This window comes from Melanotaenia boesemani, chromosome 15, assembly GCF_017639745.1.
Source record: "Melanotaenia boesemani isolate fMelBoe1 chromosome 15, fMelBoe1.pri, whole genome shotgun sequence".
NCBI lineage: Eukaryota > Metazoa > Chordata > Actinopteri > Atheriniformes > Melanotaeniidae > Melanotaenia > Melanotaenia boesemani.
In genome coordinates, this window is record NC_055696.1 from 20,135,270 (window position 1) to 20,187,042 (window position 51,773).

The 51,773-nt window shown below is 39.9% G+C and overlaps 3 protein-coding genes across 4 annotated transcripts in view; 1 reads left to right on the forward strand and 2 right to left on the reverse strand.

Annotated features, from left to right (window-relative positions):
- grk6 (G protein-coupled receptor kinase 6) overlaps positions 1-6,344 on the reverse strand; it is an 87,432-nt gene extending 81,088 nt beyond the window's left edge. Inside the window, exon 1 of the mRNA XM_042008673.1 lies at positions 6,107-6,344. Within this exon, the coding sequence (XP_041864607.1) occupies positions 6,107-6,158 (52 nt within the window). The 5' untranslated portion in view covers positions 6,159-6,344. The remainder of the gene's footprint in view (positions 1-6,106) is intronic.
- A 12,636-nt stretch (positions 6,345-18,980) lies between these two features.
- Positions 18,981-26,740, forward strand: nop16 (NOP16 nucleolar protein homolog (yeast)). The gene is made up of 5 exons (XM_042008192.1): positions 18,981-19,162; positions 20,569-20,677; positions 21,121-21,187; positions 21,515-21,621; positions 26,200-26,740. The coding sequence occupies exons 1-5, from the start codon at positions 19,056-19,058 to the stop codon at positions 26,341-26,343; spliced, it is 534 nt and encodes a 177-aa protein (XP_041864126.1). The 5' UTR covers positions 18,981-19,055; the 3' UTR covers positions 26,344-26,740.
- A 5,525-nt stretch (positions 26,741-32,265) lies between these two features.
- On the reverse strand, positions 32,266-49,654 carry arl10 (ADP-ribosylation factor-like 10). 2 transcript variants are annotated; one of them, XM_042008191.1, is made up of 4 exons: positions 49,387-49,654; positions 42,524-42,710; positions 34,512-34,687; positions 32,266-32,792 (listed from the first exon to the last, which is right to left on the reverse strand). In XM_042008191.1, the coding sequence occupies exons 1-4, from the start codon at positions 49,522-49,524 to the stop codon at positions 32,619-32,621; spliced, it is 675 nt and encodes a 224-aa protein (XP_041864125.1). In that variant the 5' UTR covers positions 49,525-49,654; the 3' UTR covers positions 32,266-32,618. The 2 variants fall into 2 exon arrangements, with proteins under 2 accessions (XP_041864125.1, XP_041864124.1); XM_042008190.1 differs by having other exon boundaries at positions 42,524-42,712; positions 49,383-49,654.
- Between the last annotated feature and the right edge of the window lie 2,119 nt (positions 49,655-51,773).

Sequence of the window (51,773 nt, forward strand, 5' to 3'; positions counted from 1 at the left end):
ATCTAGCTTGGCCGAAGCCTCATCAGAAATGGTCTCCATGGAAACGGAAGGCCAAAAGGCTGAGGTATGACACATGACACAAGAACTGGACTGAAAATCAGATGCAACAGGTCTAGTGGAGGGATGGATCCTCCACAGAACCCAAACCTCAACAGGTCTGATGGAGGAATGGATCCTTCCCAGAACCTGAACCTCAACAGGTCTGATGGAGGAACGGATCCTCCACAGAACCCGGACCTCAACAGGTCTGGTGGAGGGATGGATCCTCCACAGAACCTGGATCTCAACATTACTGAAGTAGTGTGGGTTCATCTGGACAAAGAACAGAACAAAGAAGAGCTTTGGAAAGTCCTTTAAGGATTCTGGAGAACTATTCCTGCAGACTCTATTGAGGATTGGTGGGAACTATTAAGGTATTAGAGATTATTCAAGTGTCCAAGGACAGTTTTTATTATTCAAAACAATTATTTATGAAAAACATTAATAGCAAAGCACTACTGGGAGAAACTCGAAACTCAGGATTAAATGTTGGTATCAGTCTCAAGGCGAGTCTGTACATGTCAATCAGGTATCAAACATGCAGAGATGACGAAGGAGGATATAAATCAGAGCGCTGACATTTACATGAGGGTTCAGACTGTTGAGAATAATGCTTCTTAGAATCAAATATTCACTTTCACTTTATTTTCTATTTATGTCTTCCTGTTTTCCTACATTACATAAAACATAAAGGCCTGTTTATCCTTCTCCAGACTACTGTACATGGAATAATCTGACCATTAAAATGGACTGAACTTCATCCACAAACCTGGCAGTTACCACTAGTGCCTCGAAGCAAGTGTTGCAGAGTCTCATCAATCAAGTTTGTTCTGATTATTTTCTGCTTGTCCAACTAATATATCCTCAGGAGAAATGTCCCCCAAGAAGGCTCAGTTCCTGCTCAGTTGATGCAGAGTTTCCCAAATGGTCAAATAGTTGAAATCAGGTGATTATATAATAATGAAAAAAGGGAAACAGAATCAGGGTCAAAGATCATACTGGTTAGGAGTGATTCTCAGGTTATAAGCAGTGTAAAATGACGTTATTCCAGTTAAAGGTGTCAGGATCTGTGAGTTTATGGTTTAGTTTTAGTCTTTTGGATCTCATTGTCTCAGTCCTGTCTAGTTTCCTGTTTTATTTTGTAGGTTCATCCCCTTCTGTTTACTTCCTGTTCATCAGCGCACCTGGTTTCTGGTCGGCTTTATGCTGCTATATCTATTCATACATTTATTTTACATCATTTTAGACTCATAATCTGATGACTGAGGCTGTCCTGGAAACATCATGTCTGCATGCTAACTGGGATTAAAAGACATTAAAGATTAAAGAAACGAAACAGGAAAAAAATGTAAAAATAAAAAGTTAACTTAAATGGGGAAAACATGTTTGTTCATTGGATTTCCACAAAGAAGGTTTAAAACTGCCTTTAAGTGTGTTTTGTTGCTTTAAAAATGTAGATGAGCAGAAATGTGTTGGTCTCGTAGCTGCACATGAGCAGCAGAGTGAAACTTTTTTTCTTTGATTTTTCATTTTACTTCCTGTGTGGACGGGTTTCATTTTGGTCTCTTTTACTCCCACATGATGGCTGAATATTTGCATAAATACCAGCTCAGTTGCTTCATTACCAGATCAATGTAATGAATGTAGCCGACTGCACGATCGAGAGAAGCGACTTACGACCTTTATAGGTCCTATATTATACATATTGTCAACAATTTCATATGGGTGTCAGAGGTCCAACAACATTGTTTTTAAAAGTGTGTTACCCCAAATTCAGACTTGGTCCTTAATTTCAGCCATTCCAAAAGTAGCTCTAGTGAGCTCTACTGAGAACGGGCTGTTTCTGTGTCTGAACCTTTAAATGTTCATGAGTGGTGCCTGTCCATGTCCACTCCATGCCCCTATGGGATAGATCCGGCTTTCGCTGGTGCCCACTTGGTGATTTTAGAGGACAAGTACAGCTAGCTAGGGGGCGGGTCAATGACAGTATTCACTACCAGGGAAATGGTTATTTCCCTTTGTGAGGTCACGAAAGGAAAAATCATTGTTTGAGCACACATTCACTAAAAAGTGGAGCAAGCAAGTGAGAGAGGAGAAAGAATTTTCTCATTTTTGGGCCTCATACACAGACTATGAGGACACATGACTTTTTTTTTTTTTTTTTTTTTTTTTTTTTGCCCTGAGGAGATTTGGTTGCCTTCACATCGTCCAGAAAAGATGTTTTATGCTGAACCGTGATCTCAGTCACTTTCTCTTCAAACAGCTTTGGTTCAAGCTTTCCAGGAAATAAATCTACTATGTGTACAAACGGCACAGAAAACCCCTTTATGTGCCTTATTTATAGAGTATGAACCATGGGTTTTCTCTATGAAAGAAATAAAACTATATATGAGCTATTTACATCATCTACTTCAAGAAGTCCACCTCCTAGTACCGGGTTGGACCCCTTTATCCTCCAGAACTGCTTTAATTCCTGGTGTGATAGATGGAACCAGGTGGTGGAAACCTTCCTTAGAGGTTTTGCTCCATATTGACATGACAGCATCACACAGTTGCTGCAGGTTTGTCGGCTGCATCCATAATGAGAATCTCCCGTTCCACCACATCCCAAAGCTGCTCTACTGGACTGAGATCTGGGGACTGTGGAGGCCGTTGGAGTCCAGTGAAGTCATTGTCATGTTCTAGAAAGCAGGTGGAGATGATCTGAGCTTTGTGACATGGTGTACTATCCTGCTGGAAGTAGATGCTACACTGTGGTCATAAAGGGATGGACATGGTGAGCAGCAGAGACAAACTGAAGATAAAAGGAGTCTTTTCTGTGTAAACATCATGAGATACGATGGCTCAACCACCACACATCCTGTCTGTTACGAGCTGCATCGAGGTCGTGAATGAAGTTCATGTTTGCATTTAATTTGCATTTTAGTGTCTTTGAAGAAACAGTGTTTTATTTGTCTTTCCAGGCCCTTCTGTGTAATTCAGGCCCACAATATTTGATCTGGATATTAGACGTCTCATAAAAGTACACAAACAGCTTTTCCATCAATCTCAATGTAAACTACAGCCACCCCCGTATGACCTGAACGACATTTACCACACCAGCAGCTTTTGTTGCACTTAATAAGATAAGAGCTCATAGCAGAAATCATTATTCAGCTCAAACATACTGAGTTACAGTTGCTACTGGGGACGATGGAGCTAATGGGGAGACAACTGGGAATTTATTCATCATTTCTAGATGAATAAAAAAAAGAAAATCCTCCCTGAATTCTGAAGTTAATCAGGCAAAGTAATCAATTTAACCAATGTAGGCCTCAACCTCAGAACAGTGTCATTATTTGTTCTTTACTGAATAAAAACTCATCATTAGAGATTTTCTGGGAAACAATTCTGCACTTATAGATAAATTGCTGATTCTATGTTAATAAAGACATCATTCATTCAGGAAAGCTGCTAGCTGCTAATGGAAAATTCTTTTAAAATAATTCATTTTCCTTTTATTTAAATTAATTCATTGATAATAGACACTAGTTGTTTTTATACGCTGCTACTTCTGTCTTTAACTCTGGGTCTATTCAAATACTGGAATATAGTTAACATTTTTATTTTTTATATTATTTTGAATTACACCTGTAGGAATAGGAATAGGCAACATACGCTAATTCTGATTCATTCAAAGAGCCTACATTTAATTTCTGAGTCCATTTAAATTAAGAAAATGGTGGTGGAAAAAGATAATAGTAATATTTTTCACAATAATAATAATAATAATAATAATAAATTTAAAAATAACAAAAAATCTTAAAATTAATACATTAAGTTTATATTTTAGGAAGACCAGTTCATTTCAATTGACCTGCACTTCTACTGGGACTTTTTATCGTGACTCTCCTTAATGAAGAGCGAAGGCTGGTCCTTCATGGTAGATGACTGCGAGATCCTTTTCATGGCAAACAAAAATCCCATAACCACATCCAGCTAAGTGAAGAATCATGACTCAAGTCCACCATCAAACCTGTGAAGGTTTGTTAGACTTTTGTTAAAAAGCCCGAGCTGTGATAGAGGAGCAAGATCAGCCTGAACCACAGAACCAGGAGGATAAAAGTTTGGAGAAGGCGTGAAATTAAGCAACATGTCTGATTACGTGACAGAAAAAAGAAGCAGCCAAATGAATCCTGCTAGATTCAGACGAATGCTAAAGCAAAACATGTTGATGGTCCATCCAGTGATCTATAATAACAGCATTATTTATAACATCTCATCATAAGAAGATCACTACCACTACTGTGTTGCTAAGAGACCTCTATTAAGACCTGGAAATGATGATGAAGCCACTTCCTGTCAAACTTTCCACCAATCAAAGCTTAAATTGATGGTAATGTCCAATCAGGAGCAGCCAAAGATCAACCAGTGAGCAGAAAGTTCTATGTGTGTCTGAAAAGGCGAAAAATAATGCTCCTCTATGGCTGGAATAAAGCCAAGAAGACGTTTCTGATGCACGGTGGCGCAAAAAAGCAGCTGATGTCTGGATGTTGACTGGGATGAAAAGGGTTCAGCTTCCACATGAATTTTTATAGAAAATAGCAAAAACAAAGCTTTAAGTTTTAAGGGTTGAGCTAATGATGGATCTTATAATGCTGTTTTTCTACTTAGACCTGACAGCAGATTACACATTACAACTTGACTTCCTGGACATGCAATTGATCCCTAAATCCTCAACAATATGTTTACTACCCAAGATACTAAGTCAATTCAAACCTTAATAAAGTAAGTGAAAATATATTAAGACATATTTAATTTCAAATATAGAAAAATCCAAGACTTTTGATAGATATAAAGTACATGAAAGCTTAAAAAGGGGTAATCAATTCTCCTGATAAGTCCACTTTCATTCATGTGTCAAATCAGTGGATTGTTCCTTTAATAAGTTTAAGCTTGACATAATAGCAGAACAAAGCTGTAAATTAAATAAAAGTAAGCTTCTAAAGAGCAAGTTTAAGTCTTCCATGCTGGATGCTTTCCAACTTTCTGCAAACTGAATTATCAGTGTAGGCCCAAAATTCTTCACAGATGTCAGAGGTCACAGTCTGCCCTGATGGGTGCAAACAGCCCAGTCCTGGTCCTCTACAAGCATGGCAGATAAGCTGAATTGAGCAGATAAATTCACAGCGAGGGATCATAACACTCATCTTCCCCGGTCCCCCTGCAGATGGCATTAGGATTATGTTGGCAAAGAGTCAACACAACCTTTGTTTCCTCCTCACAATAACAACAAAGGCCTCTGATGGCTCCCGCCTTCACATAGGAGGTGCTTTTTGGTTTGATTTTTACAGTTAATACAAGTTTTAAAGAGTCTTCCCTGCATGGGAGCTGCTGGATATGAACTGTATCGGCGTTTGTCTTGACTTCCACATTCTGTATTGCATGTCTGATAAGAAAGGGCATGCACGTTAAAATCAAATTAAAACAAACTCCAGTGACAGCACAGTTGCTGTGCCTCACATCCTGTTTCGCAAACTGAAGGACGATGCTGCAACAGCAGCAAGGGAAACCCGAAGTGTCGCTGCAGACACAGTCCACAGCTGCAACCCCTTCCGGACTCCTCTTAATGTGCGTTAATCCTAACAAAACTTTCTTTAAATAAATGTTTATCACACTTCTTTGGGAGGCTTCGTCTTTATATCAACATACACGAAAAAGCTATGCATATTTCAATGTTTCAATTTAAGCGATAATAACTGGCTGGCTCCACTTTGGAGGTGGTTTTTGTGTCATAGATGAATTATTGAGTTTCCTGTGCCCCGAACGAGTAAGAAGGCAAGTTCCCACGCTTTCAAGAGGTTTAATAAAAAACATATCCCATGTCGACTTGAACGACATATATTCACGGTACAGTCTGCTCGCATCATCTAAAAAGATTTGAAAACCAGCCAAGAGGAAGTGCAGTAACAGCTCTTATCACCCATGTCCGGGCATCCCTCCTCCATCCTTCCTGCGCTCCGGACCGGTGCCGTGTCGGCAGGACACGCGGAGAGACGAGCTGTCACACCGCCATCTCCATCCTTACCTTCCCGAGCTTTGAGCAGCACAGTGTTGGCCACGATGTTCTCCAGTTCCATGTTGATGCTGTGTGGGGTTACGGCAGCAGCAGCACGCGGAGCTCCAGGTGGTTCCCCCCCTCCAGCTTCACAGTCACGGCTATCCTTCCTAAACACCGTCCACCACCTCCGCCCACTGCCCAGTCAAGGAGGAAAATTCTATCTGTCTCTGCTTTCCCCACAGTCCTGTCCGGTGACGGTCTGCACCCCTCCTCTGTTCTTCTCCTCCTCTTTCTCCTCCTCCTCCGAGCCACTCCCTCCCTGAAGCGGCTTCCAAAGAGGAGTAAAAACTTAAGAGTGCTCACTCCGTTCTTAAAAAGAAAAAGTCCTTTTGTGTGTGTGTGTGTGTGTGTGTGTGTGTGTGTGTGTGTGTGTGTGTGTGTGTGTGTGTGTGTGTGTGTGTGTGTGTGTGTGTGTGAAACAAATATTTTGGAAAGATCTCTCACTCTGCCCATATTTCCCGTAGCGGTTTAATTTTTTTTAGAATGTTAGAGTAGAACACTTCTATTTATTCACCGTTTATTTGTTTCTTTAACTTTAAATACTTTAACCGTTTTCTTTAACTTTTGGCTCGCCATTACAATATCTTTCAGAAACTAATTGTAATACCAGATAACTGATTTATCACCAAACCTTTCCACTACTTGGAAACCAGTAACACCAAAACTAAAAGAAATGTACTATTTAAACTATCACTTAAAAGTTGCAGTGTGTTTTTTCTTAGAATGAGCCATTTTAATGTATTTGCCATGTGTCCACATACATGATATCTGCCATGTTTGTGCCACTATATATCCTACGGTGTCTCTGAATGGACAAACTCTGTGTGTAAGTTTTAAGCTACTTTAAGCTTTAAAGTACCAGCTTTGTTTGATAGGTCCTAGAGCACAGTTTGGGGTAAGTAACACCTTTAAAAGACCATAGAAGAAGAAAGTAGACACGTACACAATTTTTAGTAGTTACCTGTAGTGTAATCATCACTGCATCTGAGGTCACTGGATCCACTAGTAGGTAAAAACACGCTTGGAAGGATTTTGGCCACTGGTGGCCACTGTCCATTCACTGCTGTGCTATGTCCTTCTTTACCACTAGATGTCAGTAACTGTACCTTTAAAACCCCGTTTCCACCAGCGGGGCCAGACACATTTGTTTTTCCACACACGAAAAATAGGAAGGGTACCCCAATACCCAACCCAACCCATCCTACTTTGTTGGGACCCTTCCATTGGGGTAACAACCTAACCAACCCAACTTAAAAGGGTGGCATTTGACACACTGCAATCTCCGTTTAAAATAGTGTTACGAAGCACCACCAAGAAGAAAGAACACAAACTATTGGATGACCACCAACCTACTCCTTTGTTTCCAAGTCGTGTTTTGGTTATACTTTACTATCTTTAGATAGTTAGAAAATCAAAGAAGCATTAAACCTACTCATATTTTATTACCTTAAACAAGATTATTTTCAGCTAGCTTATATTTAGCTACTCATTAAACTTGCTAATATTTTCAACTAACAGTTAAAACACTTAATATGGACACTGTTTAATAATTTAGGTTTTGAGTCTAACTTTTTTTTAACAAGCTATTTTTCATTTTTACTTTAAACAATTTGTTTTAAGTTAATCAATAAAATCACTAGCAAAAGTTTTGCTCTACTTTATTACATTTAGCTATTACTGTGAATTTATCATACTTCTAGCCTATCTTTCAAACCATTAATGCTAGCTAACAAACCAATAGTTTCAACTGCTCATAACTTTACTTTAAATTGTGTTTTTGTTTTAGATAAACTGTTAGAACCACATTAGCTCAATTTTGTTCAGTTAGCTTAATCGTTAGCCTTATAGCATAATTACCTAAGTCATGTTTTGCTAATGCTGCTGATTCACAGTGCATCACTCTCTATAAAACCTTAAAATATGACTTGGCCAATTCTACTATTAGGCTAACGATATGTTGTCAATCATTAAATTATTCATTTGGCTCCACTTAAGAATTGTAATGTAATTTTTATATCTATGAAGCTAAACTTTAGTTTTCTAGTTGTCACTATATTTTTCCACCATATTAACCAGTGAATGAGATACTAATTTAGAGTAACGAACACTATCAGAGTCTTTATGTTGGAACTTGACAGTAGAAAACTTCCAACCATTTATTTTTCTTTGACCAATTATTAGTCACAAATAACAGTCAAAATCTAGTCTATGCATTGTGAACAGATTATAGGCTTTTATCCACAACAAAAAGGTTATTTTCCCTGACTGTGTCAGTGAGAACTGATGCATTGTTAAAATCCAGACATCAACAGAATCCTGTCTGTAGAGCTGTTAGGCTCGTCTCACCCTGCAGCTGCAGGAAATGGATTTTCCTGCCCAGATCAATAAAATCAGCACCACAGTGCATTAAAGGTGCATTAAGAAAGGCATTCTGTGTTTTGTCTTGCATAATGCTGATAGCAGGTTACACACCAGCAGAGAGTTGATAGTTATTGATTTGCATCGGTAATTGTGTTTCCTTGCCCGAAATCACATTTGGAGGAGTCCTCACAGGATTTCTTTAGCGACCCAATGACGAGGAAGATGCTAATCAGTTCAGAGATATTTCTGAAAAGGGTTTCCTGTTAGAGAAGAAGTAGTAATGACATTTTTTCCATAATGTACAATGCTACAACATTTTTTGTCACTTTCTGTCTTAAATGATGCATTTTATTTCTTGTCTCCACTCAAACATTCTGCTTTGACTGGTCAAAAATGGTTTTATCTAAGCAGCTACTTGATTTTTGTTGTGAGCAAAGCTAAACATTCTGCCATTCAGCCAACATTCTGCTTGTGTTTCATGCAGTTAAGTAAAGGAAAAAAATGGAGGTCTGTAATAATGTAGGCTTTGTATGTTTGCATACTTCTAAAAAGCTATATAATACACTGAGACAAAGAGAAAAATCTACCCACCCTCTGCTTACCCGAGGTCAGGTTGTGGTGGTAATAGGCTGACCTCGGTATTTAAGTCGTCCTTCTCCCCAGTGAAGCTTTCCAATTCCTCCTAATCCTGATGCGTTCCCAGACTGAATGGGGTATATTATCTTTCCAGCTAATTATGGATCCACCTTGGGGCTTCCCCCCAGATAGATGCCTTAAAAACCTAAAAAGGAAAGCATAAAGGAAAGGATGCACCCAGAGAGAAATCTAAATCGACAAGGAGAGAAAGAGCATATAACTAATTAAGGTCTAAAAAAACATCTATTATTATTTTCTATCATTATTAATTTTGGTTTTCATTTAAACTATTTTTGAAAAACCTATTTTAACTTGTAATTATTTAACTTTTTTTTGGGGGGGGGTTGTTTGTTTGTTTGTTTACTCTTAGTTAACTCCAGTGTTTTCCTCGTGGAGATCCTAATGCCAGGGGCTTTGACTGCTCGGTCTGTGGGGTCGATTTGTTGGGCGTCGTTCTTGTCTGGGTGGATAGGGGTTCTGCTCTGCAGCCTTATGGCTGTGGTGTGGACCCCGGCCTGCCCTGATCTGGGCAGTTCCGGTCTGTGGTGGCCTCTGTGGTCATGGGTGGGCTGGCTCCCGGTGTGGACAGGTCCCTAAGACATTGTTTTCTAACACAGCAGTTGATCAGCAGTGATATGATGCTAGCTAACATTACTCTGCCATGCCTTGTCAAGAGCTAAGTGGAGCATTGCTGCTCCTCTGTATTCAATTCAAATTAACTCTATTTGTATAGCACCAATTCACAACAACGTCTCATCAGGGCACTTTACAGACAAATCAGTTCGAGCCAATTCATTATAATCCAGTCTGTTTTCATTCAAGCCGGTTCATAAAACAAATTGACAAATGAAACCAATGGATTGCATCAAGTCTTGATTTTGATTCAATCCTCCATCCTGTGCATGCATGGGGCAACAGGGGACAGTGATACAGGCTTACATAGTTCAAGCCTCTGGTCTGAATACCTTAAAAAAATCTCTATCATACCCTTCCTGCTCAAGATCAAATAGCAGGTCTGCAAAGTCAGCTGGTGACTGTTGTGGTGCATATTTTCCTCAAATGTTGGAAATCGAAAACAGCTCAAAGTCTGTGATATTGCACCAGCGACACATTACATAAGTGCAAAGTTTCTGCTAACCACAAGTGGATCAGAACATAGAAATATTACCGGTTTAAGCAGTTAAATTACAACATCTTTCTGAGCCTCATCAGCACTTACACAGATCAGATGAAGATAATCAAATACATCAAAATCAAGACAAAAGATCAGAGTTTGACACGTCTCAGAAAATTATTTTTAGAAGCAGGATATTTTTCCATCTGCTACTGAACCAAAACAGCCCGTTTGTCTCTTTGTTTTTAAATTCCTAAAACTAGTATTTAAATGTTATTCTATTAATCCATGTCTGTCTGTATGAACCAAGTGATAATAGCACCAATCCAAAATATCTGTAATATATGAATATTGTAGAAAATATGAGTAGAAGACTAAAGATAAAAAGAGGGGAAAAAAAGTCTCTGCAAGTAAATAAATTGAGTAACGAGCAGGGAAATGCATGAAACTTAAATTACCACAAGTTCTAAATATGTAGAGAATTTTCTCAGTTTTCATTGGTTTGAATACCTGCCTACATGGGGCGGCAGTGGCTCAGGCGGTAGAGCAGGTCGTCCAATGATCGGAAGGTCGGCGGTTCGATTCCCGCTTCCGCAGTCATCTGTCGTTGTGTCCTTGGGCAAGACACTTAACCCTCCTTGCCTCCAGTGTTGGCATCGCTGGTGTATGAATGTGTGGATGAACGTTCGGTGATGGTCGGAGAGGCCGTAGGCGCAGACTGGCAGCCACGTCTCCGTCAGCTTGCCCCAGGGCAGCTGTGGCTACACACGTAGCTTACCATCACCAGGTATGAGTGAGGAGTGGATGAATAATGGATTCACACAATGTAAAGCGCTTTGGGTGCCTTGAAAAGAGCTATATAAATCTAATCCATTATTATTATTATTATTACATGTGAATTGCTCTTTAACCCGGGGAAATCTTGAGGATGATAGCAGCAGCAACTAAATGAGATTTACTGATTGTTACGCATGGACTCCTCAGAGACAAAGGCAAGTTAACATTTCTTTATTAAACACCAAGAACACACGGGAATGACCTTACTGAGACAGACACGTAGGAGTCGGCTGGAGGTACGGGAACCAGGGAGCAGGAATGGAGAGGGAGTGAGTCCATAAGATGGGTAGGATAAGGTCCGACAGGGAATGAAAGCGAAACTGAGGAATATAAGGCTGGTGAGTTGATGGGAGACGTGTGACTAATCAGGCTTGACTGGAGTGAGAGGATCGGGGACAGGTGTGGAAGATCAGGGGAGCGATGACGGAGGAACGGCAGGACAGGGTGTGACACTGATGAAGAAGGAATAAAATAATATAATACAACTCTTCCCTCACCCACCTTCCCATCTTCCCTGGGTGGGCTGGGTGGCTGTTCATCTCAAGCTCAGGTCCTCTACCAGAGTCCTGGGCAGTCTCTTAGCTATTTCTAGGACTTCACTCTTCTGGATGGAGAAGTCTGATAGTTCTCCTGGTATCTGATGAAGCCACTTCTCTAGTGTGGGAGACACTCCTCTCCCTATCTTCCTCATCTTCCATGCTGGTAGATGGTCTGCTGTGGGACAGTAAAGAGAATAGAGTGATGCATCTTTGAGTAAGACTGCTGGGTGACAAGAGTCAATGCGTTACACCACTAAGCCAGTCTGCAACTGCCACAGCCTGACTTCAGTGCCTCACCACTAGCTGTGTACTGCAGACAAATTCTAACTGGGTCTTTATGGTCAACATTTCATTATTAGCCTACAATGGTAAATACAAGATAACTGTGAATGATGTAGGCCTAACTGGGAAACAGCTTATATTGTGGGGCTACAAAATAATGTACCGGGCTAATATAGCTTGTACCAGATTTGGCATTGCCAAACCATATTGTGGACACTTTTACATGCTCCAATAAAATTTGAGGAAGAGTTTTTTTTAAAAAACCAGAGGTCCCCCAATCATTGTAAAGCACTTTGAGTGTCTAGAAAAGTGCTATAGAAATGTAAGGAATTATTATTTATTATTAATTATTAAAAGGCCTTTAACAGTTAACATGACTCTGGTCTTGGCTCTGACCTTTCTCCTTCATCATCTTCTTCCTCATCCTCCTTGCTTCTTGATGGCTTCGTCCAGCAGAGAGCTGTTTCCCTGAGCTGCCTGGTGTAGCTCCTTTAACTTCTGTTTTCTTAATCTCTCTTTTCTAGGCATGCTGCAATTGATAAAAGCCGAGGCCAACAGTGTTATAGACTGCTTAGAATAATGCTGCTTGGAATAAAGAAAAAAAACTATTTTTCAAATTATTATTATAATCTGTGACAAAAGAGATGGGCAACTGGAGAACGCTGTGCAATGTGGTTTATGAATACGTTGTGAAAACTTCATGGAAGAAAAAGCCAGTCATACCTGTGTTTGTAGTGACCACTGCTCGTTAAGCAGCCAGTCGGCTAATTTAGAGTCAGCCATTCAGGCTGTAATGAGACAGACAGGCTACTTTACAACAGGGATGAATAGTTTGGTATCAGACTTAGTTTGGGAGCAAAAGGTGCCCTCGAAATAGCTCAGCATTACCTGAGTAGTGGCAGGTAGAGCAGTGGGAGGTAACTTTGCGGACGGTCCAGTTGCTGCAATGCACAATGCACATGGTTACAGTGTGCCTCGTTGGTGCCCTCTTTGCAAAGAAACAACAGGAATGAAACGGACGTATGTGTGTGCACGTGTGTAAGGGGTGTGTGATCGCGTCAACATAGTGGGGCACATACAGTATATATTAAGAAAAATAACAATTTTGAACAAGGACAGTTTTTACCCGACAGTAAGAACCCTGAACACATGGTTGAATAGTAGATAATTCCACCTCATGTGCCTTATTAAGCTACCTTGTGTCTTTATTTTGCTTTTAACACGTGTGCCTTAATTAAAATAGGAAGACATTGCAATAATTATATTATATTTTATACTTTATACTCTGTATAGTTTTACTTTACTTTTTTTTAATCTTATTTTTACTTTATTTCATCTTATTTACTATACTTTGTATTTTGTCTCATTTGTTGTGATTGTTGCAGTTATTCTATTTATTATATTTTATTCTGTTTTACACTTACTGTAGGGCTTTGTAAACTTGTTGCACTTGTTACAATGGCAATAAAGTTCTATTCTAATAGAGCTATTACTGTTTTTGTAAAGTGTGACAATAGCTGAACAGAAGTAATCCCCAAACCCAATTTTTTAAAAGATTGTAAAATGAGTTGATGCTCCACCGTATCAAAGGCCTTATTAAAGTCCATAAATAACATAACCAATCATCATTTACCATTTCCGGATAATCAGTAATGTCCAGCACAAGCCTTGAAATTGTTTATTATGTGTCTTCTGGACAAAAAGCCTGACTCAGTCTCAACAATTATTGAGTCAAATACCATTTGAAGTCTTTTGGCCAAGAGCAAAAACCTAATGATCATTGTTGAGTAAAGAAACTGGAAGGCACTTATCTAAAACTGATGCTTCTTTGCCAGATTTTAGAATTAGGGTGGTAAGGCCTTGAGTCAGAGTAGCTGGGAGCTGTTTCCCATCTACACTTTCTAGAAATACTTCAACTAAAAATGGAGAAAGTTCATTAACAAATTATATATAGAATTCAGACATCAGTCCATCTGTCCCTGCTGATTTATTAGTTTTTAGTTGTGGATCTGTCACTTCTGTAAATGTGACTGATTTGTCACACATCTCCACACTTGTTTTCACTTGTTTACCTTTCCAGGACGTCATTCTGAAAAAGGACCCTTGGACTTCAATCAACATTTCTTCTGTAAGTTTGCGTATTCAATAGTGCTGGGCAATGTTTAAAATTTTTAATCGCAATTAATCGCATGACATGTTGCGATAAATTGCTATCAATCGCATTGCAATGCACAAAATGTCTCTTTCCTTTAAAAGGTTATATAAAGAAAATTAAGTAAATTTTTTTTACAAACACTAAATCAGGGGTCTCCAACCTGCGAATCTGGAGCCACAAGTGTCTCTCTGGACCTTCCACAATGCCTCTAAATACATGACAAAAATATATTTTTTAAATCTATCTTTCTTGTCATTAGGTTGGAAACTAGGGACTTTCTTTTCTTTTACTTCACATTCTTTTACATCCCTTAGAAGAAGGTCTGTCTATCCTATTTTTATAAAGGTTTATGTTTTTCTTTATATTAAAACCTAAAAAAGGAAATAAAAATGTGGTTCTTCAAAAATAACAAATATCATTTCCTGAAAATGTCTCCAAAATTGAACAGTTTCTCACAGGTGAACATCAGCTTTCACTGATGAGAAGGGGTGTGTGACGCATAAGTTGCAACCAATGATAAGCCACTTCTCTACAACCACCCAGAGCTGACTCCCATGAACACCCACTTCACAAGCATATATGAACCAAGCAGGGCATAGTGTGTACCATTTCTACAATACTGTGACACAGAAATGGAAGGGCAGCCTTGTGGAAGAAGGATGAAGGTGCGGGGAGGAATGGGAAGGGGACAAAACAGGGGAAGAGGAAGAAGAGGCCAAGTACATAGACGGATTCCTGATGAAATCAGGGCTGCAATTGTGGATCATATTGTCAATCATGGCCTCACAATGGCTGAAGCTGGTTGAAGGGTGCAGCCAGATGTTGGGAGAACCACAGTAAATTCACTCATTCAAAATTTCGTCAGGAGAACAGGTGTGTATAAATAGACAGTAATTCAGCACCAAACAATCTGTCCTACACTGCCGTCATTGCGTCATACATGAAGCTTGCAGTGGGACAAGAGCTTGTCACTTTTTACATTTTACATTTAGACTTAAACATTTACTGCATCACAGGTGTAATGTATTGTAGTGTACAGTAGTGTTACAGTAAAAATTTGCCATATTTACTACAATTTTACTCTGCACCACATAGGATTGGAAGACAACCTTGCAGAGGTGGAAGAGGGCCCCCTTTTACTCCACAACAAGAGGGAGACATTTGTGCAGTGGTGATTGCAAACAATGCCATAAGGCTGAGAGATACAAAGTGCTGTTATAGAGGATGACAGCATCTTTGGTAATACTGAATCTGTTTCAATCGCTACACTTGACAGAGTGCTCAGGAGAAATGAAATGCGCATGAAACAATTGTACAACGTGCCATTTGAACGGGACAGCGACAGAGTGAAGGAGATCTGTCACCAGTACGTACAGGTAAACATATAGGGTCATGCACTACACTTACATGACAGTTCTGTGTATGTGTATTCACAGTGCATACCGTACAATATGTTGTCCAAAGTGTATTATGTCACACAGGAAAAGTTTTTTATAATTTTTGTCGCCCCCTCTTCTGTAATAAAGCGTGTGGAGCAGGAGGCCAGCGAACCGATGCACACATTTATATATCTTGATGAGCCAGGTTTCAGTCTGGCAAAAGGTAAAAGACGTAAAAGGAATTGCATTGGACAGAGAGCAACCATCGATGTCCCAGGCCAACGAGGAGGGAATATCACTCTGTGTGAAGCCATCTCTGAAAACGGCATCCTCACCCATATCCCCCGTGTTGGTCCACACAACATCTGCTGACTTTTTAGACACTCTTTACATGGACATAATCCCTGAGAATGAGAGGAGTCTAACTGGAGACCATCTGAACAAGCATGTTGTTGTTTGGGATAATGTGCGTTTTCACCACTCAGATGTTGTCAGATAGTGGTTTGCAGCACATGATAGGATGCTGGTGGAATACCTCCCTCCCTACTCACCATTCCTAAATCCAGTTCAGGAATTTTTTCTTCCTGGAGGTGGAAGGTATATGACCGGCATCCAAACGGCCCTGCTAGTGGCCATGGATGCAGCATGTGATGACATCACAGCAGAGTCCTGCAGAGGGTGGATTCACCAATTGAGGAGATACTTTCCTCGCTGCATTGCAAGAGATGATATTCGCTGTGATGTGGATGAAACTATGTGGAGGAACGTCTGGATGAGCATGAATGATTTATAGTACTATGTATGACTCAAACTGATGATTCATTGGTCAAAACTTAATTGGCTGTTGGATCTTTTTCATTTGAGTCAGGTGTGTTGAAGCAGGAAACATTGGAAAATCTGCAGACAGCGGCCCTCGAGGACACCCCTGGAGTAAACTGTCATAATGGAAACATGACAATTTAACATTTTAAGCAAATGACATGCTTCTGCAGGTTTTCAACTAGGTTTTACAGTTTGTACTGATTGTTTTGAGAAATGCATTAACTGTTGTACAAATGTAAATAGTGATGTAAGAAATGCACCAAAGCGACCGAGAAAAACTCTAACATTATCCAATGTACTTGCACGCGTTTAACCTGGCTTTTATTCTGAATGATTATTGTAACTTCCGGGCCTTTTATCGTTCATTCATCTTTCGAGTGTGACGTCAGCTGACGCAGACCGATTCTGAAGGGAAAAAATGCCAAAATCCAAAAAACGGGACGGTTTTTAATTTGTTTTTTCTTTTTGTTTTTTTTTTTTTCGTTTTTCGTCTTTGTATTCTGAGAATAGAAAGGGAAAGGAAAGGAAATGAAGTTCTGTGTTTCCGGTTTTTTTAAATTGTAGATAAAGAAAAACAAAAAAAAAACAAAAAAAAAAAAACGATGGTACTTCCGTATTTTCGATTTTGGTTTAAAGGACACGAAGCCGGTATGGAGCAGAACACGAAGGAACTCCATAATGAGAGAGGAGTTGAAGGTAGTGGTGGATAGCTAAACAAAAGACATATCTGCATGCACACGAACCCGTGGTGAAGTTAACGAGACAGTGTCGAACCTGGACTCGCGCGTGACAAAGTTAGAGACTGTGTGATGAGATAACTAAGTCAATGAGGAGTTGAAACATAGAACCGAGCGACTTGAAATGCAAAGTCGCAAACACAGTTTGTGTGTTTTTGACCGGACGAACAACATGGACAAAGGGAATCCGACCAGCGCTCTGTTTAAGTTTTAGTTTCAGGAAGAAGCACCGGGAGCATCAGGTGGAGATGGCCCGCAGGACCGGACCGGTGGGGAGAGGCGCTACTGCTGCTGGCAAGCGATGATTGTACGTCTTCACAAGCTCACAACGAGAGATGAGATTCAAAAAATCGTTAGAAAGAGGGTTTGCTACGACTACAAGGGATGAAGGTAAGGATCTTTCATCTCTTGTAAGGATGCGGCAGAAGTGTGTGTTACTGGATGCTGGACTGAATATAAGTGACTACTTAGGATAAACAATGAGATGTGATAGCAGAGAAACTGGACTATGACTGAGTTTAAAGTGACTTTTCTATTAACTAGTTTTGTGGCAGGCAAAGTAAAAAAAAAGACATTTCATTTTGGATAAGCCTGTAACCATAGGTTTCTGTTCTTGAATTTAAGACCACTTTCAGCTTTGGAGCTAAATAATTATTCATTAGCGAGTGTAGCGCCGTGGATTTTTATTTAATTACATTGTTGAAGATATTTTCATGTATGCGTATAGTTTAAAATAGCTCATTTGAATATTTGTGGTTTAAAGAATAAAATAAATGGAACCTCAGAATTATTACAGAATTATAATTTGCAGATATTAGCCATAGATTCAACTATTTATAGTCCTGTGTTGAAAATAGATGGCAGAACTGAAACTTGGATAGAGGGAGCTTGTTATGTTCAAAACAATATTCCGCTTAAAGTTAGAAGAGATCTTGAGAGAGTTGAAGTAATATGGCTATAGCTACAATTTTCGTATGTAAAGCCTGTCCTTATTGGATGCTGTTACAGACCACTGAATACTGATGTAATGAAATCTACATGTTCATAACACAGAAGCAGAGGAGATGCGAACTACAAAGGAGAGGAGGAGGAGGACAGGTGCTGCTAGGGAGGAGACAGACATTACTCTAAATGCTGCAGGCAGGTAATGGAGGAAGAAAATGTAGGGCTGGTCGGTACATATAGCAGTGTCACTCTCTTTTGGGGAAGTGATTTATGTCTGCCTGCTGCTGGTTTAAGTTTTTGTGTTGATGTTTAAACAACAGAAGTTCCCTACAATCTTAATCTTACAATCTAAGGCTTCCTGTTCTGTTCAAATGTGCAGCAACAAATATCAGCCACTCCATAAACAGTGTGATGTCAGTGAAAATGGTCTATAGAAAATGGATGGATGGATGGATGGATGGATGGATGATGGATGGATGGATGGATGGATGGATGGAGTGATGGAGTGATGAATGGATGGATGGATGGATTGAGTGATGGATTGAGTGATGGACTGATGGATGAACCAGAAAGCCGTCCAGCCTGCATCTTCTAATACAGTGGTTCCCAACCTTTTTTCCTCGAGGACCCCCTTCTTGCATATACTAAAAAGCCATGGATCCCTTGCTCCACCCTGTGCTGAAACCATGCTGGTTTTAGGCTTAAAAAAGTGAGATTCTCACCATAAATAATGTATTCTGATTGAGTCCCGTCCTTTGATAAAGCCAAAGTTAAATGAACAACATACAGCCTTACTTCTATTAATTAAAAATGGGACAATTTGTGCGCATTAATCCCAATGGCTCTAATGTTCAAAGCCTCGGGGACCCCGAACCACTGTTCTGAAATAGAGTAAAAATAAGTTCACAGTAAGACAGGGGGTATAATACAAAACCTGACTCGTGTGTTTGTTAGTGTATCCTTGCAAATGGTTTATATACTGAAACGTATTACTTATTGTTATTATCTAAGTACCGGAAGGCAGCAACCGAGCTTCCTGTTTGGAGCTGCACGCGGCTTATACCACGCTAATATCCTGTAGTTCGCTTCTCATAAACACAAGTGTGACAATGCCAAAAGCAAAAAAATCGAACAAGCGAAATACGTTTGACTACACAAAGAACCGAAAGAAGCTGAAGAGGAAGTTTCTGAAAAAATACAAACCAAGGATAGACCAGTAAGCGGAGCGACTCCTAAACACGTTTGCTAATGTTAGCTAGCACCGGAGAGTTGGCACATTAAGAGGAGGCTCAGTCATTTGAATCGACATTTAACATTTAAAGATCGTGTCAATAAGCAACTATTGTATCCCAGTTCAGGGTCCAATTGTGCAGACTAATCCTGGTTAGTCTAAGTGACTGAATTTAATGTAATAGTTTAACGAACATCTTTCTGTATGTGTGTGTGTCTGATGACTGCAGTGGGTGGAACGGCAGGCTTGGCTTCATACTAAAGGTCCATTTATGCTCCCTTAACTACGTATATAGCGACGTCCTATTCTAATGTTCTCATACTTCGTGCATCTTATAAGTTGCTATGGTTGTCGAGTCAGTGCCTCCAGTAGTGGGCAGTGCTGAGTTGAGAGTTCACTCCCGCGAGCCAGCGTCAGTTTCAGACACCGTTTGGTGGCGGTAATGTACCGCTATGGAGTTGTTTCCAACCGCTCAACACGTCCTAAACAGTCAGTCTTTATTCGAAAGCTCATGCAATTTCTACAGCTGCTGTGCTCATCTTCATCCTTCTGTTTTTTCCCTTCCTGATCCTCTTCTTTGCATGGTCCCATGTCAGCTGTTCTGCTCAGCACTGCCCCTGCGATTTCCGGTGGTATTGCTCCGTCTTCTGTGTCGAGCATAGACGGGCCTTTAGAAATTAGTGTTGTTTTCTCTGACCATAACTTTCCACATGGCTCAACACCATTGTCCTTTTTCAAATGTTACCCATGTTTTAAAGAGAGGTCCCATCCTGGCTAGACTATCTGAAAGCAGAAAACTTTCAGCGACATAACTTCACGGCCGTGGTGTGTCAAGTCATATACGTATGGCTGAAGAATTCACATAACTGCAGAAACCTACCATTTAATGAGATATTGATCAGAAAAATGAAACACGTCTGTTCGAGTTCTGAAAATCCTTTCTATGTAAATCCTTATGTATAAATTCAGCTTCTAAATCTCATGTTGATATCTTCGACCAATGTCTGACAGCTGTTTTAGGTGGGAGGAGACAAGTAGAAACTCAGGGTTTGGAGTACCTGGGGCCCTCTTAGGACAGAGTTAAATGACCTTCCCTCTATGGTTAACCTGCTCCCTTAGTTACCATGGCAACAGAGTTCTGTTACCATGGCAGCATACTCCAAAGTAAGACTTGCTTTGCTTTCTGGAACAGAAAACCCAGAGTTCCCCCCCTGAGTTTCTGGAACAGGCCCCTGATTCTTCATCTGAGTGTAGTTTTTGTTCATGATTTCAGAGAAACATCAGCAGACCTGCAGATATCTGGGCTGTCAGATGTACATTAATAAGGAACTGAAGTCTGATCACAGAAGTGTTTCTGAACATCAGTGTGACCAACTTGTCCTTATTCTCAGTCCAGACATCCGAAATGCCTGGGATGATAAGAAGTCCATGGCCAAGAACCTGATGGAGATGGGTCTGTCTGCTGATCCCAACCGATCTCTGCCAGTAAAGAAACAGACGGTAAGTTTTTAATTCTCACTCCTGAGAGGAGGAAACTAAAAGAGGCTGTAGTTCTTCTTAAAATCAGGTCAAAGCATGACAGTGATCCTGCTGGTTGAATTTCATTCAGTAGAGCGACAGTCTCGACCACCATGTTCAGATTCCTGAAACAAAGCATTGAATGTCTATAATTTAATATGATTGTGTTTTTTTTCTTCTATGAGTTTTGTGAAAAAAAGTTTTTTCTTAAAATATTATAAATGAGTCGCTTTACTCTGAAGCCTATAATATAATTTTTTTTACAGCTTCATCTTGGATGCAGCCTGATTTTCAGCATTAATGATTTATATTTGCCTCCTGTAGATCCAGAAACGCACACCTCCACCTCACACCTGTCAGGTGATGAGAGGGAGGTGGTCGATCTGTTGCTTGATGGATTAACATGTTTCTGTTCATCTCTGCAGCTTTTCAGCAAAGACAGAGATGACAAAACTCCCACCAACATCGTCACCAAGCCCTACATCCTCAAGAGTGAGTTGCTGGAAGCCTCCAGCTTCCATGTCTATCTGTATACATCTATAAATAAATACGTATGCAGTTTGATTTGCAACAACCCGTGAATCATGTCCTCGTTTATTTAGTGTGTTGCAGTTTAATTCAACCGGTCTGAGTTGAAGCACTTTGGTTTCTGCACAGCAACTTTGTTTTCATTCTCTTCTGAGTAGCTGCTGGTTCTCCCACTTTTATCTTCTCAAAATGAAACTGATAACACCCAGTTAACCATCAGCAGCAGACGAGACAGGAACCATATTTGTCTTTTGATTCTGTTGATTGTTGTTTTTTCTGTTCTCTGTGCAGAGCTGGAGGAGGAGGCCAACCTCCCAGAGAAAGACTGCAAGACGTTGTCCTCCGACCTGATCGAGTACGTCCAGCATATGATCCGAGAACACAAGGACAACTACAAGGTAAACTACCGCTCAGAAGTTTACAGTCACCTGCTAATTTCTTTTTCATCTGAAGTGGGGTTAATAGGGTTTGTATTTGGTTTCACGGGGTGTAACGTCAGGTCTGTTATGTAAATAGAGACACGTGGTATCCACTGAAGGTAAGAATATCAGCTAAAAGCTCATAACAACTTCTAAGACCACCAAACACAGTTGTCACTGCTAACAATTAAAAGAGCAGGTATACAAAATGTGCTGAGAGATGTAAACACAAATTGTGGATCTATCTGTTCACCAGACTGCATGCACACAGACAAACACCTCTACATTGCGCTATGACCAAGACTCACTGAACCGGAAGCAAAAGAAGTCAGAAATTATGTTTGTTAAACATCATCATAAATTCTGTCTTAACTTTGCTGTCTGGCCTCTAAAACGTCTATCCACCGGGATAAAACCACATTTACAGAAGAACTCCCATTTCCCAGAGTTTCCCTCCAAAATCACTGTCTTCTGTTCAGTTACATGGATTTGATTGGACGCAGACAGGTGTCAGTCATTCTGTGTCACAGATATTTCCCTCCTTGTCAATGATTGGTAAGATGGATGTAACCATGGCGACATGAGTGGATTCTACTGGATCACACGACGAAAAGGACGTTCAATTATATCAGTCGAACCCACCTTTATGACGAGATTTGCCCCTCATGATTCAGCCATGTGGAGGATGTTTCCATGTCTGTGCACATGAGCATTTTGCACACCTCCTCCCGTTTTCAGTATTTCAGCCACTTTTTAGCTCCTTTAGGTTACATGACATTCCAGAAGAAACGCTGTGCTCCAGAACTGGTGCTGGAGATGATTTTTCAGGACTGGGATATGCTTGCTGTGTACACAAACATGCCCGTCTGCGCTCTGCTCCATTTGTGGTATACTCGCTGCAGCATGACGCAGCCAAAACACCAACAATGTCAAGGGAAACTGATTTGACTACCAATAATCCACGTCATTGTTTCTCTCATGTAGCAACACATGAAGTCTAATTTATCTCCACATCTGTAGACTCACAGGTGAAGCATTAGATTAGTTGGGGAAAAACATATGAAGCTATATGGTTGTCGCTAGTTAATCTTCTGATATCTAGAAAATGTAAATATTTCTCTGATTGGATTGAAAGCAGTCACCCAGTCTGCTGCACTAGAAATGTGCTCTGTTCCTACTGCAAAGCAGGAGGATGAGTCCCGAACTACTGACCTAACCTAACATTACAGTGATAGCTGAGAACCATTCAAATCCTAGTTTTTATTTACTATTAATAATTCAGAACGATTTATTTCTATTATTTTTCTCCACAATAATCAATTAATTCAACACTCAGCTGCTCACCTCCTTCCTTAGGGGCTACCTGGACGTGTTCAGGTGGTGGTGGGGGGGTCTGGCAGCATCTGCTTCGGCTGATCCCGTGTCTGTTTGGAAAATGCATGATGTTTTTGTTTTGTTTTTTTTAGAAATAGAACAGCTTGCTAATCGTTTGCCTGCCTTGATTATTTGATTAAAACAACAGTGAAATGAATAAAATCCAGAGTTTCTTCAGAAATATGAGCTAATATGGAGCAAAGTGAGCTAGCTTATATGGACAAAGTTTAGAAGAGACAACAAGCTGATGTTCCACAACTTTCTATCAGACGAACTAAGTGACCCACCTCGCCTCTGAAAGAACTGGGTGACGTACTGTCCACCCCTCTGTTCTCTCTCCAGTCTTAGCTTTTTTCTTTTCTTTTTAAACTTCCCGATTTTTTAGGTATCCTGCCATCTTACCATCCATTCGCTGTCTGTCTGTTGCGCTGCTCCACAGCTGAAGGAGCAGGTGGACTGAACCATTTAATAGAAATATAGGGGGGGTTTTCAAAAATGTTTCAAAACAAAGAAACTTAGTGATACTAGTGATGCATTGTAACTAAAATGTTTGCGCGATTGTAAGTTTATCATTGAGTGTTAGATAATTTTGTTAGTATTACAGCTGCATTGAGGGCCCTTCTGAGCCCCCTGTCAGTCATGGGCCTCTAGAATCCTTTCCCTTTACCCCCCCTTTTCGGCACCTCAGGTCACGGCCTTCGGCCGGTACGATGTTCTGCTTCATTCAAACATCGCGATCCCACATCCACTTCTAAAATGAGATTCCAAAAATCCTGGTCAACATTTTCCAGTTTCTAATTATCGTTTTTCTTTTGAAAGCATTTTGAAATTAAACTTTTTGAAAACATCTGATCTGCCTTGAACGTGGTTGCTCCTGCGCTCTTCGCGTTAGCTGTGCTAATGTGGGAGCTAATAAGCTGCAAAATGGTGCACACATGAATGTTTTACTTCATTCTGATCTGCGTCACTTCTGTCTTTTAATGTTTTCTGTTAAAAGAAATGGCAGTAAAACTGTTTTCATTCACATGTGCAGATGTAAAACACTAAAATTAATCCGATATATGGGTCTACATGCACAAAGAGCGTATTGGGGAGAAATCCAGGTGTGTTAATCTGATTTCTCGTAGATAACTGCCATTATCTGAATAAGTATAATCAAATATGCTGTGTACATGATCACTTGTATAATCTGATTATAATCATGTATTTGTTGTGCTTGTAAATTAGCTCACTGTGGACATTATTGGAGTAAGAGTTTTAGAAACAAGACTTTTACTAGCTGGAGAGATCTAAGAGAAGAGACAGGATGAAGATGGATGCTGAGTTAGCCGTCGTTAGGAGCACCAAAGTAGGAAAATCTGCCAAAGTTCAGTAGTGTTGCTTTAAGAAAGCTAAGTTTAAAGTCTGATATTGTTTATTGGTTAATTCTCAAGGCTCATTTCTATTCCCTTACATACGTTAATATGAACGTCTGTTTCAAGTGTCACAAATTCCTCATAGTTTCATTTGCCCCTTATGTTTGCCCTGAGTTAGCCAATACATCCACCAGAGGGCAGTGCAGAGCTCAGACTCCCCCCCCAGAGTTCCAACAATGCATTCAGACAATAACAATAACAGACATGGTGAAAGAGACTTGGAATAAGGGGTGCGCAGCAGATGGCGTGAGGGGGGGATTTGTTTTGTTTTGTTTTTGTTTTGTTTATTTTTTTTGGGGGGGGGGGGGGGGGGTTCTGTGTAAATAATAAAAAGACTTGGGGGGGATATCCTTGTATCCTCTTCTGCATTTTGTGTTCAAGCTTTGAAAATGTTCGCCGATGCGTTCAAGGGCACGTGGGATACAAGCTGTTCTCTGCAGCTCGTCCTGCTTAATTTCTGCAGGGAACAGATGATTTGTCGGCCCGGTTTTTTCCTCCCGGCTGTGCTCTGTGGTTCGGCTTCTCAGAAAACTTTGACAAACGCCACAGTGTGTTTTAGTGTCGTTACTCAGGGCGACGCCAGGCGGGAAATACCGAGCTTTTATCAGAAAAGGGCCTCATTCATATGGATTTTCCACAGTTGCTGTAAATGAGTCATCACGGGAAAGCCGGGACCATTCAGTGAGAGAGGACATTGTGCTCTTTATTTATTTTCCATACAATAAACTATCCTTTGACAGAAAATCTTCCACCTTTGACTCTGAGTTATGTCAGCACAGACAATGATCCTCATCACACTTGTGTTATAAAACCTGTTCAGACCTGATGCCAGAAACACTCCTCCAGTTCTGATCTTTAAATAAAATTACTGTTATTTCTTTCATCTTGACGTCCTTTAAAACACTGACCTGGAATCACGCATAAACATAAATTTCTTTAGTGTGAAAAACATGTTTAACAAACCATCTTTATAACTAAAAATGTAAATATAAAATTGATTTAAAAAAACCAAATTGTGTACAAATTTAGCAGAAAAAAGGTTATAAAATCAGTTTACATCAAAACGTTTTGGGTGGTTTCTGTACAACTATTTACTAAACAATCGTTATCACCACCACATGCCATGTAAACAGTTCATTTCTGTCCACTTGAAGACACCACTCCAGCTCCACTTTAGTCCAGCTCTTATTTCTGTCACGGGATTGATTGATTGTGTGGCTTGGGTTTTTTATTTATTGATTGATTGATTGTACTTTATTGAAACAGCATGTAATACAGCCCTTGTATGAGCACAGTCCGTGTTGTAAAAGGGCTCATTTAGGTCAGGGATCATCATCTTCAGACCTCCTGGGCCAGGGTCCTGCAGGTGTAGATGTTTCCCTGACTCAAATTAATAACAGCTGTTTGGGAATCACCTTGTTGCTGCTAAAATCCTGTTTTCTGTCCATCAGACTGTCTGATCTTTGCTGGTTTTTAAAGAAACAGGAACAAATGGCGTGTCTTTGTGACAGGCTGCTGGTACCAAAGAGCCTAAAGATCCAGTTTTAAACTGCTCCTAAGTTGTTTTGTGTCAACAACACAAATGACGGATGTAAATTTTTTTCCACCTGTCTGCAGTTTCAGAGGCGACCGATGGTGACAAATCTTCATCCTCTGGCTGTTTTCCACCAGCTGTCAGAACATACAAACAGATCTTTGTCATGTTTTCAGTGCTAAATAAGAAATGAGGAATATTTTTCTTTTTTGACTTTTTTCTTCTTCTTGGCAGGCGATGGCCAGAGATGAGAAGAACTATTACCAGGATACACCAAAACAGATCAAGAGGAAAATCAATGAGTACCAGCGCTGCCACCCGCAGCACTACGAAGCCTTCATCAGCTCCCTCGCTGCTCTGGAGCCCATGGTTCAGTAGCTGGATCCTCAGCCCCATCAGGACTGTATGACTTGTCAAAGTCTGCGTTTGGACAGTAATGATGGTCTGTAGGGCAGAGGACTGTGATGTTAAAATCTTGTTTGCATCGATATTAAAACTGCACGCATTTGTACGGATTCACACCAACAGGAAGGACGTGGAAATCAACACCTGCTGACCTCTTTCTGGATCACAGCTGGATAAAAAGTGCTTTTTATTTACAGCAACATTGGAGGATGATGAAATAAAACCATGTTGTTAATAACATGAAAAATTTCAGGCATAAGTGACGGTGACACATTTTGACAGGTTTTAATTGAAGATTTTCTTTGAGGTTGGGCTACAGCTTGTTCTGTTTTTTTTTTTTTTTTTTAGTTTTCCTTTACTTAAATCGGCCGAAAAAAATCCAATTCAGAGTAAAATAAATAGATTTTGCACAGCCTCAAAAGCAGAATATAGTCCCACTCCCACCTGAAGGAGTAATAAGCCTTAAAAGGTGGAACGTATTGAGGGGTGTTCAGTACTGCAAGATTTGGTATCAGTCCGCTACCAAATAAAGGGCCGATATCGTCAATACCGATACAATACGTTTTGATAAGGTTGACAAAATTAGTGTGTTAATGCATTAACATGTAGGTGTCACAGTGACGAACCCAAAAACCACTTTATCCTCATTTTTGAAGATTCTGACCATTTCCAGGCTTTACATTAAAATATTAATATCACTTGTGTCTATAGGTATCGATTAATTTTGATATCACTGTTGGTGTCGATACCAACATTTCTATCAGTATTGTGGATATTTGGATCGATCCGCCAACCGCTACTGTATTTGGAGGGTGAAGGGCTTTGGTGGTGGGGTGGTCTCGGGTATCTGGACATTTCAGTTAAGACTTCTAAAGACATGTAATTTGTTTATAGTTTACTGAATATTCATTCGTTGTATAGTTGGTCTAAACCTGTTTAGAAACCTTTAAATGTCATCTGATAGACCATAAGAGTAATTCCCATCATGAAGCACATGATTCATTTTATTTGACATCAGACACATTTACAAGCTTTTATTCAGTGTTTGTGGTTAAGACCCACTTGTGAGTTCTTACATTGACTGAGTCATGTTGCCTCATGCTCGCAGCAGGTTGCAGAGTTGAGTGTGTGCTGAGAAAACACTGATATATCAGCCAAATCAAAAACTTCCTGCTGTGATAGTCAGGGAACTTTGCCCAGCAACACAAGGCCAGGAGCCTATGGAGGCCTATAGATAACATCTGTTTGTACTTGCACTGACTCGCCCAGAGAACGAGTTGTCCAAGCTAAGAGAACTTATTTGTTCGGGGACTTCTTATGGATCCATGGCTGACTCAAACTTTGTTAGCATGTTTTATTATCTGTAGACAGATCTTTTTGTTATTGACGTGTTTTGTGTCACATGATTTCTCACTGATCCAAAAGAAAAGTCTTAATATAACTTCTGTTCAAGAATAAAAGACTGTGATATTACATTGCATACAGTCCTCTCTCATCCATTTTTCTTTCAAAAGTTTGCAAAACTAAACCTCATTGACAATTATAAGATTTTTTTTTCTTTTTCTTCACAGGGAGGAATGTTATTCATTTCTCTATAGAAGGATGTTTTTTGGCTAAAAATGAGCAAGACCGGAAATGTTTAAAAACTTGACTGAGACCTAGTCTGAAAATGATCTTGAGTCAGCGCTGATTTTAACTTTTATGTTAATTTGTCTTATACTACAAATACCGGTTTAAACAGCCTTAACAATGTTGGGAACCTGGGGCAATAGGTAGGGAGCAGTTTGAGGGGGGGGGGCCTTTTTCACTGCCACACCACTAAACCTGAGTCAGAGGCAGAAACACGAGCAATTTGCTGCACCACCTGAGCCACTAACATGCTTTGGAGTACCAAGAATGTGTTATAAAGAAGCCCCATTTCCACCAGTGGTCCGACTTGGGATGGGGTGGTTAGGTTTGATAAATCCTGAGCTCTATCCTGTTTCCAAACCTTTTTTTTTTCATGATATGCTTTACACGAGGGTGATAATCACAAGTGTGTTGCTCTTTCCTCTTGACTTAATGAGGGTCTTTTGGCTCAGAGCACCGTAACCAACAAGATAGCAGCTGAATGTAAAACAGTCTGACATTTTCATATGTTTAACCTTGACCTTCTCCCAGGACAAGACAAGACGGCGCTGTTTCTGGATCCTGTTCACATAGGGCTACTTCTTTACATTATGGAGCTTTAACCTGCATTTGTGGATTTCAGGGTGAAATGTGTTCACAGACAGTGATTTCTGGAAGTCTTTCTGAGTCTATGCAATGGTTTCCAGTAGAGAATCATGTCTGCTTTTAATGCAGAAGATCCCCAGCATCCAGCATTGTCCCATGCACACAGAGATTCCTCCTGATTCTCTGAATCTTTTGATACTTATACTGTAGTTGGGATCATCAAAGTTTTCCCAATTTTACATTAAGAAACATTTTTATGAAAAAAAATTCCCCAATCTTTAGACTCAGATTGGTGAACCACTGTCCATCTTTCCATCTGAGAGACTCTGCCTCTCTGAAATGCTCCTTTTATAGTCATGTGACTGACCTGTTGCCAGTTAACCTAATTAGTTGCTCCTCCAGTTGATTGTTTGTACCACCTACTTTTCCAGCCTTTTGTTGCTCCTGTGTTGCTGCCATCAGATTCACTATCAGACATATTTTTCATGAAATGGTAGGTTGATGGGGTTTGCTAATCATTGCATTCTGTTTCTAATTACATTTTACCCACAATCCCACATTTTTTTGAATAATCATTCTGGTTCTGAAAAAAATGGCATCATTGCATCTTTATAGTAACTGAAGTAACTAAAGTCAAATTATTGATCGGAGGAATTATTAGCAGTCATCCTGATAAAACATGTTCTTACTTTAATATAGTGGTATTATATTATTGTCCTTTGCTTTCTGGTCAGTAACCTCCTGTAAATCCTGCCTTTCCTTCTAATTTCAAAATATGGTATTCCTATTTCACCAAGCTTGAACTGGAGCCAAACAGGAGCTGGCTACCTGAATCCATCCGTTAACAAAACCACATCTATTACAAAGCCTTCTTTATAATCAGCTTCAGTTTTAATACAAAACTGTGTGCATTAATTCATATTTACCAGGAGACATAAAAACAAAACAGTTATGGAAAATATATACAACAGTGAAAACTATCTTTTTTTTCCTTTTCATAACAGAAGGAAATTAAAAAGGGAATCAAACATTTACAGCATAGAAAGAGTGAAGCTAAATTATTTTTTTCTGTGTAAGGAGCTTTACAGTCAAATACTTAGCAAATGCGTCTTCGTTCACACAGCAACTGAACTGAATCAAACAGGAGTGAAAAAATTTAAATGGTACGCGCTTTATAATAAACATTGTACTTTTATACTTTTGGATCTTAATTTGACATAGCATGGTACATTCGTTATTCTTACATTCACCCCAAAAATGGCATATTAGCTAGCTCTATATTTTAACATCCATTATTATTCTGTTAATGGTTTAATCTAGAATTTTACTAAACATACTGTATATCATACATTTAGATGTACCTCATCTGAAAATACGCAGCATTTTTTAGCCAGGAAAGTGTCTAGAGGCCCATTTGTTAAAGTGTGATACAGAGCATTTCATCCGTCTTCATTGTCCTTTACATGCGTTTGGTTTGTTTTCGGGGCCCTTGATGCAGATGCTTCTCTGACAGAGCAAACAGAACAGTACCACCAGAAACTGTGGATCTTAATCCACTGACAGTTTTTTCTCCAATTCAAAGTTTTTTTTTTTCTTAAACAGGATCTAGTGTGTGAACTTGCATCTAAACTGAAAATACTCATTCTGCATTTTCCTTACACAACATTAGTCTTTTTTTATTTTTTTTAACAACCACTTCGTTCGTTTACCAAAAGTATGTGAACCTACAAAAGTTAGGTAACTGAATAACAGTAATTCTGTAACTTGCTCATTCTTCTTTAAAGTAGGGAATCTTGAGACAAACTCAGAGATGCAAGCACCATATTAAAAACCTCTGGATGTAAACAGCATAGATTAAAGGTTTGTGGCTGATTAATACTAAAGCATAACCTAAAAATGTCATTACACTGCAGCTGGCATAAAGTCTGTCTGTGGAACAGCTAATGATACATTTTCATACTTGATATTAAATCTTGTAGTCAATAAATTTACTCATTAAAAACTAACATTGGCTTGTTTATGCTAACCTGATATTATTTTACCAAATATCCAGATATTTAGTGTAAGTGAAACTGCCAAATGTTAACCAGCACTACAGATGCAGAATAACTAGATTAATGTTACCTTGTTTAGGCTAACTTACTGTTAGCTTAAATGGCTGCGAGTGCAGCAATTTATGCCAAGTAACATCTTGCATTGTAATAAACATATAAATGACTTTTTAAAAAAATTGACAGTTAATGATTTTACTAACTATTCCAAATATCTGGACATTTAAGTTTATTTCCAACTGCTAAACATTAAACTGCACCTCAGATGCAGAAAACACATTAGCTTGTTTAGATAGCTTATATAGCTGCAGAAATTTGCGCTTAAGTTACATCTTGCATTGTAATAAACTGGTTTAATTACTTTTTCGTTTACTAAAAATACCAAATATCTGGACTTTTCAACAGTCAAACATCAACCGGAACCACAAATGCAGATTGATTAATCTCAAAGGCTAATGTTAGCTTGTGTAAGCTAACATACTGTCAGTCTGTTTGGCTGCAAGAGTATCAATGTGCTCCTAAGTAATGACATACATTAAAACAAATTTATTAAATAACTTTTCTTTATTTCTTGTTTGGTTGTCATATTTATCATAGGGCAGTGATATTATTTTACCAAATATCTTGACATTTAGTGTAACTAGAACTGCCAAACATTTAACACCATCTCTAGATGGAGAATAATTAAGCTTTAAAGCTAACGTTAGCTTGTTTAGGCTAATCTACTGTTAGCTTATGGCTGCAAGTGCAGCAATTTGCTCCTACGTAACAACTTGCACTGTAATTATTTAATTACTTAATTTCTTTTTACTAAATATACCAAATATCTGGACTTTAATGTAATTTTAACTTCAACCTCTTAACCAATTTTAACTTCTTACATTAACCACCACTACAGATGAAGAAATTTTCATAGGAAGCATGGACATTAAACAACATATTTTTCTAGATGTTATGGAAAGTAATAAAATTGTTCTGTTTGTATAATATATTTTAGTAATACAACAAATTTAAAGATTTAAAAAATTACAGCAGTGCAGCTGTGATATAGTCATACAGATGCCACATAAATACAGCAAAGTAATCTCTACAATGTCTGCGTCTGACAAGTATGAGAATGAAATTACATAAAATTAATCAAGTTAAAACATAAGTCAGTAGTACAGTGCATAATTTGTTTCCAAACAAAGACTGTTTGAGCCAAAGTTAAGTTTTAGCTGCTTGTTTCTGAGGCTTTGTTTAGGGTTTAGCTATCTGTCATTGCTTGGTTCTGTTCAAATGTCATATTTATTGTTTTTAGCTGTTAAGTTTTAATATATTTTATGTCACTCCTCATTGTTTTTTCTTGGATGAAGTTTGAAATGCTGACAGCATGTCAAAAAATGTAGAACACTGCTTTTTCAAAATGTCACAGAACTCCCTTTTAAATTCCCACAAAATATTCTAGCAGATTTTAGAAAATCCTGTAGAAGTCAGTGAAAATCCTCCTAAAGCCCAGGAAATTAATTCACATTGCTGGTGCTTTTTTACTCCACAGTGGCTCCAATCTGCCGACCCGAACTTTGAGTGTTCTGCTCTCCGAGCTCTTCTGATCTAACCATATGTAATAAAGATGTTTCATACAACAGAAAACCAAACATGATCCTGTTTATATATCTGCAAACCTGTCATGTTACAGCAGACTTGATATTTACACTATAAACAACATGCTTTAATAAGTGTGATTCACTGGCAGGCGATGAACTCTGCTGCTTTAAATCAAACCTACGCCCTGCTGTGCTACCATCTGTCCTCATCCTCCTATAGTGAGTAAGACAAGTCGTTTCTGCTCCATTCTGGCATCTTTTCAGCCTCCTTTGCATCAAACGCTGCAGTCTTCACCATCTCCTCCTCTGCTTCAAAAAGCCTTAGTGTCAAGAAGAAAAAAGAAAGAGGAGGATGATGTCCGTCTCCTCCAGTTCTGCTCTGTGGGAGGACCGTAAATCAGATGAGCTGGAATAGGAGGTCCTGGACTGTGTCCAAACCCTGGCAGGACTTCATCAGAGCTCCCTCAGAGTCCAGCTGAGCAGCCAAGAGGAACAGCTTCCTATTATCTGGCATGCTGTCCAGAGACAAGGCTGCACGAAGCTCCGATACACTCACTGCATTGGGCTTATCCTGAGAAGGCCAAGAAACAGAGCAGAAGAAAAGACCAACAGAAAAAATATTTTAAAAAACATTTAAGTGAAACAGTACACCTTATGTATATCTATATAAAGAGTATTGTCAGCTTATTTTCACTTTTTTATTTTCACAAAGAGAAATCTAAGTGGATTGTTTAGCTCAGCCTTAACTCTTAGGCGTTGTTCTTGTTGCTACTACCTTGAGCAAACACATATCTCTATTCTTGAGAAGTGTGTACAGGCTTTTAACTTTCTTGATGTTGTTGTCTGCAGCTGAGAAAAACCAAAGCTATGGTAAAATATTCAATATATTGATGTATCTCTTCAAAGGTTTCCAGGACAACCCGACAGAAAAAGAAATCATATTTCTGTTCAACTTTCATAGCAACATGTTTGAGAACTCTGCAGAACATATTCTGTTTGATCTATTTGAGCTACCTTATTAATTTTACAGATGAAAGAAGAGAAGCAGCAGCGTGTTGAAGTCACACCTTCACGGCCTCGTTGATGTTTTAAAAGACTTTTAGAAGAAGCTCCTGCAGCTCCAAGCGTCACCGATCATTTGTGCAGTTTAATTTGAAATTAAATTATTCTTTTAATGCTCATATTACAAATCACCCACAACACTAAGGGGATAAAAGCTGCATTACTTTGACATCAGATGTTACAAATATTCCTGCCTCTGAGGGTCATGAATAATTCCACAAGTACAGCAGCGTGTTCAAAATGAGCTAAGGAGAAAATTTGGTGATGTTTCCTACCAGGATGAATGAAGAAAGAAGGACATGCACCGGCTCGCTTGTCCACGTTTATTAAAAAATGTCAACTCTGACTGATGGATGGCCTCAAGTGATTATCTAATCTTACTAATACTTAATCTGCTCACTCTTGCCTTTTCAGGTCTTAGGAGTATGGCACAGTTCAGCTATAGATTCAGGTGACATGTCTGCACCTCAGGCGGGACAGTTCAACAACCAGATTCTAGTGACAGGTCTGCACTGCAGGCGGGACAGTTAAGCAACCCTATTCTGGTGACAGGTCTGTACTTCAGGCGGGACAGTTCAACAACCGGATTCTAGTGACAGGTCTGCACTGCAGGCGGGACAGTTAAGCAACCCTATTCTGGTGACAGGTCTGTACTTCAGGCGGGACAGTTCAACAACCGGATTCTAGTGACAGGTCTGCACTGCAGGCGGGACAGTTCAGCAATCCGACTCTGGTAACAGGTCTGCACTGCACGCAGGGTAGTTTAGGAACCTGTTCCAGGAAACCACATGTTTTTTGGATATGTTGTATATATTGTATTAGAATTTAGATGGATTTTTCTACTTTTCCAGTCATTTGTTGCCATGTTATTTATCTATAATCTATCAACCAGTTAAAAAATTTAATTAGGATAGCTAATCAATTAATATAAATGCATTTTTTCGTGTTGTTCACTACATATTCTTCTAATTATTATTTCAGTTTTATCTTAACATTTTGGAGATCAATGGCTGTCTTGGAAAGAAGTTTCTAAACCAGGGATCTCCAACTCCAGTCCTCGTGAGCTACTGTCCTGCAGGTTTTGGATTTCCCCTGATGCAACACACCTGACTCAAATTACTGGGTCATTAACAGGACTGGAGTTGGAGATCCCTGTTCTAAACCAACAGGAAAGATTGCTAACTGTTTAAGAGATGCTGTATTGTGAGTAACAGAATGTTTTCTGTACCTGCTTGTTACCCAGGACAACCACAGGCAGCTGGGGCTCCACTTTCAGGAGGCGATGCAGTTCAGCCTTAGCCAACGGGAGGCGGCTCCTGTCAGAGGAGTCCACCACATACACCAGAACGTGAGTCCTTTTCAGGTAGTCCAACCAGTAGCGTCGCAGATCCTCACCACCACCGACTGTAAAACACACAAGTTTGTAGCACTTTGAATGACTGACAATTTGATCTCATCTTGGACTGATTGATTTTTTCCCCTTTGTTAAAACCTACAGAATAGGAGAAACTTTTACTTCCAAGCATGTAAAACAGCAAAAACATGATCAGATTATTTAAATTTTTGCATTCAAGTAACTCCCAATGCCTAACTTTCAGTCTCTGTAGAGGTAACAGGCCCCACGTCACCACAGCAGTTGTCCTCAGTCGGGGTTATCTGTATTAAAAAAAACATTTATAAGAAAAGAGTAAGATTTTATTCATATAAAATCCTCAGAGTGGTCTGTTAACCCAAAATACCAGTTTTTACTGTGTCCGTGTGCAACAGAAAGGACCACACATCTCTGGCCATTTCAGACTGTTTTTTTATTTTTTAGTTACAAACAGAAGAAATCTGCTGGTTCAATCAATAAATGGGCAGATTGATTAGATCCGGAATGGCCACGGATTCATTTCATATCTCTGCTGTACCAAATGAGATCTGGTTTTCAGTGAGGGATGAAACAAGCTAAGACAACACATTAGCATCAGTCATATCCGCAGTTCCCTCCAGGTTAAATTGATTTATTCTCCCATCTTGCTAGTGCCACATGATACATCAGCAAAGCTCTGAGGGAAATACAACAAAGCCGCTCCTCTTTCCTCATAAAATGTCATAAAAAATCTGTTGTTTTTCTTGCTCTCTGTAGCAGATAACTCTTTAGTATTGAGGGTAAACATATTAAGATCAAAGTGTTAGTCTCTCCTTGCACTCGCAGGCATCATTCTTGCTTTTTTTTGGAAAGGCTTTTTGAGTGCAACTGAGAACATTTCTCAAGCAAGCAGCATTTTTGAGTATGTTTACAAAAATTGCAGAAACTCAGTCATCATGTTTTAAACATGAAGGGATAAGATGTGAGGGCTGGTGGATTGATTGCAATATAAAATTCCTTCATGAGGTAAACTGAGCCCCAAGGAGACACTTCTCAAAGTTTTCTGCAGCACTTCCAATGCTAATCATCCACATGTGTTTAAAAATCAGTTTCCTGCTTCAGTGGAGGGAGTTTCATGGAGGTAACTTCCGACAACCTGCAGGTGCAGTGTCCAGCGATGCTCGGCAGCCGAGTCACTGCTCACATGCCAGCAGATATTACCGTTGGTCCTCAACACCTCAGCAAGGATTGATTAGGGAAGGTTGCTAGGAAACAGAGCAGTGATGTACTTTAAACGGATGTGTTAAAACCTGCTCACCTGATACAGACCCTGGACGGGGTGCTCAGCTGTGCTTCACTATCTCTGGGAGCTCAGCGGGACGCTCTACCGGCCACCTTATTACAAACCTGCCCACATGTGCACACATAGCAGACACTGAGTCATATGGTGTGAAGGTGTGGGTGTGTGCACAATTTAAACTCTGAGGATTAAAGTGCCTGCAGCACCTCTGCAAACCTTAGAGTCACACAGAGAGCTTGTGAGAGCTCTTCAACTTTCCCTCGTTCAGTGTCTGATGAATGGCTTTGCCGTCCATGCTTTTCTTTACTCTGTTATTGTACAGCAGCGTAAACATTCAAAGATCATGATCTCACAGCTGCATGTTTTTCAGACTTTATGCCAGATATTGCATCCAAAGTTCAACTAAAGCGAACTTTGACACATTCCAGTGTTGCGTTCAAGGCTACGTATGTTTCCACTTGGGATCTTGTGTAACTATACTGTATGTTTTTCAGCTTTATCCTGTTATCTGGCTACAGGTTTTTTGTTATCTAAGATGTTTACTGTGATCTAGCATGAGATCCATGGCTATTTCCTGTAAAAGCTATACTGTTACAAAAGATTGAATTTAAAAGCTGAACTACCCTTCATAAATCTATAAATCTATCCGGTATGTAGCGCTGCAAACACTCACGAAGAAAACACAGCACAAGTACTATGAAGCTAACTGAAGCTGTTGCTTTTGGCCCTAAGCACCACAGAAACAAAATCGCTAACCATGAAGTTATTTGGATGACATTACCTTGACCTTCAGAACTACTTTGAGGAACTCTGGAGCCATGTTTGACCAATATTTGTTCTTTTACTCACAAAAAGCAAGATTCAGGACTGCCTTTTAGGTCTTGGAAGACTTGTCTAATATTTGGAACATCTTGTTCCAGGAGACAAACTTGTCCATTTCTCCACATTTGTTACTTTATTTAGTTAGTCATGGAGTTCCACAGGGTTCTGTACTTGAATAGACACTTTGCAATTTATACATGGTTATGATAGATAAGATCATGAGGTCGTGCTAATAAACATAAAATGCTATACAAGTGAGACTTAACTATATTAGTCAAAGGAAATCAGTTAGCTAATTTGGCTACAATTATGTCTTAAAGACATAAAGACCTTGATGACATTTTGCTTCTTTTAAATTCAGACAAAACTGAAGCACTGAAGAAACACACATCTTGTCTTGTCTTGCCTCCAGGTGCCATTGCTCTCATCTGCAGTGCTACTGTGAGAAACTTTGGTGTTATTTTTTTTTTTTCTTTTATTCACTAAAAAAGAGGAATCCCCTTTGGGTCTCAGAGGACCTGTGTAACATGAGGAAAATCTTGTCTCCGAGTGCAGAAAAACTAGTCCATAGATTTGTTACTTTGTTTGGGTTAGTGTTAGATATTATTTTCAATTTTGTCTTTGAATGTATAACACACACTTATCAAGAACAGCTTGGGCTAACATGGTGCTTTCTGTTTCTAAGTGAAGAAAAGGAGAAACTGACATTTAAAGATCCAAACTTGTAGTAGGGGAAATGTCTGGCCTTCGACATGTGGAGCCGAAGCAGACAGCCGAGGCTGACAGCAGAAGATGCAGAAAAAATCTGCCTTGCAACAGCTGACTAGTTAGTTATAGCATCCAATTACTGTTTAGTTTAGGCAAGGTATAATTACTGGGTTCAGGGAAAGCAGGGGGGTTCTGATTTTGGCTATCAGCAGCAGAACTCCTTCCTCTGTAACCAGAGAGGGTGAGATAATCTCAGAACCCAGAATTCTGTACTATTTCCAATTAGTTGTAAAAATAAATATCTTGACTTTGAGAGAAGTTGTTTGTTCTCACTGACCAAATCAACAAACATGCGTGGAAGGAAAACCGCTAGTTTTCTCCAGCATTAGTTAAGGAGATCCACAGGGTTCTGTACTTGAATCATTACTTTTTAACTTTATGCATGCTTATATTAGATAATATTAATAGGCAATTTGAACCATACCTTAAAGGGAAGTGTTGGATCCCCACCACATGGCATTTCCACCACCACCACACCCAACCACATGGCATTTCCACCCGACAATATTTATACTATTTAATAAATGAGCAAAAGATAAGTCTTCTCTGCTTGTCTGAATGAAAAAGTGTAACGTTTCTGTCAACTCTGATGGTTAGTTTGTTTGGTTTTTGTTGACAGAAACATAAAATGTAGACAAAAATCAGCTGTTCTTTTAATAAATAAATCCTACCTAAAACACTGAAGTTTTATCAGCAGCTTTTCCATGTGCATCAGACACAGATCAGGTCTAAATCTCTCTTCCTAAAAAGAAGTAAAAAGCAGAAATCCCCATATTGTGCAAACTGTTAGAGAAAAGCTGAAATTGCAAAGTCCAGCCATGCTCATAGTTCTACTTCCTCTTAGCTGTTCAAACCATAAGACTGCCTTTTAATGTTTTTATTTTCTTTCTTTTTAGAGAACATTTTCATTCGATTTGGGTTGTAGCTGTATTTCCTCTGTGGACCTCACAAAGAGAGCACCTGTCAACCTGCATCAACGCCCCTGGCACAACACTCTGACATTTACCACTCAGCCACTGAAATACTGAGTGGGTGTGCTCCTCCAACAGAGATGAGAAACAGATTAGTGCTTCAGATCATGAATAAATCAGCCGCTAAGAGTGACTCTGAATCCTTCCATGGGAACTCGCTCTAAGGCCGACTGCAGCTTAGAGTTCGACACTCGCTGGCTGCATGAAGACCAAATTCATTATAGTATTTTTAGTCCAGCAGGCTTTCGGTTAAATGCTAATTTGCAGATTTATGAGTCTGTCTGAGGCTGGATCCTTCCTCTTCCTCTTCTCCTTTGACGACCCGTGAAGCCTGAGCTCCTTGTTTTCATTTGAGTTAAATCATACAGATTATCTTTCTAAGGCTTTCTAACAAGTTAAAGAGTAAACTTTAATGGTGAACAGAACCTGCAGATGGTTCCGTCAGTTAATGAACAAATTAAAACAATGTAGTGAGAGGCAGAGATTAGTTTGTTATTGGCTTTGTGCTGGCACTGACTGATGCTGCTGTCTTTCAGGAAGGTAAAGGAAGGAGACAACTTCAGTTGTGAACAACAATTTGACTCTGAATGGATCAAATCTCTGCTCGCTGCGGATTTTAAATGAAACTTACTGCCTCTTAGCACAGTTACAATCGGCTTTTCTTAATAATTACACAGACTGCAGCTGGGTTTCTTCATAATCAAACTCCTGATATTGGCAGGATGATGTCTTTTTCTTTGGTATTGCTTGTTCTGCACATCATGTTCTGCGTAACTTGAAGAGGTTCATGATACAGCACGGCGGTCAGGACCTTTTTGTCACCTACCACCTGCACTGAGTCAAGAAAACAGCCCAGGACAGAGCTGGACTTCCTGATGACTTTGTTCAGCTTCTTCCTCTCCCTCTCTGTGATGCTGCTGCTCCAGCAGACCACACCGTACAGCAGGGATGTCCAAAGTCGGTCTTCGAGGGCCGCTGTCCTGCAGATTTTCCAATGTTTCCTGCTTCAACACACCTGACTCAAATGAAGTAGATCCAACAGCCTTTTAAGTTTTGCACAATGACTCATCAATTTGAGTCAGGTGGTTTTGAAGCAGGAACACATCAAAAACCTGCAGGATTGCGGCCTTTGAGGACCGGAGCTGGACACCCCGGCTGTACAGGATGACTGATGCCACCACAGAGACATAGAAGGTCCTCAGGAGTCCCCCTTTACTCCAAAAGACCAAAGTCTCCTCAGAAGATAAAACCTGCTCTGACCCTTCCTGTACACTGTGTCCATGTTGTGAGTCCAGTCCAGTTTATTGCTTAGGTGAACACACAGGTTCTTATAACAGCCCACTCTCTCAATGTCCCTTCCCTGGATGTTCACTGGTGAGGGGATAGCAGACCGGCATCTGTGAAAATCCACCACCATCTCCTTGGTTTTCCCCACATTGATCAGGAGGTGGTTTTGCTGACACCAGTCCACAAAGTTCTGCATCAGTTCTCTGGACTCCACGTTGTGGTCCTCAGTGATCAGTCCGACAATCACATAGTCATCTGAGAACTTCTGCAGAATGCAGCGGTCCATGTTGTGTGAAGTCTGCAGTGTAGAGAGTAAAGAAAAACAGGGCCAAAACTGTCCCTTGAGGGACACCTACGCTGCAGTTTAGCAGGTCAGACACAGTCCTGGGCTCTCACAAACTGGGGCCGGTTTGTGCAGAATCCACTCTGCCAGATGAAGGTCCACCCCAGCCCTCTCCAGTTTGGCTTTCAGGAGCACCGGCTGGATGGGGCTGAAGGCACTGGAGAAAAACATGATTCTCACAGTGCTGCCAGGCTTCTCCAGGTACACCAGAGCACGGTGTAGCAGGAAAATAACCATGTCTTCTACTCCGATGCCAGGCTGGTATGCGAACTACAGTGGATCCATGGAGGGTCCCACTGTGGAGCGGAGGTGTTCCAGGATCAGTCTCTCCAGTGGACACTAGCTGGTTTGTAGAAGACCTTAGGGCTCTGAGGTCTTCTTCAAACCTTCTACAAAGTTCAACCAGCTCATTTGGAAGGTCCGTTTCTCTAGGCTCTAATCCAGGGGTGACATAGCTTTTTTGATTGCTGCTCCAAAGTTGTGGAACAGTTTGCCATTTCACATTAGAGCTGCCGAGTCTGTTTCTGGTTTTAAAATTTTTGCTCAAGGCCCACTTCTTTTCACTGGCTTCGAACATAGTTGAACTTAACATTTGCTTGCTTTTACTTTTTATTCCAGTTTTATGTAACTTGTTTTTTTTTGTTTTTTTTTACAGATTTTTATTGTTTATTGTTTCACTGTGTAGTGTTTTATTTTGTATTGTTCAGCACTTTGGGTAACTGGGGTTGCAGTAAATGTGCTAAATAAATAAACTTGAATTTGAACTATTGAAATGCAGGTTGAGATCGTTGACTCAATTCAGGTCCCCCTCAGGTCCCTGAAATAGTTTTCAGACGTCTCTACACACCACTGATGTTCTGCTGCTGCAGCTGCTCCTCCATCTTCCTCTTGTAACTGGCCTTCCCCTCTCAGATCTTTCTTCTCAGCTCCTTCTGTACAGTCCTCAGCTCCTCCTTGTTCCCTGATCTGAAAGCTCTCTTCTCCTCCTTCAGGAGAGCTTTAATATCAGGGGTTATTAGCTAAATAGTGCACCGCCCTGGAGGGAACAGTGTTCTCAAAAAAGAAGTTTATGTATTCTGTGATGCAGTCTATGATGGCATTAATGTCCTCCCCATGTGGGTCACAGAGCTCCGTCCACACAGTCGTGTTAAAGCAGTCCCTAAGAGCCTCCTCAGTCTCAGCTGTCCACCATCTCACTGTACGTGAGACCAAAGGCGGTCTGTGAACAGGTTTATACACAGGCTGGAGATGTAAAATATGGTAATCAGCTCTCCCTAGAGGAGGGAGGGGGGATGCAGAATATGCCTCCTTGGTGTTGGCATAAAACAAGTCCAGTATTTTATTCTCTCTGGTGGGACAGGTGATGTACTGTGTGTATGTTGGCAGAACAGATGATGGAGAGGTATGATTGAAGTCCCCAGAGATCAGGAAAAAGGCCTGTGGGTGCTATCTGCAGCCTGCTGGTGACCCCAAGAAAGGGTGTCAGAGGCTATGTCTGCATTAGAAGGGGGCTCCCGTGGTAGATAATATGGTCTCATGCTAACCGATAACAGTTCAATGTCTCTGCTGCACAGTTGCTCTTTAAAAGTGCAGTCCTGGGTTACATCACCTGTTCTCCGTTCTGTCCACCCACAGCAGATAAAAGTTGTCCAGTAAAACCATGGAATCAGGAATAAGTGGTGTCAGCCAGGTCTCCGTAAACAGAAGGTGCTGCTCTTTCTGTACTCCCGCTGATGTCCTGTGAGCACCGGCAGCTGGTCCATGTTTTTAGGAAGAGATCTTACGTTTCCCATGATGATGGGGTGGAGAACAGGTCTGAAGCGGCTCTTCTTTTTTAAAGTTTTGTCTCGGCGTGATGCCCACAGTGAGTCTTCCGTAGCACCTCCGCTGGAAGGATTACGTCTCACAGCTGGCCTGGGAATGCATTGGGATTCCCCCAGTGGAGCTTGATGAAGGGGCCGGGGAGAGGGAAGCCTGGGTTTCTCTGCTTAGGTTACTGCCCCAGTGACCCGACCCCAGATAAGCAATATTCAAAAATGCAAAACTCATTACCCATCAACGATCAAGCTGCTGCAGAATCTCTGTGTTATTCAGAACAAATCATGTCATTTCATTAAGATCTCAGGAAATCATGTTAGCTGTGAAAAAAGGACAGAATACATCTCCCTTAAAGCTTTAAGGAGATCCATCTTTAGTGACTACTTCCCCCCTTCCCACAACCTGAACTTATGTCTTCCAGTGGTATTACATAAAAAAATCTGGCTTTTCACAAACATTCAAGTGGACTGTTTGATTAAACGAAGAGACAGCTGTTCTTTCTTGGTGTCATGCTGTCTGATAAAACAGAATCCACATGGAGCCTGTAGTGTTTGATGGTGAAGAATAAAAGGAATCTTACTCTCCAGAAAGTCGAGCTGGCAGGCAGGGGCGTTGAGGCTGATGAAGTTGAAGCCGCGGGTGGGTCGGCACCGGCCTCTTCTAGCCGCTGGCTCCCCGGGGGTCAGACCCTGTAGCATGCTGCTCTTCCCAGCCCCGTCCAGACCGAGAACCAGGACCTGACGCTTCCCGCGCTCCTCCTCCTCCTCCTGCAGATTAAACACAGATTTTATTCAACACTGAAGGGGGTATTTACCCTTTGCTTAAGAGCAAATATGACTCTGGTGTGCAAATATTAAATAGTTTAAATGCCGTGATGCACTTCAGGCTGCACAGCTGATCACACACATACAGCACACAACACACAGACCTAATGATTTGCCTCTTTATGTCGTTAAGTGCAGTCACCCACAGCAATGCCACAACAAGTTTACCAGTGTTTAGAGATCAGAGCAGTTTACTCTCAGATAATTACCACAGAAATGTATCAAGAGCAGCCCTAACTAAAGTTCTGCCAAACCAAAGAAGGAAAAAAGTTTCTTTACAGTGGGTCGTTGTCACGCTGAAGTACGAAAGGCCAAAACACGACTGTCACACAGAGATCCAGCATTAACATGGAGCTAAAAGGCCAAAAGTACATTTTGATTTTAGCATCGACTGACTGCTGATACTGGAAGTTGAAGGCCCAGAGATAAGTCCTGGAGGAACCTGGTTATTTTCTGCTCATTAAACAACAGCAGGGTGAGATAGATCATTTTGCTTCACTTTCTGGTCTTCTAGAGAAGAGAAGATCACAACTATGGTTACTTTAACACTTATTTGCACAAATGTTAAAGAAACCAGAAAGAAAGCTCACATTACACCAAATATTAAGACTCTGTATCAGCTACTTGTCAGTTTTGGAACTGATTTGAATTTTTTTTTAACTCTATGATCTCAATTCTGTCTAGCATTCAGGTTTTTTAATGATACGGAAAGTAAGAAGAAAACCTGTGGTGAGGTCTCTTTTTCTTATTATGGTGCATGATGACTTCCTGAAGACCTAAGAGCAGCATTAAGTTCATGTTCTTGAAAACCAAAATCAAAATAAGTCTTGATTTTTGTCATTTAATTCTAATTTTAGTCTTCAAGAAGGGGGACTGGAGGGTTTGCTCCAACTACAGGGGGATCACACTTCTCAGCCTGCCTGGTAAAGTCTAACCAGGGGTCCTGGAGAGGAGGGTCTGTCGGATAGTCGATCCTCTCCAGGGTCTTGAAGGGCTTAGCATGAGCAAAAAGACAGTTAACATTACACATAACTGAAACCCAAAGCTAGATTGTTATTCCTCAGACTTCCTGTAATACACACATCCGTCAAACACTTTGTATAGCTATATGCTAGCATGCTAACTGTTCACATGTTAGCTCAGTAACAATTATCAGTGTGCATTGCAATTTTGATCACAGTCCTACACGTAAATTCAATGACTGATGATTCAAGGTTTACAGATATTATTTTTGCAGATATTGAACACTAATTAAAGCATAATACAGACAGTAGTCAAAGGAAGTAATCAAGTATAGCTATGATGTTAGCATGCTAACGGTTCACAAGCTAGCTCACATTTATAGGTGAATGAATCATAAATTTGACAACAATACGATATATTTACTGAAAAGAATATGATTGATTGTCTGTCAATACCAAAAACTGCAGCATGATACGATTTTGATTCAGTTTGATTCAGGATCCAGTGATTGATATGAGACATTATCATAGGCTAATAATAATAATAAATAATAGCATAAAAATATGCAATAGCATAATCATAACATGTAAATTTTCTTCACTGTTAGATCAATTAAGTCTCACCTAATCACTTCTATGTATCAATGTTTAAGCTATATTTCTAATTTGGATAATTAATTATTGAATTATTCTAACTCGTGTATTGTTCCATCCTACTTCATTGAGCATGTATTCTTAAATTGATGTTCATGTAATGTGGTTTTGTAAGCCTGGATCATCATTATGCATCAAATGGAATCATAATAGGAGCACTTCATAATGTTCAGGAATATAAATTAGCATCTGCAAACCTCCAGAGATTAAACTTGTGCTTTGACAAAAGACACCACAGAGCAACGTACTGCTGCTTCTTGCTGCACCCTCACTGCAGACTGAGCATCAGTAGGAGGACAAGCAGCCAACTCTGAAAAGGTTAGCAGCATTCAAGCCTCAACAGTCTCGCTTTGAGACGCTAGGATGCCACAATCCCTCCGAGAGGCTGCACATGTCAGTTTTCTCCCGTCTAAAAGTCACACAAGGTTAGATTTTATTCATGCCATGTGCTGCAGTTTATTACCAATTCATATCAGCCCTTTTAGAGCCAAGACACATCATCTTCCTTAATAAAAGATATCACTTCATTTAGCTGATGGATGATGGATGTTTTAATGACTTTGAATTTTTAATCTTTAAGAAATTACTTTCAGAATTTGACTCTTTGATAACAGTATGCCATGACTTCCTTGTAAATGAAGAATTCTGTTTTCTGATTGATTAATTATGATTTCTGGCTGCCTGGTGCGGCTTTTGAGCAAAGCAGATAAATACAATGGCTTTTACAGTTCAGAAGCTTGTCTGTGTATTTCTGGTTGATACAGCCTTCTGGGAGATGAAACTCAATCCCTGACAGTGCAGAAGTCTCCACGTTGCTGCTGCCTGCATGGACGAAGAGTTGTTGCACACCGATCGGTTCACTGTCCACGAAATCAGTAGATTTAAGATCTAGCTCAAGGGCACTCCGGCGGAGCAAAAGCTTGGCAACATGGCCGGCACTGGTAGACAGAGCAGGACTGTGTTTATACAGTCAGAGAAGTCAAGGCAGCTGTAATTTTCATGCATATAAAACCCCTTTTCAACCAGGTTCTGGTTCTAGAGTGCGTGCGGAGCTGGTTTGATTTTTCCTGGAGCCTCAGCACAGGTTCATGACCAGAAGTCTCTTCCAAAATATCGTCCTGAGTCTCTGTGGACAAACTCAGTGCAGGAAAACACTTTGTTTTCTCCTCAGATTTCAGTTTGCATCTTCTTAATATCGCCAGCTATCCTGCAGATGTTCAGTCAGCACTGCAAACCTGGTTTCTAAACAGTGACAGTTATGACTGAACCCATGTGACTGACACTGACACTATGTGATCTCTACGATCAATCAGTTTTCTCTCTCTTTCATTTATACAAACATAAATGAAAATACTGAGTTTCGGGCAATAAATAAATACATTTTGTGAAATAAGATGAAGTAAATTTTCATTAAAAAATAAATAAAACAAATAAAACTTAATTAAATTAAAAAATTAAGCTTAATCAATAAATAAATCCCATATATATATATAAAATTAAAAAATGTAAATAAAATAAAACTAAATCAAACAATAAAATAAAACAGAAAATTCTATTAAGGAATAAGACAAAATAAAATATATAGCTAAAGAATAAATTAAACTTCGGAAAATAAAATAAAACTAAATCAAACAATAAAATAAAACAGAAAAATCTATTAAGGAATAAGATTAAATAAAATATAAAATTAAAGAATAAATTAAACTTTCTAAAATTAAATAAAACTAAATAAAATAATAAATCAATTAAATTAAATATTAAATTATATAAAAGATTAATAGAATGAAATAGAATAAAACAAAAATAATAAATTAAATTAAATTAAATTAAATTGAAGTTTCTTTTTTGCCAGTAAATTGTGCCCATGTGCATCCCGTCCTGTTCCAGCTTAACTTCACCACGTTCAGTGCGGTGATCTTGCTCTTCCAGCACCACGAAGCTGTAGATGAAAGAAAATAGACACGCAGACTTCTGAGAGCACAGCCACCTACAGTGTAATGTAGGTATGAGGATTGAAAAACTTCAGTTTTACAGATGTGACATTCAGTCAGAAGTAAGGCCTGAAGAAACGAATTATAGTTGGTCCTGCATCTGTTCCTGGGATTGTTGCACTGAGCAGCCCTCCCTGTTTTAGCTCCCAGAGGTCAGCAGACATGATCATAACGCTTTTTGAACATAGAGCTCTCAGGAGCAAAACATTTCCATCCCCTCTGCAGCAAGACAACATGATCCTCAGAAGACAGGCTGAGCCAGATAAGCAGGCTAAGCCCATTATAGACTGCTGCGGACTGAATCCAGGAAACATGATTAGAGACATGCTAATAGGTTTTATTAAGAGATTCAAGCTGCTGCTGCTTTGAAGACTCGTTCATTAAGGCAGATGATCACCAGACTGACTTATTCTGTGCGTGCACTGTTTTTCTAACATCACTGTGAAGATTTCCATCTTTTTCTCCTGAGCTGCAGTAAGAGCTGAAGTAATTATAACAAGTGGTTGTGTTTTATCATCACTGAACCGTTCATTTTATACAGAAAATAATGAGCCGTCCAAGTAAAGATGAGAACATTTCTAAGATGCATCACAATGGAGATGTGCAGAAGGCGATAAATGGACGCAGAACAGAATCACTGAATAGAAATGATGATACAGGATCAAACGGTGATTGTCCAGCCTCAACACACCTAAGCTGCTAGCTTAAACTGCTACTGGATTGCACATATATCCACACTTTATAGCTTACAGCTACATACTAATCAATTATCGTTAATACAATACCCACAACTCAAACTCTCAGCTAAGACATTTTGACTTAAAGTGGGACAAGCACATGCATTAATGAGAGCTGGATTCTACTTAGAGGACATTATAATTACCCAGCATGCACAAGGGCAGAGGTGGAAAGCTGCTCACGTTAATGCACATGGGATTAGCACTATATTAAAATATTTATTTATAACACAATGGTCTTTGCGATATTCTATGATAATCTTGATTATCAAATGTTCTTTTGGAGGCACAAATGGATCTTTAAAATGAGCTCTACAGCACCACCTAGAGGCAGCCCCACCCACATGTTTAACTAGCATGTCTGAAATTTATTTTGCACACGCAACATCCAAAGCACAGAGCCCGTCTGAGTACACGGATTACTAACGTGTGAGAACATACTGAGCACAGTAATTAATAAGAGACATTTAACTCAGGTGCTTAAGGCGCATGGTTTCAAACAAGAACAATATGTTGCTTGGCTGCGACTGGTTACCTAGTACAGGGCTAGTTACCTAGCCTTATCTAGCCTTAGGTCCACTGTTGGTACTCCTGGTGGTGTAGGAAAACAGGTGTGTGTGTGTGTGTGTGTGTGTTTTGATCTCATAGGTGGGCTAGCTTGATGTGAAAATAATATTAAGATGGTGAAATCTGGTCATCATGAGGTAGATGACTTGTCAGAATAAGATATGCTGGTAATTTATTAATATTATAAATAGGCCTTTGCCAAATGGGGAATCCAAGAGTCTATAAGACAGGACTAAAAAATACAACTAGAGGGATTCTTCTGCCTTGAGTCTTTTTTCCTTAAGAAGAGTCACAGTTTTTCCTTTCCACAACAGCAATGACTTAATTACCTCATTCCTAGGAGTACTCTAAGGCTGCGACTTAATTATCTCAATCCCAGTCTTTAGTAATCTGTGGCCACAACTTAGTAACACAATTTAATTATCTTACACCCCATGCAGTAGAAATATGTGACCATGTATTATCTAATTTCCCTATATTTTATCTAAACTTAACTTCAAGAGGATGCTAAATCTTAAAGATCGTTAGTCTTGGTCTGTGTCTGTCCTGCAAATTTCTATGTTTCATCATGACATGGCTCATAACTGTCACTCAGTCCTGCCTAAACTTCCTCTGATAAGGATCCAGCATGAAGACAAGCACAGGCCAGTGTTTGGAAACGTCTCCATTCCGGGATAACATCCACCAGCGGCCAACTAAAGACTCGGGTACAGGGACTGGACTGAAAATGAGTAAAGAAGCAGCCAACGTCCAGAGAAAAGCTTAAAAAGATCTTCAGAGAGTCTGAAGAGCTGTTGGTTAAAACCACGTCTACAAATTAGAGGAAAATACGACTGCATAGCAAATTATAAAGGAATGAGAGGATCAGGACTTCTGTTCAGTGCTGTGTGATTCTGTGCATCATCATTATATAAACATCCTCATCATCAGCTACACCATCACAGCATTTATGATCATCATCTTCATCGTTACAGTCTAAATAACATCCTCAGCAGTATAACTTTATTTCTTAAAAAAAAGGGTCTCTGTCGCTGACATCAGCATTAATAGGATCATCATCACAATCAGTTCTTCTTCGTCCTATTTTCTTTATTGCTACCATCATCTTCATGACACTACCTCTTCATCATTACCTTTATTTTCATCATGACCTTTTTTCCATCACCATCATCATATCACTTTTTCACATCTTCCTCTTCTTCATTTTCTTTTTGAGTCATCATCATCTTCATTTATTAAACCTCCTTCATTATATCAATAGTGTCATCTTCACCATGAAAAGCCATCATCATCATCATGTTCAGCATCAGCACAGGAATCACCACCTTCATCTTCATCACCATCATCCAGCTGTGCTTTGTTCACATCTTCATCTTCATAGTCTTCCTCATCAGTTTTTCTTTTTGCAGTAATTACAATATCATCATCATAATCTAAAAGAACTTACAAATCTTCATCTCCTTAATCAGCCTCAACCTCATCATCATCCCTACAATCGTTCATTCTTCATGTCATTAATCATCCTCACCTCACCATCATCATCATATAACCATTAGCTCTTTATTTTTAAGTGTCGCCTTCAGTGCAGATTTTAATTCAGCTAACATCATCTTCATCGTTTCATTCAGTCATTAAAACAGTTTGCAATAAAATAAACGGAAAGGAAACAAAAACTAAAGGTGTTGACATGTGGAAGGTGCGGTCCCACCTCTTTGATCGTGCAGTATTCCGCCTGTGGTGACCATATTCGCCTCTTATAGAAGTAGTTGAGGGCGATGAAGAGCGCGGAGCCCAGGGCAGCCACGGCGGCGGTCAGGGCGATGGAGATGTGCCGGAGGAGAACCATATGTAGCGGGAGGGGGGTCCGAGAGCCGGAGCCGGGGCTGGAGCCGCTTCCTGGACGCCGACACCGCTGGAACTGACTCCTCCTCTATCTGAAGCTGATGCTGCAGCTGCACATGCGACTTGTGCAAGCGCTCTCTCCTTGTTTTTGTTTCGAGAAGTGCGTGAAGAAGAAGAAAAAAGAAGAAAAAAAAAAAAGATACGTTCAAGGGCAGCTTGGAATCTGGATCGATCTTTCAGAAGCTGTGACTTGATGATGATAATAATAATAATAATAATAAGAATAATAAGAATAATAAGAATAAGAAGAATAATAATAATAAGAAGAAATCTGTCATCAAAAAATAACTCAAGTAAAGACTAAAAAGTCGGGGGGAAAAGGTTACTTTATTGTTAAACGTTAAATATTCTTTAGACACTATGTAAATATACAAGTTGTCAAAACCATCTTGAAAACCATCCATACATTGAAAATGTATAGCGGTCTGATTAGCTTATGGTTGCTAATGCTAATTCATTCCTCCGTATCTAATTAGCTTACGCAGCATTAAGCGAAATGTTCACAAACACTAAAAAGCTTGATATCAGTGGTTCTCCACATTTTTACGTCAACTATCTCAGGAGTTTACACATTCCAAGCACCACCTTTATGACTGATAATAAAATATATCAGACTGTAGTCAGAGGTAGGTTAGTTCCAGATGAAAATATTATTTATTATTGAGTAATGCCACCTATGATTCAGCCTTGTCACACAAGGACTTTATAACTCTTTGGTTGATTCAGTATATATATATATATATATATATATATATATATATATATATATATATATATATATATATATATATATATATATATGTATACTGAAAATATATATAAGAAAAAAAGTAAGGCTATGTGATGTTAATTTAACTTTGGCTTTATGGAAGAACAGGACTCAGCCAGAATACATTATTTATGGTGAGAATCTCACTTTTGAAAGCATAAAACCAAACATGGTTTCAGCCCACGGTGGGCCCAGGGTCCTTGGCTTATTAGTATTGACATGAAGGGGGATCCCGAGGAAGATAGGTTGGGAACCACTGGTCTAGATGACGTTTTTCACTCTTCTCTACAAGGTTGCTTCATTTCATCAAGATTTGGAGCATTTGTTTCTGCACGGCTGCAATCTAATCAATCTTTTAAACTGTCAGCTTTGTCCAGATTTCTACTTTCTGGGCTCAGCTGAGGGGATGCTCAAGTAGAAGATCTCAGAGCTCCATCTAGAGTCAGTTTGAGTACATTTCAGAGTAAAACGTATTAGAAGAGATGTTTTACTTCAACTACAGTTCATGCAGAATGTCTATAACAATCTATCTTTTTATTACTCTAGGAAAACAACAATTTGTGTCATGTGACCTACCTCAGCCTTTTCTCCCTGTTTCCCCTCATTAAGAAAGGCTTCTTGTCAGCTTCATTTCCATGGAGACTATTTCTGATGAGGCTTCGGCCAACAGTTGATGGATCAACTGAAGGTCCAGATGCAGCTCTCAGGTTCTGGTTCAGGTCTTTGCCAGATTTCAGAGCCTGTTCATATGCTGTAGATGGTTTTTAGTCCTGACCCTTCCTTCTTTTGTCCTCCAGGTATCCAGTTTCTCTCCCATGCCGAGAAAAGCCAAGTTTCCAGCTAACAGATCTTTGGGAATCACCTTGTTGCTGCTAAAATCCTGTTTTCTGTCTGTCAGACTGTCTGATCTTTGCTGTGTTTTTTTTAAGAAACTGGAAAAAAAATATGCGTCTTTTTGACAGGCTGGTTACTCTTGGTTACTAAAGAGCCTAAAGTTCCACTTTAAAACGGGTTCTTTTGTTTTCTGTTATGTGTCGACACAACGCTGGTTTATCCGTATAGTTAGAAGCCATTTTTTTGTTTTAATGATTTCAGCTTTTCCTTCCTGAACTGCCACCTTACCGTGGTGGAGGAGTTTGCGTGTCCTGATGATCCTAGTGGCTATGTAGTCGGGGGCTTTATGCCCCTGGTAGGGTCACCCATGGTAAACAGGTGTCTAGAGGGGGGACCAGACAAAGCGCGGCTCAAAAGCACCCCTATGATGACGACAAATCATGGACCCAAGTTTCCCTTGCCCGGACGTGGGTCACCAGGGCCCCCCTCTGGAGCCAGGCCTGGAGGTGGGGCACGGAGGCGAGCATTTGGTGGCCAGGTCTTTGCCCATTGGGGTTCGGTCGGGCTCAGCCCGAAGGGTGACATGGGAC

Coding starts and splice junctions, on each gene's coding strand:
- arl10 (XM_042008190.1), bottom strand. CDS start 49,524: ATGGTTCTCCTCCGGCACATCTCCATCGCCCTGACCGCCGCCGTGGCT. Junction 34,688..42,523: donor CCAGCTCGACTTTCTGGAGA/GTAAGATTCCTT, acceptor TGTGTTTTACAG/TCGGTGGTGGTGAGGATCTG. Junction 32,793..34,511: donor TTGTCCTGGGTAACAAGCAG/GTACAGAAAACA, acceptor TGGCCTTCTCAG/GATAAGCCCAATGCAGTGAG.
- nop16 (XM_042008192.1), top strand. CDS start 19,056: ATGCCAAAAGCAAAAAAATCGAACAAGCGAAATACGTTTGACTACACA. Junction 21,188..21,514: donor CAAGCCCTACATCCTCAAGA/GTGAGTTGCTGG, acceptor TTCTCTGTGCAG/AGCTGGAGGAGGAGGCCAAC. Junction 21,622..26,199: donor AACACAAGGACAACTACAAG/GTAAACTACCGC, acceptor TCTTCTTGGCAG/GCGATGGCCAGAGATGAGAA.